A 72,089-nucleotide genomic window follows, 5' to 3' on the forward strand; every position below is an offset into this window, starting at 1 on the left:
ATTTCAATTTTTTTTTGTTTTCTTAAATGCATTTGCCTGCGGGCGCTAACACCCTCTTTCAATTTTTTTTTTGTTATGTAACTCTAGTTGAATTTTTTGTATAGACTTTGTATTGTGTATTCCTACAACAATATTTTTTTTTTAATTTATTTTTGTTTTCTAAACTGCATTTACCTGCGGGCGCCAACACCCTTCTTCATTTTTTTTTTTGTTATGTGACTAGTTGAATTTTTTGTATAGACTTTGAAATGTGTATTCCTACAATAATATTTTTTTTTTTAATTTTTTTTTGTTTTCTAAACTGCATTTGCTTGCTGGTGCCAACAGCCTCTTTCAATTTTTATTTTTGTTATGTAACTTTAGTTGAATTTTTTGTATATACTTTTTGAACATTGATAACCTGGTGCACTTTGATTAATCCATCGTTAATGAACTAAATATTTTGAATAGTTTTTTTCTGTTTAAGATTCTGGACATTTTAGTTTGAAGTTTTTAATTTCAATTTTTTTTTGTTTTCTAAAATTCTTTTGCCTTCGGGCGCCAACACCCTCCTTCAATTTTTTTTTTTGTTATGTGACAAGTTGAATTTTTTGTATAGACTTTGTAATGTGTATTCCTACAATAATATTTTTTTTTGTTTTCTAAAATGCTTTTGCCTGCGGGGGCCAACACCCTCTTTCAATTTTTATTTTTGTTATGTAACTCTAGTTGAATTTTTTGTATATACTTTTTGAACATTGATAACCTGGTGCACTTTGAATAATCCATCATTAATGAACTAAATATTTTGAATAGTTTTTTTCTGTTTAAGATTCTGGACATTTTAGTTTGAAGTTTTTAATTTCAATTTTTTTTTGTTTTCTAAAATTCTTTTGCCTTCGGGTGCCAACACCCTCCTTCAATTTTTTTTTAGTTATGTGACTAGTTGAATTTTTTGTATAGATTATGAAATGTGCATTCCTACAATAATATTTTTTTTAAAATTTTTTTTTGTTTTCTAAACTGCATTTACCTGCAGGCGCCAACACCCTCCTTCAATTTGTTTTTTGTTATGTAACTCTAGTTGAATTTTTTGTATAGACTTTGTAATGCGTGTATTCCTACAAAAATATTTTTTTTTAAATTTTTTTTTGTTTTCTAAAATGCTTTTGCCTTTGGGCGCCAACACCCTCCTTCAATTTTTTTTTTTGTTATGTGACTAGTTGAATTTTTTGTATATACTTTTTGAACATTGATAACCTGGTTCACTTTGAATAATCCATCATTAATGAACTAAATATTTTGAATAGTTTTTTTCTGTTTAAGATTCTGGACATTTTAGTTTGAAGTTTTTAATTTCAATTTTTTTTTGTTTTCTTAAATGCATTTGCCTGCGGGCGCTAACACCCTCTTTCAATTTTTTTTTTGTTATGTAACTCTAGTTGAATTTTTTGTATAGACTTTGTATTGTGTATTCCTACAACAATATTTTTTTTTTAATTTATTTTTGTTTTCTAAACTGCATTTACCTGCGGGCGCCAACACCCTTCTTCATTTTTTTTTTTGTTATGTGACTAGTTGAATTTTTTGTATAGACTTTGAAATGTGTATTCCTACAATAATATTTTTTTTTTTAATTTTTTTTTGTTTTCTAAACTGCATTTGCTTGCTGGTGCCAACAGCCTCTTTCAATTTTTATTTTTGTTATGTAACTTTAGTTGAATTTTTTGTATATACTTTTTGAACATTGATAACCTGGTGCACTTTGATTAATCCATCGTTAATGAACTAAATATTTTGAATAGTTTTTTTCTGTTTAAGATTCTGGACATTTTAGTTTGAAGTTTTTAATTTCAATTTTTTTTTGTTTTCTAAAATTCTTTTGCCTTCGGGCGCCAACACCCTCCTTCAATTTTTTTTTTTGTTATGTGACAAGTTGAATTTTTTGTATAGACTTTGTAATGTGTATTCCTACAATAATATTTTTTTTTGTTTTCTAAAATGCTTTTGCCTGCGGGGGCCAACACCCTCTTTCAATTTTTTTTTTTGTTATGTAACTCTAGTTGAATTTTTTGTATATACTTTTTGAACATTGATAACCTGGTGCACTTTGAATAATCCATCATTAATGAACTAAATATTTTGAATAGTTTTTTTCTGTTTAAGATTCTGGACATTTTAGTTTGAAGTTTTTAATTTCAATTTTTTTTTGTTTTCTAAAATTCTTTTGCCTTCGGGTGCCAACACCCTCCTTCAATTTTTTTTTAGTTATGTGACTAGTTGAATTTTTTGTATAGATTATGAAATGTGCATTCCTACAATAATATTTTTTTTAAAATTTTTTTTTGTTTTCTAAACTGCATTTACCTGCAGGCGCCAACACCCTCCTTCAATTTTTTTTTTTGTTATGTGACTAGTTGAATTTTTTGTATAGACTTTGAAACGTGTATTCCTACAATAATATTTTTTTTTAAATTTTTTTTTGTTTTCTAAACTGCATTTGCCTGCGGGCGCCAACACCTTCCTTCAATTTTTTTTTTAGTTATGTTTATGTATTATGCATACAGCAGTATTATTATTATTATTATGAACCTTTTACATAAAAACATAAATAATACACAAATACTGCCAAATATGTTTGGGTAGTTATTTATTATTTTGTAAGATATCATTAAGATTAACGATCATTTAGATAATCTTTACATTTGTAATTAGTAATTACCGAATAAACCTTGAACAAATTACCTAATAAAAAAAATTATTTATACATGCATTTTTTTTTGTCATTCAGTACAACATTGAAGTATTAATAATAAAAAAGGTGAACTGGTGGATATCGCTCTGCTGTACAGTAGGTTACAAGTGGATCACTGTATAATGGATGGGATTAAATTTGAATTCAATGATATAATATCATTGTGTAAGAAAAACGATTCTGAGTGGAGACGGTATGTCAGTCTAGGTTTAAGACATTATATAGGTACTTATCTATAGTATTAAAAAAAATAATTGACCTATAATAAATTCCAAATTAATCATATCACAATATCCATTAGGTTATTAACGCGTTATACATCAACAAAAAACCGTGATACTATCATAGATATAATATATTAGTATACTTTAGAAGTTTCAAGTACCCACGAATAATATTATACAATCTCAACAAAATAACCGAAAAAATATTCTAAGTTTTTTCTTAACTCAAAATAATTTGCTAATTTTCGTGATTTTTCATTATTTTGTCAATTTTTGAACTTTAAATGCTTAACCACCAACAATATTCACTTTCTAATCGAACAAGATACTGAAGTTGAAAATCGAAGCATTATTTCGACTACTTATTGTGTACATAGACAAAAAAAACACATCATTTTAAAATCAATACATTTATCGTTCCACTCAGAATCTAAAAACTAAATTATCAGTTTGTTTTATCTTATTTTTCTATTTTACAAAAATAAAAGCTTTAATAAATTCAAAACATGACATGGTGTTTGTAATAGTCAGTGTCAATGTTTGTTTTATTGTAATGACCAATTAATTAAATAATACCATTGAATATGAATTATGAACTTAATTTTAAAAAAATATGAACAATAATTGTAAAAAACTTAAAACACTCACAAAAAACATATGAGGAACCCTCAACTTTTTTTTTCTTCCAGTAATAAGAACTAATGTTACACTTTGTATTAAATGTTCAATGTTTTTGACAATGCAAAAGTTTTTTATCAACAATTATTGAAAAAACAACATAGAATTCGAAAATTTATAATTTATAAAGTTCTCAAAAAGAGTTAAAATATTTTGAAAATTATTCCATGCATAGAAATTGGTAATATAAACATATTTTGGTGAACAGTTCAAGTTATACGGTTATTGGTTTTTTAATTTAAAAATAATAAGAGAATAGATTTTGTCGAAAACTTGGTTACTTATTAATTAAAACTATTAAAACAAGTACGGAGAATTTGTTACTTTTTGACACTACAAACTACCAACTAGAAAAGATATTAAAGTTGAAAATCTTGGTATTTTTACTGCTCCGAAATATGACGACAGACCCAAAGATAAAGTCCAATCAGTCTAAAATTAATTTTTATGCCTCATAAAAATTACCAGTGTTTAAACTTATTTAAATATTGGTGTTAAATTAAAATAATAATATTCAAAAGTAAACGTTTAATTTAACTTGTGGTTAAATTATTTTTGTCTATATATTTAAAATAGATATTATTTTAGATTCTGAGCAAAGCGATGAATGTATTGATTTTACAATGATGTGTGTTTTTTTTTTTTTAAATTTTTTAAATTTTTTTTTGTGCCTGTCATCGATTCGAGTTATCGAGATTTCACTGCATATGCAAAGATCAAAGGCAAACGACGACTAAATTGAGTATTGACACATAAAATCGAATGACATTTATTTTGACATACAAAACGTTTATAGCGATAACAAAAAAATAATATAATGACTTGTAAAGGTGCGTAGGTATACAATTAATACATAATACATTAATCAATAATAACAGGCATATTATATTCTATATGATTATGTTTCAGTACAGAATAAGACAAGTAGGTATATTAATTGGCTAGAATGCTTTGGCGAACTAAACAAAATTAAATTAAGAAAGTTATGAATTGTTAATGATTGTAAACGCGATGGACATTATTTATATTGACAAAACAAGGGTGTAGGGACTAAGGGAATTTGGAGTGAATGGCACGTAAGTTTAAATCATTTGTATGAACTGAAATCGACAAATTTTACTTAAATTTTTTTCTTTTAATAAATAAAGAAGTAAAGTTTATAAAAAAAGCAAAAATGCCAACGGCACGTAGTGTTCCCAAGCGGTCACCCATCCAAGTACTAACTACGCCCGACGTTAGGGAATATGTTCTAAGAAATCCAAAAATATTCTCTTAATAATCCTTAAACTATAGTAATATATAATATATTGCTTTACTGCTCTAGTTATATGCTTTTTTTCTTCAAATAGTATAAATATATATTATAATATCAATAACTGAATTACCAGTTATAACAGTGCCGCAACAACCGCAGGGGCAGCCGGGTCAATGCCCCTGTAGAGGGCTGCTAATCGTTGGCTCAAGGGGCCCCGACGGCGCACAGCATCTACTTTAAATTTTTAAATAATTGCATTGTAATCTAATGTTTAAATCAAATAAAATATATTAAATAAAAATATCTATTTTTATAATTTATCATGCTATCTAATTTGTTGTCGAAGAACAAGGGGCCCCTATTTATCCATAATAATACCTATATTTATCTTTAAAATTATATTTTTATAGTGTTTTATAATTTTATTGTTATTGAGTTACTTTTATGTGTGGAAAGCTTTAATTAATATTTATAATAAAAAAAAGAACACTAAAAGTATAGTTATATTTTAATAACAATACACTGGTCAGTGGGCCTTCACATAAAATTTTTTAGGTTTTTAAAAAAAAAATCACCATCATTATTTATTTTTGTATAGGTAACCTATAAACAAATGTTGTATACATATACCTCAGGGTCCAATACATTGACTTTGTCCGGGACCCCAAGAATCCTAATTGTTTTACTGGCCGTAGACAGGGCCGTATATACTTAACCAAAACTCGTTTGTCAGAATTTAAATAAGAAGGGAGGTCAATTAAAAAAAAATAAAATTTGGAAGTGACTCTGCTGAACAGTAGGGTACAAGTGGGTGACTGTTATGGATAGTGTTACATTTGAATTCAATGATATAATATCATTGTATACGAAAAACGATTCCAAGTGGAGACGATTTGACAGCCTAGGATATTGTATACTATACTTATATTGATATTATTAAATATTATTAATACCGTAGCCGGTTAAGTTGAGTTATTATTATTTGTTTATTATCATATTTTTATATAATAATACATTTTAGACGTTTCAATTACCCACGAATAATATTTTTAAAATAGGTATATAAATTACAAGTTACAACGAATTATGAACGATATTTCAAAAATTAATTGCCGAAAATCATTAGTTTTTAACTGAAAACGACAGAGAAGTCTGAATTTGGCGGTCAGTCTTATTTTTAAGTTATATTATAGCTAATTGAACTTTTTGGTATTTTCATATAATATATCCGGTGTAGTCACTCGCACACTGCGCTTGCTCGAACAATTAAAATCAAAAACATCCCTCGACTTGTTATGTAAATCCACCATGGGTGGATGTCAGAATTATTTTTGCATCATCAATTTTAAAACGTTGATTTACCTAGATAAAAAAAAAATTAATTTGTTATACTTAAGCTCGGTAAACTTTAAGCGTTGTACGGGTGCGTAAAACATCGAAAATCGTGAACTTCGTAAGGCTGTACCATAAATACCAATGGCTTCCCGGTAGTAGAGTTTTAGACAAGTACCTACATAGGTAACTTATAATAATTATTCATATTGAAAATTAATTAGGTACCAAAAAAATATAACTTCTCAAACACTGAGTCTGTTGACACTGCCGGGAGAATGTATTAGAATGTCTATAAACTTACGGACCAGTTCAGGCGCGGACTGGTAAAATAGGGCACGGGATGCTACACAATTTAAAGGGCAAATAACATAAATTGTTGGGGCGGATTTAATACATGTAGATTATTTATAAAATATTAATATATTTTATTTTGTTTTGAAAAAATATTGAACATACGTTAAACACGTAAATAAGTACCAAGTTACAAAAAACTTTCAATCAAAGTTGTACAATATTATAGATTACTAGTAATCGTAAGTTGGTAACAATCTGTTGTTCATTAGGTGTCTAGAGTCTTTAAATATATAATAAATAATATTAGGCAAATATATTTTAGGGCAAGGGATGCTGTAGCATCCCAGCATCCCAGCCAGTCCGCGCCTGCAGGTCATAACATAAAATAAAATCCATGGTAGCCGGTAGCAGTGGCGTGTAACATAGGGTCCAAGTATTTCTCAGGCAACACCTTAAATATTGGTGGATGGGTATTGATAGAAGAAAAATAGGACATTTTATAGGTCGGTATAACAGTATTATGAGGGGTAGGTCGCCTAAAATTATTTGAATAACACCAATTTTTTTTATGATACACGCCACCGGCTGGTAGGTTATGGTACTTACGAGTTACATGTTACAACATATAGGTATTATAGACGTAGGTAGAATACCTACAAAGTTATAATTTGTAATTCCAATCTCCTTAGGTATATACTAATATAATATGGGCAGTGGTGACGTGTACTTTGAATTTAAATGAAAAAATATATATATAAATACGGCATATTATCTGCATATTATTGGGTATATAATACGTGCCGTACGGTTTATAAATTTATATTTTATAATAATATATATATATTATATTGTACAGTAGTATGATTATTTTTATATTATAATTTACGACTATCGCGTCTATCACTGAAGCTGAAATATGTATAATTTATGTTATATATGGGTGTATGACGTTTATCGTGCCACTTAAAAAAGTTTATAGAAATGTATACACCTATGACAGGTATTTTTTTCTTAGATTTTTAGATTTTTACAAGCACTAAACACGCGACCGTGCTTTTCTAGTTTTTTCATGCACATAATAATGGCTTTGATTTAAGTTATTAATTCCATATTATACCGTTATAGCGTTCTTGACTCTTGTTCCACATCAAAAATGACTCGGGATAAATATAATTTGACGCTTGAAAATGTTATCACCTTACCACTCTATAAACAATCGATATAGCCAGAAAGGTATCGAGTTAATAATCTAATCTTCGAACCTAAAAAAAATGTATTACTGATTACTATATAGGGCTCGGATTTTTATGCACATGTATCTTTTTCTAGAATGCTCAACACGACGGTTTCCAAGATATAAATCCGGAGGTACGCACTAGTGATGTTCCGGGTACCCGGCAGTTACTCGAAGGCCGGGTACTCGATATCATATTTATGACTCGGTACCCGGCGTAATACCTACATTTTTACCCGGCCCTCACTCGGTGTACCCGGCGAAATACTACATTTTTACTCGACTCATATCCGATGGCAAACGCTGACAGTCTATTTATAAATATATGCATACCTATAATTAATATAACGGTAAAAATCTAAAATTCTAGGGTCATAAATTATTATTTATTTTGGTACATATTTGGAATAACTGAACCGATTTACAATAGCCAGTTGATTATAAACAAATCATGTTTTTCTTCTACGAATGACAAAAATAAATCTCGCGTTTACCGTTTAATGTTTATATATAAATTAGGTATATGATAACAATCTACTATCGAAACCCATTACAAAGCCGGATAAGACTGGTGTACTTGACAAGTAGGCCAATAATAGTACATTTGACCAGTGCACGATTAGGGTGTTCACTGTTCACACAACTGGTGTACTTGACAAGTAGGCCAATACTTGAGCACTTGTACAAGTAGCCAAGTACACTGTTCCCACAGCTGGCTGTTATAGCAATTAATATTGGTGGCGGGGGCCACATTTTAATAATAATATAATATTTTATTTTTTATAATATTTTTACTTTTTTGTTTTTGTGAATTTTAAGTAAGAAATTTGTAGTCATAATCGTTGTGTGGTAAAGACTTACCTACTAAATAGTTAATTATTTAAATTTAAATTTAATCAATAATTTATCGGGACCATGATAAGTAGTGCTCGAGTTGGTAGGGTCGCGGGGTACGTAGGGGGATGGAGTATCCCAACTAGTTTTTCAGAAATGTTAGCTTACTCCTACTATTATTTTTAAGGGGAACGTAGGGGATTTCAGGACACTTCATTATTCTGCATTTTTATCAAAATGCGCAAGATACAATCAGAATTTGTCTTATGGAATATCGAATATGAATTATTTCATGACTACGGAATACGGATCTATAAATTAGTTAATATTAACTAATTATTAGTAAGCTATTAACTATTAATTAATTTACTTTTATTATCCTTTTGAGTTTTTTATTATTTATACTATAATATAGTATGATATATATTAACTATGTCTTATATTAACTTATATATATATTTTTTTAAATGATAATTTATAAATATTTTTCATATGATTTAAAAAGGGTATTAGGGGTGTGTGGGGGCAATGTGATAAGATATCCGTGGTAAATTCCGAGGATTTTTTTAGTAGGCATTTTTTAGAGTTTTTGGGTCATATAAATACATTTTTTAAAAAGGCATTTACAATTTAAATCCTAGTCCTATATTTATCACATATTATAAGGCGTGGGTTGTTAAAATAATTAAAACGATACAACAAACAAACAAACGTGTTTGTTTTAGATCAGGTTCCATACAATTTTTTCTTGACAGCTGGAAAGCTTGTGCTGTAACGTACATTTCACCAGCCCCCCCAAATATAATTTTTGACATTTTTTATTTGCGAAACATTAGTGTGCCATTAGTGTGAATTTGTGTGACTATTTTCAGAATTTGTGCGATACTGGTTTAACCGTAAATTCAAAAATATATATGGGGGCTGTAGAAATGTTCCCCAGCCCCCCCTCATAGAAAAAATTACAATTTTCAAAATTTTCTTTTGCCAAACATTAGTGCGTCATTAGTGTGAATTTGTGCGACAACAACCAGCATTCGTGCGACACCCGTTATACTCGGAAAAATCGTTTTTTCATTTTGAGCATTTCCCCAGCCCCCCCTCATAGAAAAAATTACAATTTTCAAAATTTTCTTTTGCCAAACATTAGTGCGTCATTAGTGTGAATTTGTGCGACAACAACCAGAATTCGTGTGACACCCGTTATACTCGGAAAAATCGTTTTTCCATTTTGAGCATTTCCCCAGCCCCCCCTCATGGAAAAAATTACAATTTTCAAAATTTTCTTTTGCCAAACATTAGTGCGTCATTAGTGTGAATTTGTGCGACAACAACCAGAATTCGTGCGACACCCGTTATACTCGGAAAAATCGTTTTTCCATTTTGAGCATTTCCCCAGCCCCCCTCATAGAAAAAATTACAATTTTCAAAATTTTCTTTTGCCAAACATTAGTGCGTCATTAGTGTGAATTTGTGCGACAACAACCAGAATAGTATAAGTATAGTACTTGTGTACATTTTAATTGAATGACACAACAGTTTTTCCATTTTTCAAATCAATTACCTGTATTTTCCTTTATTTCCTATGCCCATACTATTATGTACTATACTTGTGTATATTTTAATTGAATGATGATACAAATATAAAATACATAAAACGTAGGAAGTATACTATTTTATTCCTCTTTTACGTAATACTTAATATACCTTCCATTCTAATTTATTATTTATACACATTTTATCATACCTTTTTTTATCCAATAGATAATGATAAATACTTAATATACTTGCTTACAGTCTCTTCCGTGTTTGAAATTATGTCATTGATATTTGATATTAAACCATTTAATTTATTGACGTGAATGATGTGATTATATTTTTAATACCAAAAGTCCGAAATGTAAATTTATCATTTTCTTTATAAATCTATATCAAATATTTTGGTAAGAATAAAAGTATGTTTATAATATTAATATTTTTAATTATTAAATAATCAAATTTAAAAATGAAATAATACAGGACAAAAACAGTAAGTATTACATATTTTAAGATTGTTTAAAGGACAATACAACTGATAATAATTTTTTTTTATATATTTTTATAAAATATAATTAAAATCGATAATTATTTTATTACCATAACAAATACCTAGAATATAATCTAACTAAGGTAATGATACAACTAAAATTTGTTTATGATTATTCGTTCGCTAGTTACGTTAAATTTTGACATTGCGGGTGACGTTACGGATTCGTTCATCGCGGCGGCGGCCATATAATATTATAATACACGGCAATATTTATTAATTTTTGGTTTAACTTAAAATAATTAAATAACTATTAATGAACTTATTTTCTTTCGACTGAACTAATCAAATATATTTAAGAGTACCTCATAATCTTTTCATTCGTATAATTATATCACATTTTGGCTTAATCTTTTAGAAAAAAAATAACACTCAAATAAATTATATTACGAATTTACCATGTATTCACTGCAGTAAACGTGTGTAGTATTGTTTTGATCGTGACATCAAATACCTATAGATTTTTTACGTCTTAACTGGCTATTTTAGTTTTAACTCGTAGCTAAAACTAGAAGTGAGTGAGGACTCGCATAATATTATTATCTATCAGTACTCTTACAAATTAGGATTGTTTTTAAATGATGATGAGTAATGACAGTTGTTATACCACGAATTAATTGAAACAGATCAAAATTATTTTTATTTTATATTTTAGTATTTTACTATAATTAATAATTATTAATTATTATTTTTAATAAAGAAATTAAATACTAATACTTTATTTTATATTTATTTTGCCTTCTTTACATACAATTGTGAAAAAATTCAACAGGTACACTATAAATTGAATTTTGATAAAAACTTGCCAATTTTACTGTAAATTTGGTAAATTTACCGGTAAATTTACTTGGTAAAATACCAAAAAACCGTGGCGTATAATACTGTATACAAAAATATATAAATATTATAAACATACTTTTATTCTTACCAAAATATTTGATATAGATTTATAAAGAAAATGATAAATTTACATTTCGGACTTTTGGTATTAAAAATATAATCACATCATTCACGTCAATAAATTAAATGGTTTAATATCAAATATCAATGACATAATTTCAAACACGGAAGAGACTGTAAGCAAGTATATTAAGTATTTATCATTATCTATTGGATAAAAAAAGGTATGATAAAATGTGTATAAATAATAAATTAGAATGGAAGGTATATTAAGTATTACGTAAAAGAGGAATAAAATAGTATACTTCCTACGTTTTATGTATTTTATATTTGTATCATCATTCAATTAAAATATACACAAGTATAGTACATAATAGTATGGGCATAGGAAATAAAGGAAAATACAGGTAATTGATTTGAAAAATGGAAAAACTGTTTTGTCATTCAATTAAAATGTACACAAGTACTATACTTATACTATTCTGGTTGTTGTCGCACAAATTCACACTAATGACGCACTAATGTTTGGCAAAAGAAAATTTTGAAAATTGTAATTTTTTCCATGAGGGGGGGCTGGGGAAATGCTCAAAATGGAAAAACGATTTTTCCGAGTATAACGGGTGTCGCACGAATTCTGGTTGTTGTCGCACAAATTCACACTAATGACGCACTAATGTTTGGCAAAAGAAAATTTTGAAAATTGTAATTTTTTCCATGAGGGGGGGCTGGGGAAATGCTCAAAATGGAAAAACGATTTTTCCGAGTATAACGGGTGTCGCACGAATTCTGGTTGTTGTCGCACAAATTCACACTAATGACGCACTAATGTTTGGCAAAAGAAAATTTTGAAAATTGTAATTTTTTCTATGAGGGGGGGCTGGGGAAATGCTCAAAATGGAAAAACGATTTTTCCGAGTATAACGGGTGTCGCACGAATTCTGGTTGTTGTCGCACAAATTCACACTAATGACGCACTAATGTTTGGCAAAAGAAAATTTTGAAAATTGTAATTTTTTCCATGAGGGGGGGCTGGGGAACATTTCTACAGCCCCCCATATATATTTTTGAATTTACGGTTAAACCAGTATCGCACAAATTCTGAAAATAGTCACACAAATTCACACTAATGGCACACTAATGTTTCGCAAAAAAAAAATGTCAAAAATTATATTTGGGGGGGCTGGTGAAATGTACGTTGTGCTGTAACAATATGGGAAATAATAAATAATAATTACAATCTGTAACAATATGGGTCACTTTTGGTCAAGTGAAGGCTCGAAAAGTTTTACAATATGTATAGTAACCCAGTACCCCACTAGTACCTATTTTCCTACTACCTATATACAAATACATTATATTATATATTAGTATAAATATTAAAGCTAATTTTGTTACTATAAAGATTGTTGTTGTTGTATACTTGTATATTTTATTTTATTTTATTTTTATTTTACAATACGGTACGAACCTTTTAATACATGAATATAATAGTAATAATTTGCTTTATGGAAACTAGGCTCAATTTTACAGTGAGAATGCAGGGTCAGTGTTGGCAATGCGCATAAAACGGATGATCGGTGAGTTAAGATAGTAGTTTGAGGAAGAGAAACGCATATGGAATGGAATAGACGATCGTGTACGGCGGGAGGGACATTGAATGAGACACGGGATGTCGGGATAGTGGTTTTGGACTGTCAATTTTAGAGGAAAGAAGATTAGATAGAAATGATAATAGTTAGCTGAATGACGACGATCAGAGAGGCTTTCTAAGGAAAATAGGCGTTGGATTGGCGTGTAATCGTGAGTTGGACGGGATATGTTTAGTTTATAAGCAGCGTGACGGAGGAATTTTCTTTAAACCTTTTCTATCATGCTACTTGCAGAAGCGGTGGACTGGTCCCAGAGGATGGTTCCACACTTAAGGATGGGACGGACCAAGGAACAGAAAAGAGTTTTTAGTGGTGTGAGAAAGCGAAAGTCAGTAGAGACACGGTTTATGAAATCTAGCAGTTTAAGAGCCTTACAACAGATTATCTGAATGTGCATATTAGGGCACAGGTTCTGTGTAAGAGTAAATCCTAAATCCTTAACATAATTATTACAAGTTATCAAGCGGGAATTGTTTACGGAGTAAGTATGCTTGATTACAACATTAATACGACAAAAAGTCATTACTGAATATTTACTAATTTTAAGAGCTACCCCCAAAGATAATAATAATATATAAAATATTCATAGGTACATTTTTTTTTTAAACATTTGTTTGTCTTAACTAATTTACTATTATATTTGTGTTAAATATAAACATTATTTTTATTCTTAATATTCTTTATTGAAGGAAAATGCCAAAACAGCTACGCGTAACTGTAATGAAATGGTATATTGCCTATATATTGCCCCTTATTAAATTGACACAAGCAGGCCAGGAAAATTATACTGTTAAAAATCTATTGTAATAACTAAGATCATCTCTGTTGGTTGTTGAAAAGTAAGGATGTGAATTTGTGGAAAATTACATTTCTTTAGCTTATTGTAAGTTTGAATTTTAAATTTTTACTCAATTTTATATTCACTCGTAAATTAACGATTTTCTTATTCTGTTGTAATTCAAAAACGAATAATCGTAGATACTTGAAATTATAAGATATCGGTGTTATTATTATATCATTTGTATCATCTATCATGGAATGTGGGTTTGCGACGGCGCTGTCAGTCGTAGATATACGATATCTAAATATTTTTCAAGTTCAAGGAAACTAAAAGATATTTTTGACGTGTAATGACTAGTGATGAGTAGTGACTGTTGGTCGTCATTACATTTAATCTAAACCAATTGCGAATTACGATGATCCGTTTTTATCTGAAAATACAGACAGTCACATTAGTTCAGTTACTATTTGTAATTTTATTTAAATTATTGTGGTTTATTAATTGTACATAATTATTTAGTATTTGAATATTTAGCAATTGTTATTATTATTTAATAATTTACAGGGGGAGGGGGGGCTAAAACCCCTTAATCCCCCTAAATATGCCACTGGCCATTGCTTCAATAAAGGTGAACAAAATGACACCTAATGTACAGCTGGGCAGTACACACTTGCCCAACTTTTTATTATTCATGTTTTGTCAATTTTGTCAATCAACATATTTTTCAATAGATTACATCATTTACATCAATTGTTTAAACTTTTTTATTTCTAGAGAGGAGGTGAAATATTATTCTGGTATTCAATACAAATATTATTATCTTCTATATGAATGTGTAGACTGTAGTAGAATATCAAGCTCAAGTAGCTCAACACTAGTAAATATACATAGGTATGGCAGTGATAATTAGTAGTCATATTAAAAATATGGATAGTAAATAAATACTAGTGTAATAAAAAATATATTGTAAGACTTTATTGTTTGAAAAATTAGTTCTATCACAGCAATATTTATATTCAATATACATATGAGTAATAAATATTTATTATATTTATATTATTTGGTAACTACAATCCCTTAATTTATTAAAACCATATAATTACAATAACCAATTTACAGGCACATACAACTTTTATAACAAGACACCAAATTTATTAAAAAACACTCATAATAGAAGACATGAAAATTTGTTGAATGATTTGTGGGATGTTTTTGAGGTCCATACATACAAAACTTTTCCCTGCTGGTAAGCTTTTAGTTAACCTGCAATACAAAAAATATAAATAAATACTTTTTATTAATATGACTAATGACTAGGGCTCGGATGTTGTTGCATTTGCAACTTTTTTTCTATTGTTCGGATTTGTTGCTAAGTAGGTTATAAATTTGTTTCAAACGAGTACCAATTAATATATAAAAATTTTAAGTGCAACTTTTTGCAATTTTTGACCTTTTTTCAATTTTATTGCAATTTTGTTGATTGTCGTCATTTTCAATACAATTTTATGTATTTTTTTGTGTTTTCACTTTTTTTTGTTAGATTATACAGGTTTAATCTATGGTTATGTCGGGCTTTGTTGGTTGAGACTTGTGACGGCTTATTTGACCGTCGTCGTCGGTGGTAACTGGAAAAACCATTTAATACAGTAGATATCGCGGTCATCACAGTTTGAGAACCTGAAGAAGTCGTTTATAGTACAGTGCAATAATTTTTAAGGTAAGGTAAAGTTTTAAAAAAAAAAAAATAAAAAGTTTTAAATTTTGATAAAATTATTTGTAGGTTTCTGAAAAAATAAGAAGACCGGACAATTTACCAGATTTTTAATGACAACTGACGAGAATTTGAATTTGAATCTTTTTTATTATCTACTCGTTTAAAACCTACCTAATAAAACTTTATAATATTACTTAATAAAATGACTTAATCCATTTCATAAAATAATTTGTTAATATATTTTTTTAATTTTTTTGGTACAAAATATTTTTTTATTGCAATTTTTAATTGCAATTTTGGGTTTTTTTCACAGCAATAATGCAATCAATTTTATAACATTTTTAGTGCAACAACATCCGAGCCCTACTAATGACTATACTATACAAATTATAAAATAAAATAATAATATTAAATACTTTTAACACCAATTACATAATATTTGTTTGAATTAATTTATGTATATTTTATATACATATTATTATTACTCGTTCACTATGTACAATGCTAATTGGTGTCATGATTATCTGGTCAGCACAGGGACAAGTACATACAAATATGATATGAGTTAATGCATGTTAAATTGTTAGTTACTTACATGTCTGCTTGATCACCAAGTGATCCAATGAAAATTGCAAAAGATTGAACGTCTTCACTCGAATTAAGTGCTGCAGCCAATCTATCAGGTCTTATATTATAGCGTGATAAGTTAGCATCTGATAATAGTATAATTATAGCTTCATCAAAATCAGTTCGCTCAGCTTCTAAGGTTTTTTGTGCATATATAACAGATTGGAGAGTATTATCTCCAGCCATACAGAATTGAGTATGAGCATGCATCTTTTTAATAACATCTAGTCGTCGCTTGTTATCAGTAGGCGGATTTGATTTATCTACAAACTTAAGGCATTCTGTCTCGCCTGAATGTCCAACAATATCATAACTAATTTTGTCTTCAAAACCACTAAGTGCTTCCATCACCATTATGACAGCTTCAAGTTCACGGTCTAAACGTCCATCATAGTTGTTGAATCTATACATACTGCCAGAAACATCCACAATAAACCGTAAACGTTTTGGTTTTAACTGAGGAGCTCCAATCTGTGGGTCGACATTCCCCCGTTTCCGATAAATAGAACGTTCGCCAATAACACCTAATAAATTAATAAATATAATATAAAACATTAAAAATAAAATGCATTATAATTTGGTAATGACCTTCTATTAATTTACTATCATCCAGTTCACCAGATGTTTGATGCCTAACCCATTGTCTTTCTTGGGATTTGGCTTGTAATGAATTCAATATCACTCTCAATGCTTGTACCTTAGTAACAAATGCATTTACTTTAACAAAATTGATTCTATTTTAGTGACAAATTTTATATTACTTGGTTTTTAACTGGTAAAGAGTATTCATTGTATACTTTATCATCATACTCAGTCATTTCTATTTCTTTGAGACGTTCCTTGTATGCCTTTTGACCCATTTGTCTTGCTGCTTCTTTGACATGTTCTGGTACTGCGTCTTTCTCTGCGTCAGACACCTGTTTGTAAACATGTACATATATATTTTTTTAGAAAATTGATGATTAATATAGTAAAAAAAAAACATAGAAATAAATTAAAAACTAATTGATGTAAGTATGTAACCTACCTGAAAAACTTTATGTTTTGCATCTAGCCTATAAGGACCACCTTTTCCACCTAGTCCAGCTGTATCCCGGCCGCCAGTACCACCAGCCCAAGTGTTTCCACCTACATGCGGTTCGTTTTTTTCATCCACTTTACCATGTTTTGGGCTAGAAACATCAAGACCACTTTCTTTTTCCACAGTGATTTGTAGATTTTTTTTTTCTGTAACAAAAAAGTTCATAAAATACTGGATCCTTAAAATTGATTGGATTACGTACGAGTTGGACCAGCCCAAGGTGATAGTTTTATTGGTAATTTATGTTTGTTAAGAACATTTGTGATTACTTCTTGCGCCTCTTTGGAATAGCAGTCAAAATCAAATACATTTCTAATGGCATCTAATAATGTATCTTGGGGATAAATTTGTAAATGTTTGATTATATTAACTGCTTCTCTAGTTGAATATGGATACGAGACTAAGTTTTGATCGAACAGCTGTCTCAGATCTCCAAAAGCAGCAATTACTTGATCAATAACTTCTACAGAAATATCGGGACCATAGCTTTTCAACAACTGTGTTTCAGATTCACGACTAGGATTATCAACAATGTGACAACTGAATACATCACCTAGAATAAATCATTCATCAATTAGTATATTTTTAATTTAATTACAATAATAAAAATTTACCGAGTGTGCTGAAAAGGTTATTTCCCAAAAATGGAAATCCTGGTCGATTTGCCAAGACTATCATTCGAAAGTCTGGATGAAGTACAATCATACTGTTATCATTTACAATATTAGCATTACTAATAATTTGTCTACCATCAGCAAGTCTCATGTTGCCAGTTTCTACGAGATTTTTCAATACACATGTCACATGAGCTGGAGCTTTGTCTGCTTCGTCTATAACTAAAACGTAACCATTCTTAACAGCTTTAACTAATGGTGAATCTTCAATTTGCAAAACGCCATCAATTACTGTTTGTTGACTAGTCAATGATTGTACTGTCGTATCCCTAGAAAAAAATATATCCTTGATAAATAATAAAAAAAAAAGTTAAATTAATAAACTCATACCTATGGAGTTGAATGTATTCTCTAGGCCTATTTACTAGTTGTAAAAATCGGTCAACCAGTTTGTTTTTACCGACACCTTGGTTTCCAACTAACAAAAGATGTTCTCCCAAAACAAAGTCTTGTAGCATAAGTTCTAGTTGTTTCAGATGCTAAAGAATAAGTTTTTTTATAATTAAACAAACATATTTTAATCATTACTGTTTTTCAGAATTATATTCTTACTTGAGGTAAATCGTAGAATAAAATATTTGGAACTTTACTAGATGCGCTAGTTTTATATCGAGCAATAGTTGTATTACCAATGGTTAAGTAGTCATCGTCATATTTACAGTTTATTGAAGAGTCGTCTAAATTTTCAGATATTGGTTGAATACTGCAACTGTATAATGTTTTTTCGAGCATTTGTTTTGTTAGTTGTGGTAAAAATCTATAAGCAAAAGAAAAAAATTTCGTATTAATACATGCATAAATTATTCAAATTATTCCAAATTATCAAGTAAAAAAAACATACTGAGATAAACAAGCTTTGTTTACAATACTGTAAAAGTCTGAATCAGGATATTTATCAAGTCTTTTTGAGATTCGTAACAATTGACGGGTAGATAAAGATGGAGCTAAAGAATTTAAATAAATATCAGATGATTCTCGAAGTTTTTTCGTAACAGCCACTAATCTTTTCATTGGTTTTACACTATTTGGATACTTAAAAAAAAAATGTATTATTTTTCTTTACATCTGAAACATCAACTAAAATACTAAATGATTCAAAAATCAAATCTTACAAGATGTTGTACAATTTTCAATTCTTCAACAGCGGACAAAGGTCTAAGCTCATGAAATATGAACATGTTTAGTACTTCCGGAGTAATCCACTGTGGAATGGTGCCACCTAACATATACAAAATATTTTATACAATATAAGCAATATATTTTTTGCCTTAAAACAATATTAACCAGGTGGTTCTGCAAGTGCCATAATTCTGAAAGCTGGATGTACGCGAATAATATTTGATTTGTCCATAACATCTACTCCTAACTTTTTCGCCAGTTTGTCATATCTATCTGATCTTAACAGTCTAGTACCATCATGAAGTTGAAGATCTCGATCTTGAATAAGTCTGAAAAACATAAAAGGTGTTTATTACTATTTACTATATTAGAGTTTATGCTTTATAGGTATGATCAGATCAATGAAATTTTAAGATAAATGTTTCATGTAGGTACAATAAATGTACAATAAAACTAACCTGTGTAAAACAGACAATGTTGACAAATGTAGTCTATGAAGGCCGTCAAGGACGGCTAATTTTCCCTCGATGGCAGCAACCACTAACGGACTATACTTCCAAACGGTGTCGCCGTTTGGTAGTGTGGTTCTTTGTTGGATTAAATCTCTTGCCGTCAAATCCTGTGGGAAAGAAATATAATTAAAAAAAAAAAAATGAATAAAATTGCTTTTGATCCAAACCTGATACAGGGAAACGGTTTCCACGTTGTAGTTAAATGTGCTCGCGAATCTATTCACGATTGCCGTCTTTCCACTGCCTCTTGGTCCAATGATGCATATGTCGGCTGCCGAATGACTGAGCGCGAGATCCGACAGTACAGCGTTTTGATAACCTGTGTCTACAAAATCCGGAAATACTGCAGCGACGTTTATGGAAGTCGCGTTTCCGAACGGGACCTAAGTGTAGTATAATATTATATTATTAAAATAAGTCAAACGGAATGCGATGTCATCGATGTCATGTAACTCACAGTAAGCGATGTAATATCATTGTCTATTTTGTTGTACCTACCGTAAAACGTTTGGAATTGTCTAGAACGACTTCGGCCTCGTTCTGGTTGTCCGGTCTTCCAACGGACGCGACATGACGATTGATCGGTTCGTCTCCGTTTTCAGGACAGAAAGACGACAATATGCCATTAACGGATCGTTTACCGTCCGGGTTCATGAAACTTTCGAATGGATAGAGTCGTTTCAGCACACTATTTGGCGACACGGACGGGTTGTTGTACTGAAATATGCGGCTGCAGTTTGTATGGAATACACGCGAATCTCAGTGTCAGGTGGTACGACAATAATATAATTTGGGTATGTCAGTATGATGTATATTATGGGTTTGCGACCATTCCCTACTTGGCTACGTCAGATGCATAAATCGTTTATTTTAAATATTTTTGCATTTTTCCGAATAAAATAAGATTTACAGTCGTATAACTTAAAATACAATGACAAATGTTTATAATATGTGCCTGTTTTAAATTACCAACCATATGTTTACGCAAATAAAATAAACGAAAATTATTCGAATAATTATGTTTGAAATTTAGTCGAATAATTTTTTACTCAAATAATGTTTGAAAATTATTCGAAAAATTTGAAAACATTATTATTCAAATATATTTTTACGCGAATAATTATGAATAAAACATCCGAATAATAATTTATTCGAATAAAATGTTATCTAAATAGTAAATAATCATCTAAATAAGATTTCATTCAAATAACGCGGCCCTTCTCTGTATAGGGCCATAGGGGCATAACATTTAATTAAAAAGCGAGTATAATTGAATTACCTATACACCGACGGCTAAGGCATAGCTAAAAAATATATTTTGTGTGACGTGTGTCATAACTCATAAATATTGTAAGTAACTAAAATAAATTACAATAAAAATTAAATGTATTAAAAAAATACTGCCTAGTTTGTTTTTCATCAACACTGGTACAGATGTCTCACCCGCATATGTAGTGGCTCAAAGCCTCAAACGTACAAGTGTACCTATAGGCTACAACATCAAATTTTACGTTCACAATAATCCATATTTTTACTCAGTTATTTTTAAAATTATAATGAATTAAACTATTGGCTATTATAGGGTGAACACACTGTCCGGTTACTACAGCCGCTGCGGTAATCGGGATAGTCAGATTGCACTTATTACCTAAAAAGAAATGGTCGAATTGCACTTGGTTTCAAAAAAGGTAATGGTCGAACTGCACTCGTTCAAAAAAAGGAGTTAAATTTTCAATTATTATTATAATAATAATTGACGATTTAAAAAAAAAATTACTAAAAAAATTATAAAAATTAAAATTTTTTATAATAATGACAATAATTATATTTGATGATTTAATATAATATGTATATATAATATTATATTAACATAATGAACAATGGTAATATGGTATGTATAAAACAATCATTTTTAACTACCCCAATAATTAAAATCATTGTCAGTTCTAAGCCTGTAAGTGGGAAGGGAAATTAGTGAATTATAAACGATTAACCCCTTCAAAGTTCAAATGCATGATATTTTTGTCAGAATACCTTTTTTGAGCCCAATTGCGGTTTGATTAAAATAAGTGCAATTTGGCCATACCCGCGGTAATGAACCCCGTCCGGTTCGACCGCGACACGTCGAGAGGGCATCTTTAAGGTTTTTATTGATATTTTAAGTACGAAGCAAGTTATGAGCATTTTAAAACTGTGCTTTTCTTGTTCATTTGGCTCATATAACTTATTTTAAAATTAAAATTAAAAATAGCCTCTGGATGTCCTAGAATCTAGATAATAATAATAATATTATCTATTACCATTGGTTATAAATAGGTACTAGTATTTATAATCAATGCTAATATATTTACATTTTATAAAGGGTAAATTGATAATTTACTCATTTTTAAAAAAAATGAGTTAAATGGATTATTATCAACGTAATTTTGCTATGTTGTACGTAAGATGGAGCCAACCATGCAGGTATTAAGAGGATATCAGCATTTGTTTTCTCTCTCCGACCCACGCGAAACATAGCAAATGTATGTTTAGCAGAAGGCGCAGACCTACCCTGTGTTATTACTTTTATTATTAGAGTGAATTCACCAATTACCAAACTTTAAACTAAGAACATTGCTCATAAAAGCATTTTTAAATTGTAATAATTTACAAGTTCATAACTTACATATATATACGTATGTATCATAAAATAGCCGACGTAGGGACATAGATAATATTGTTAACCTACATTTTGATAATTGTCGTGATAAATACTCTAATATTAAAAGTAATAACACAGGGTTGGTTCTGCTAAATGTTAATTTGTTATGTTGCGCGTGGGTCAGAGAGAAAAAACAAATAGTGCGCTGACATTATCTTAAGGGATAATATATCAGGGGCGCTGTTGATGCTTAATATTCCTACACTACTGTTATTTATTTTATACTCGGAATTATGTGTTTTTACTTACAATTAGTTTGGCGACAACGGGCACGTTTTCTATCGGGAAATCGTGCAAGCCCAATTCGCTGGACTCTGGCGACGCCAGAGCGTAGGCGCAGGACAACACATTTTCCAATTTTTCCTTGGGTGCCGTCGGGTACTCGGCAATCAGGTCGTTTAGCATGTTCTAGACATTAAATTATAATTTAATTATTACTAATACAAATAAATAATAGAGTCATTAACGATAAATTCATTTCGGGAAACTTTTGAGGTAGGTACTAGACAAGCCCGCACATAATAGCTTTAGTCACGCTATAAGCATTATACAGGAGTTTGATAGAGGCGATATAAAAATATAAGAACTGCAATTTGGGGGTTGATTACAATGTTTCGTTTGACGACTTTTTCCACTCTATAATTGTCATTAGTTTAACGGCTTGGGAACATGATTTTTTCAAAAACTTTTTTTTGTTTTGATTGTTTTAACATTAGGATATGTAATCACTATTCACAAAGATATAAAACTGTCGATGAAAACATTAAGCCGCACCTTTTTGAGAATATTTTATGAGTTTTCGTATATTATAGACTGCAGGAAACTTAGGTAGGTACCTATATTGCATTTTTACTTTAGGTATTTTACTATAATGTATATTAATTTAGAATATTAAAACTTACTTTATAGTTTAAATATATCTAAAACAAACTAAACCAAAATGTTTATATTAATTGTAAACTTAATTAACATTTCCTCCCTAGACCATAATTAGTGTTCGTATGATGCAGTTAATACTTATAATAAATATCAATATATTTTGTACAAAACAAATTGAATCGCTTATAAATCATTAGCCACACGATTTAAAATAGTTTTATAAATTTAAAAATATCCTGTTTCCTTACAAAATTTAAAAAAAGTAGCAAAACCCAAATAAGATTCCTATGATTGTTCGAAAACTAAATTTTTATGTAGTTGGATATTTATAAAAAAAATAACGCTATAGTCATTTTTTTTTGTAATTTTATTCAAAAAATATAAACTGTGAAAACTTGAAACATTCCACTGTATCTTAATTATCATTTTCTAATAAAATTTTTCTAAATACCACAAATATATTCACACTGTTCTACGGTATGTTTGTATTGGATTTTTAGCTAATAACAATTATATAATAAATGCAATGTTTTTGGCAAAAATGTGTTCAAACTACAATATTACTAATAGAAAAAATAAATTACTTTTATTCATTTTAGGAATATAAATAGTGATAAATTAAAATTTAATACATTTATAGTGACCTACTCAACGACGAGGTACACTCAACGCTTCTATACAGCAGAGCGACTTCCCCGGTTTTCAAGTTTTTATATTTAAAATTACGCATGTAATAAAAATACGAGTATTCGTGAACTAGTGAAAATTAATTGTCTCCTGAATTTATCTGATTTCATTAAAAGTTTAAAAAGTAATTATATTTTAATTAAACCATTTTTTGTTTATCTCGTAAATTGTTATTATAATATACCTACACATTTTATTGCAGCACGTCAATTTGAACGACTTTAAAGTTCGAACCTAATACATTTGGTAACTGGGTTGCATTGTCAATGCTGCCGAATGCAACCATCATCAATAGACATATTATAAAATTAAAAATAGTGAATACTATATTATTAATAACCCAATTTTTATATTTTTATGCGATTATCATCTCTCGTCATAAACACGTAGGAATAATAATTAAAATAAATGAAAAGAGTTTCAAAGAAATTCCGTCTAATAGCGAAAATGTCATAACCGATTAACGTAAAAAATAGTTCATAATAATTGAGGTATTTACATGGCATTACACACACACACAAGCATATAATATAATATATAAATAATGCATTCAAGATTCAACAGTAAAAAATTACGAACGATTAAAAAAAAACCTAAAATAATGCGGTATACAATTTAATGTGTGCTGTCTTTTATTATTCGTTCTACGACTGCGTTGTTTGTGTTTATCGTCACGGAAATTTCTATTTTTTTTTATTCATACCTCTATAAACGTTACCTACGGAGATACCTATATATAATCTACGTTTATTCGTTTTTGAAAACCGTATAATAATGACACTGTCACATTAAAAAAGAGGCTATGTATATACACCACCCCGCTGCATGCCGGCGACGACCGTAACCGCGCGATACACGTTTCAAGGAAATATAAAACGAAGGACGACTTAGCCGTGGGCGTCTCTCTTCGAGGGGGTGCATGGGTGGGGAGCACGATGGCGTGTGCATGTCTAAGAGTCGTTGGTTTAGCGATGAGGGGGTTGTCATTTACAACACACACACACGCGCACACGAGACGTTTACACAAATGTGTACGGCGATTTTGAATTCGGATACAATAATAATAATATAACTTATAAGTGCAGGTTCAGTCGGCGTCCCGGGCGCGCACGAGTCGGAACACTCGCAGAACTCCCGACTACGACTGCGATTATGAAGACGGCCGACGCGGACCCGTACGAGTTTTTCCGATGGAAATCGTCATGCGGACGACTGGTGGTTCGGACCACGTGGGTGAGCGGCGTAAGGCACGTCTTGTTGTCCGACGACGACAAATCGCCCGAAAAAGAAAAACGACTGCAGCTCCGGCGGCGGGCGACGCACGTTGACCGGGGGACGCAGAGCTCGCGGATAGTCGATGACCACAACGACGAAGACTGCAGTGAATACAATTGCAACGACGACGAAAATTACGTGGAACGCGTGTTGCAGTGGTTGCAAAAGCCGTCGGTGGAGCTGGATGCCCGCCGGAAACCCATGTCAGCGCCGGGCATCGACACTCGCGGCTGCAGGCGCCCGGCGCTTGTCAAGACCTGTTCGATCCCGGAACGCCAAAGCCCCAGGTCCGAACATCGGCAGGCAATCGTGATCCACGACGAGAGACCGGCAACGACGACGACGAGGACCTGCGTAAAGAGTCGACACAAAACCGAATTGCACGTCCACATGCCATCCGTAATGCAGGGTGGTGCAGCCACCACGGCCGATAACGGTAAAATCGCCCACGACTACGAATGTTATTAGCGAGTCCGGTTTTTCAGAGTGTAATATTTAAGTAGATACCTACACGAAATCTCTTGCAAAAATTATTCGTCTCGACTCATTGTCATAGCTAGGAGGGGCTCCCCCTCATTGGGGTACGAGTTTTTTTTATCTGTATTATGATGACATGCTTTCTTCGTTTAATAAAAGATTAACAACAAATGTAGACATTTAAATTTCACTGTCTTACCTGATAGTTACCTTCTAAACTTCTAAAACATGAAATAGTACTAGAATTTCCCTGAACTGGGAAAATTTAGAAGGGGATGCAAAAATCTAAAAAAAAAAATGTGAGAACCAGAATATTTAAATGTCATAATGTCATATTAATGAGGATATAATTAGAAGGGGTACATATAAATATTTCCTAAAAAGAAGAGGAGCTCTGCCTACCTCAATTCAAGCACTGAGTAATACCATTGATTATAAATACTAGTATAACCTTATAAATACTAGAATTTATAATCAACGGTAATACCTATGTTTGATGAAGTTAAACTGGCTTATACAACCATATTATGAAAAGTAGAATTTGAGTTGAGCAAATGAAATAGAAGACAAGCCAAAATAAATGCCTTGCTATAATACTATGGTCTCAAATATGTCAAATTATATGTATGTCTTTTAGTATTGAGTAGGTTAGTTTTGTAGTTGATATGATGAGTCAGTAAGACATTTGTTATAAATAAATAGTTATGACACACAACAAATTGCCAACAAGAAGAGAACAAATAATTGTAGTTTGTTCATAATTTTATATGTGCCGGATACCGGTAATAGTTAAAACTAAAATCGACAAAATTTAAAAATCATTTATAAGTAGATACACCTAGCTATAAAAATATTATATATATATCAGTTTGTATAGTGATCCTGTTAACTTAAGTATTGTGCATTAATTATGGTGAATGTTTTAATGTAATTTAGAACCTACACTTTAAGACATATTTTTATTATGTTAAGAAAATTTGAATCGTTAAATATTATTTAGTGATAATGATAACAAACAAATGTATTCAACCAAATATATATAATTATTAATTATTAATTAATAAACAGCTTGTTTTCATTTCATTATGACGTATTTATTTTGAATATATTAGAAGTTATTATTTGATTAGTACGTAATTAAAATATTCTTGAAACGTTATAATCTTTGCAGTTTTTAATGTTATTTGGTTTGATTAAACAAATATTTTATTTCTGTTAAACCATAAAATATCTTGAAGTTTAAAGACATATATTCTGAATAAAAAAATTTAACACTCAAATCATAATTTCAAAATATTATGTAAAAATGTATTAATTTATTAATGTTAAACTTATATTTTTTTTATGAAATTAAAATTGCTATACTCAGTGGCATAACCAGGTTTATGAAAGGGAGGGAGCTTAAACACTTCTGTCTATGCCACTAATATTAATACTAATACTCTTGTCTCAAAAATAGAATACATTGGTTCTGCGCACTTTTTTCACCTTCTACCCAGGAGCGCAATTTCAATGAAAAAACAGGGCGTGCTGAAGCCCCTCTATTTTTTTTTGTCATATTATCATATGTAGACTTATGCACTTATGTAGACGATAAATACAAGCAAATAGCAATTCGAAAACATTGGTCACTAGTATAATTAGTATAAATGGAATTATTTACTATCATTATCAATGATAAAATTATAACAGTGGCAATAGTGGATTGGGGAAACATAAAGTATTCTGAGTAATATATTTTGTCACACTGCAAATGTATCCAGCAATGCGTTTTTGCCAAATTACTGTACGAACGGGTGTTATGGACACCGCTACGGTATTTACAAATAATCTAAATTTAAAATGTTTACTATAATTTTATGTTTTTATTACACGTCTTACGTATTACCCGTCTACACTCTACATACACAAACGTTTCATCAAAATATCACTTGATTAGTTTTTTAAATAATAATATTATTTATAAATATAAATAAAAAATAACATAATAAAAACTGTTTTTTTTATACATAATGACTATTAAAATGTAAATTAACATGAAAAAAATTTGGGGGTGCTAAGCACACCCAAGCCCCCCCCCCCCAATTTCAAAAATGCTTCTACCGGTCACTACTTATGCCACTATGTGGGAGATGCACGTCACCGGACGGAAATAGGTAGCCGCCCAGGGTTTTCTAATATGAGACAGAGTATAAAATTAATAAACATTATCTTACTGTATAAGATGGTGTCATGATATGTCTAGCTTGAAATCGAGACCGTAGAGGAGGATCTAGTGGAATGCCATTATATGTAGGAACTGGCAAACCAAGTGCAATAACAAAGAAATCTTCACTGACACGAACCAGATTCCATTTCATCATATGCTCTAGACCATGTTCCTATGTGAATAGGTACATGCATATTAGTATATTACATTATTTTAATAAAAGTAATCAACAATTTTGTATTTTTACTTGTAACAATTTATCATATGTTTTGGGTGCTACTAAAAATCTACCATCTTCTAAATGAATCTCACGGTTTTCAAGTAAGTTGTTTAAAATTGGCAAAACATTACGTTCTGCTTTTTCTATTCCATCAAGAATTAATACATGCCCTTCAATTGCAGCTTTAACAGCACTCTATAAAAATAATTCTATTGTATAAGAATGATTTATGACAAAACTAATGTTAACGACTTAAAATAAAATTTACTTGGTTGATGTACTTTGCAGTGCCACCAATAATTTCTCTGCGTTGTTTCAAATCAGCTTCTGTAGTATCTTGAGACAATGAAACAAACTCAACAGATTTATTAGTAAGCTCCAAATAAGCTAAAGCTAAACGCCGTCTGAGAGGCCCAGGTTTTCCTATTAAAAACATATCTTGACCAAGAATATCTTTTTGAAGCATCCATCTTAAGTGGGACATAGCTTCCTGGTTGCAGGTCATGTTTACTGTGAATAAAATAAAATATTGTTCTGAATTTAATGAATATTATTTAAAATTAAAATATTTAATCCACAGTTTCCAAAAAATAGAAATATTTTAAAACTTAGAAATTAACAAGTGAATATTTAAATGAAAACAAATATTAAATAAATTTACAGAAAATGTATACAAACCACATATAATAATATATTAAAAATATATAATTTTTTAATTACTTACAATATTCAATAGGAACCATTTCAGGAGTTTTTGATGCTTTGGTAAGTTTTTTTACATCACCAATGGTAATTTTCAAAATACCTAGAATTACATTTATATTATTTAATCAACTATTTAAAAACAAAACAGTAGTTTTTAAAATCTTAGATAAATATTTTAAAGTTTATTAAATGTTATAGTATTTTTTTTTAAATATTTTACTTAGAAAAGACTTATAGTAATCAACTTAACAAAAAATACTGATTTATTATTCATTCGTAATAAAATTAAATAGTTACCTTCATCATCATTTAAATTAGTTCCTTCTCCAGTCCTCTTTCGGTCAGAAGACATAGCTTGAATTTGTGTTTGTTTTTTATGAATGAAAAATTGTCTATAACCCACTCTATATTTCCATACATTTGCCAATATCATAGACATTTAATACCTAAAATTAAAAATCTACATTAACACAAGAATCGACTAATATCAAATTATTTAAAAAATGATGGTAAAAGATAATTTATGTAAGCTTTATTAAACTACCTATTAATAATGTGTATGTCAATTAACCTTTGCATATCTTAATCATAAACCGGTTGCTATACACACACACATATATATGTAATATTAACCAATAAATTATCTACAATACTGACACAATCTCCTATAACTATAATTTAATTATATTGTTCAATTTTAATTTATGCTTTAACCTTATACGTAATATTTTTCGGGTATTTGAAACTAAAGCTACATGAATGCAGTAAAGGTTTTACTATTTTTTACATACAAGTGACAACATTAATCAAAATCAGTTTTTTTAAGCAATGTATATTTTTGCATTCTTATTTCTTAGTTAATAGTTTATTTGGTAGCCTGAAAAAAATCCAAAAAGCAAATTAGGTATTACTTATAGCTGACTAGGTATCTGTCATACTAGTATATTATCATGTAGGCAGTTCCATATTTCCATATAAACACTAAACACTATAAACATGTGCCTATAGCGTCAATTTAGTACCTATGTAATATATATGCATTTAAGTATTTGTCTCGTGAACAAATTATAATATTTTATCAATGAGTTTTATTTCATTTTACAAAAAAAAAAATAAGAAATTATATGGTTCATAGATAAAAAAATTAATCAACTTGATCAGTTTGAAACCGTTTTTATGACCATATTTTGGAACTCATATAGGAGCGTTTTAACAACATATCTAAAGAACTTAAAAAAGTAAATAGTGACATTTGACTTGAGAAAAATATAACTTAATACATTTCATAACATCAATTCTAAATGACAAGATATTTCATATAAATATTACTATACCAATAAATCCAAAAATATAACCAGCTCTGAATACTATTATACTAATACAATGTATCGGTATAATTTAATAAATTGTTGTGATTATAAGTTTATATCAGTGTATTTTTAATTTCATATATTTCATTATTACATTTATAGCTGTTATGGCCCTAACATATTCTTCAATTGTTATTTAAACAATTAATAGCCAATAACCAGAACATGCAAAACTTGTCAAAAAAACTACTTAAAAATTAAGTTTGATTTGTTTGATAGATATTACATACTGTTATACATACAATTATTACAATGCAGATTAATTTAATACATCTGGATCTGGTAATTTAGATAATATATTAGGTATATATGTAGACTAATATACATTTAGATAGTTGTCAAAAATAGTACTGAGTAAACTATGTAATAACTAATGAGTACCTAATGGTTATTCTTAACAGAAATAACATTGCATAAAATTAAGTAAAGGGAAGTAAATACACACAAGTTAAGAATGAATTTCGGAATATTTAAAATTAAAATCAATATATATTACCGTTGGAACACAGATCTAATCGGTATCAATTGTAATTATTATAATTTTTAATTTCAATTACGTAAATTGTTTTTAATTTATAAGTTTATTAGTCAACATAGATCAAACATTTAAGAATTTAAAACAAAATAATATTATATTATGATTATTGTAATATTAATTAATAAAATAATCTTAATATATTTGTTATAGTTTTTAAAACAATAATTATTAATTATTAATTTTTATAAAATATTTTTCATCATTTGACGTAAGAACCAAAACTAAAGTTTCAAGGTGTTTTATTCAATGTTATTATTTTATCAACACGTGTAGTGATAGCACCGAAGAACAATAACAAACAAGTTTTTCTCCCACGACAGATTGATATCTCTTTATCAGCCGTATGTAGTATCTTTCACGTGTGTTGTGCGTTATTTTTTTGTTTTAATTCTACAATGTTTTGAATTTGAACAGTACAATATTAATTATTATTATATTGACGTCTTAAGGTCTTAGCCCTTAGACTATATAATTGACTAATACATTTTAATATAATCAAAAAGACAACCAAATAAAATAATTTCCTTGACATTGCTGTGTTCTGACACAACACAGCAGCATCATGACTATGAAAGTGACATCGAAAACGTTTATACGCAAAACCAAGCGTGGTAATATTTTAAAGGTGAGTGTCTTCGCTACTGTTAAACTTCAATATAATGTATTTACTTTTGTAAATAATCCATTTAGATTGTACGCGAACACTACTTAAGAGATGACATAGGTTGTGGCTCAAAAATATGCAAGAAGTGCAAGCACAACAGCGAAAGACCACTTGTCAAACACCAATCTATTAACACCGATTTCCAAGACAAACATTATTTATTAGTAGATACAAATGTAGTTTTGCATCAGGTATTACTTTAGTTTAAGGTTTCTGTTTTTTTGATTGAATCTTTTTGGTTTTTGATAATATTATAGTCTAAATTAATGTTTAATTTTTGCACTGAGTATTCAAATAATTAGATTAAGGTTATGTTTGTAACTAGTGCTGAATTTTGGCCTAGGTTTGTGAGGCTCAAAGCCTAGGGTGGCTAATTTTGAACCAAATTGAAAAAAATTGGTTGGTTCCTTGGAGCTTTACAGCACATTAGTGCAGGTCTAGGGCGGCACTTGTGCTAAATTCGGCCCTGTTTGTAACATTATCTTTTTACAGTTTTATGAAAATCCTTTAATATTTAATAATATTTATTGATTATAGATTGATGCTCTGGAAGATGAAACTTTAAAGAATGTCATTATTTTACAAACTGTACTTGAAGAAGTCAAACATCTGAGTCATAGTGTTTATAAACGTTTAATGGATATTATAGGAAATTATTCTAGAAGTTTTTATGTGTTTGTTAATGTTTATCATAGGTAAGAACTATTTCTTATATTATTTTTAGAGTATCTATATTTGATACTTAGATTTTAACTTAGTTCATGATTTTTATTGTCTTATTAGTAAAATTATTAGATTAACTGATTACCAAGAAATTAATACTTAATTAATCGAAAATCCAAAAAACTAATTGACTAGGAACAAACTGATGATCAATTTAATATTGCTTTAATTACAGATTGCACAATTTGCTGTTTTTAATTTTTGATATCTCAAAATGATTTGTAATGAATTTTGATAGCTAGTTATTTTATGTATTACCTAATTGAAAATAAAAATTCATTATTTTATCTTGATTTTTTTTTTAATTGAAGGGATACATATGTTGAACGTGTTCGAGGAGAAAGTCCAAATGATTACAATGACCGTATGATTAGGGTAGCAGCTCTTTGGTATAATAAACATTTGGACGATAAGATAAAAGTATTATTATTATCCAGTGATGAAGCTAGCAAGGCTAAAGCAATCAATGAAGGAATACCTACAATGTCGCGTGAGTTAGTTGAAATTGAAAATTGAAATATTTTTGAGTAAATTTATGCTATTGATTTTCAGTCGAACAATATGTCAGTGGGTTAAATAATGTCACATTAACCGATAAACTGTCCAATCACTCTTGTATGGTAGAAGAAACTAGTAAAGAACCAATTTTCCCTCCTCATTTAACCCCAGCAAAAATACATCAGGGCATAAAGGCTGGAAAACTAATGCAGGGCACATTTTTCGCGTCTGTTGATAATTTTCTTGAAGGAAATGTTTTTGTGGAAGGACAAGAAAAGAATGTAAGTTAGTGTTGCATGAAAACAATAATTTTCATTAATTGATTTAACATTATATTTTAGATATTGTTGCAAGGCAGAGAAAATTTAAATCGGGCCATTAATGGTGATATTGTTGCCATTCAGATGCTTCCAGAAAGTCAATGGAGTGCACCTGCTAATTTAGTTCTAGCAGATTATGGTAAAATATTAATTTAGTTATTCTATAGACATCATATTTGATGTCTATTTTTGTTTACAGATGATTTGGACTTGGAAAATAATTTAAATATTGTTGAAAAGCCAAAAGAAAAGTATCCAACAGGTCAAGTGGTTGGAATAATACGAAAAAAATGGAGACAGTATTGTGGGATCATCCAACATAGTCTTGTTGAAAATGTAAGTAGACATCATACATTTATGTGATTATGAAGGTAAACAATAATACAAATAACCATCAGTAATTGTTTAAAAATTAAATGTTTGGTTACTTTTTGTTAGGCAACTCGGCATTTATTCGTACCAGCAGAGAAAAAGATTCCAAAAATAAGAATAGAAACTAGACAATATGACAAATTAAAAGATCAACGTGTTATTGTTTCCATTGACACATGGCCAAGAACTTCAAGATATCCATTGGTTTGTTTTTAATGTCTATGTTTGCTGTTTACCTTTACTTTGTGTGAATATACAAATTATATTTAAAGGGCCATTTTGTGAGGTCGCTTGGAAAAATTGGTGAAAGAGAAGCTGAAAATGAAGTTATATTATTAGAACATGATGTCCCGCACAGTAAATTTTCAGATGAAGTTTTAGGGTGTTTACCAAAAGAAACGTGGACTATTAGTGCCACAGTAAGTATTTATGGACATTTTGATTTAATTAACCTTTTAATAAAAATTTTAGGTACCATATAAAATTTAAACTTTAAAAAACTAGATTTATTTTTATGAAAATTAACAGTCATTACAAATTATTGATTTATAATAGATGATTTCTCATATTTATTCTTGGTTTGAAAAGATTACTTTTTAATCATTTATATAATAATATTGAAATTATTAAGATTCCATCCAATTATTATGTGGTTGGAGTAGTAAATATACATCTCCACTATTATTATCTTCGTTATCCTTACATAGATTCACTGAGCTGTCAAAGTTAGGAGATTCTACAAGCTGTAAGTCATCTTCCACACTCATTAAATCGTTGCTCATTGATTCTTCATTACGTCTATATCTATAAACATTAATCATCTAACAATGTAGTAAAATTCACATCTAATTGTTTCAGACTCAGTGTTGGCCTGCTAGCCGCTAGGCCACAAACAAGACCGGGGCCCCTCAGTTTTTTTTTAGGGTCTCGTAAATTTTTTATTTGCTTGGCATGTTTCTGGTTTATATAGGGAGTAGGGATTCCGCAAAGTATTTATTGAAATATTTAACAGTACATAATTTGTTGGCTCAATATCTCTTTACGGGGCCCAAGGCCGTTTATTATGTCGCCCCTGTAAACAACTGATCCATGGGCCTTTTGCTTGCCAGGCCAGCAGTGCAGACACCATATTATAATTTATTAAATTATTCATAGCTCATACCTTGTGTTTTGGTCAATATTTGGTTTATTACTGAAGCTATCCACCATATCGGTATGATCATTTTCAAATCTCATCCTTAATGCCTCATTGGTTTGTGAGTTGAAAATTACATTGTCATTATTAAAATTTCCCAACTGTCTTATATGTTCAACTTGTATTCTAGGATGTACCCGGATGTTAGCGTCATGATTGTTTCTTCGAGATGCATTTGAAATACATAATATTGATGGTCTACGTTTTACTTTCTGTGCTACTTTAATTTCTGATTTTTTGGATAATTTTTCTTTGGGTATTTTATCTAACACAACTCTCAATTCATTTTCTATCTTAGTAACATTATCTAAACTAATCTGAAAAATAAAATGTTCAGTAAATGATAATTTTATTCTGTATTGTAAATCTTGGTATAAGCATACTTAACCGGGCAACCTTTTTTTTCTAATGTTTTTTTTTGAAAAGGGGTGTATTGACAAGTTAAGAACGATGGCGCAAAAAAAAAAATTGCACAAATCATTATTATGGAAGTTACAGCCTTCCAACATTTTTGATTTTACTTTATACTTATGCGCGCAATACTACTATAATGCCGGGTGGACGACCTTCAGTTCGGCTACTTTGGGGACTGGAGCCGGCAGGCGAAGTGACCCACTATAATACTTGTGTTACTGTAACTAACAGTGTTAAGTTTACCTATCAGGAATTATCCGTCTGCCCACAATTTTATTGTCCGAGCGCAGCGCAGTGAGCGAGGTGCAACGCTGGCAGATTATTTGCTTTTTAACAACATTGTTTAATTTCTCCTACCCAAGGTGGTTTTACACAACAAGCTGAGAGATATTTTCGATTTTTTTGTTTGAGCACAGGGCAGTGAGCGAGTGGCCACGCGGGCATTGCTGTGCGCAAATTGCAACATGCAATTTTTACCCTATGATCTACTTGAGGTGGTGTTGCATAGCAAGTCGAAGGATATTTTCGTTTTATATTGACAAATAACAAAAATGCTGTTTGCATTTGTATGTGTTGAACCCCTAATCATAGTTTCTTTGCATGATGCGTTTAACACAGTCAGCCGTACACCAGAGCAAAAATAGTAATTTTACCTTAAATTTTTGAACTAACAATTTTGAAATAAGCATATGAAAACAACGCTTTCAAAAAAATAAAAATTTCAAAAACAAAGGTTGGCCCGGAAAGAAGTCTTGTTTCTAAATCTTTACTTTATTTAACTTTATAAAGTCTTTTAGGGACTTGTCATTTTTTGAACTTTTTAAGATCAACATTTTAACATTCATTAGACAATCATACATCTCAGTAATATCCTTCGATGCTAACTCTGAAATACCTATATTTTAAATTGAGTAAAATGCATAGATATAATTTATTTTTTCAGTGACTTACCTTTTTTGTTCAATTTGTTGTCCAAATCATTTGTTATGACATTAATATATTTTTGTAATTCATTTACTGCGTTATCTTCAACTATAATTTGGTCGTGACGACGATGGCGTTTAATTATTTGCTCTGCCCTCTGTTCAAATTTCATTTCATTTTGTAAACTAAAATTATTATTATATTTTGATTAAGAAAATTATTTATTTATAATGCTTGTCTAAGTTACTCAATTTTTGATGGTTTCAACAACATTTGACCATCAATGTTAAGATAATTAACAATGTCAGCTAATTTATCAATAATATCTATTGAATCATCATTCTTTTTATTTTTAGTTTCAAATTCATAAAGTTTATCTTCAGCCATAACTTTCAATAAGAGTAATTTATTTTTGATAGTTTACTTGTGTAAATGAAAAAAAAAATGTTTTTATTACCATAGATACAATTTTTTTTGTGAAATATATCTATGGCACCTATTCATATTTTAGTTTATAACCACAGTATAAAGAAAAATAGATAATATAAAAAATAAATTATTCTTTATACTGTGTTATAAATATTATAATCATGCAGACTAGATTAATGACTTCAAATTGTGTCACATCCTCCAAAATTTGAGATATATTTATGTCAAAACCATACAATTTACAATTAAAAAGAAACCTATTTTTTTTTGTTATTAGTGTTACTAGTGCAGCAACCTTCTTAATTGTATAGACCCCAATTTAGGTATAAAAAACTTTGAGGCGTACTTAATATAGCTTACTTAATATACAGGTATAAAATATAAACATACACAAATAAAACGATAGAAGAAAATATATAGACGTGTAAAAAATCGTATAAAAATCTCGATGTTGATGTCAATTAAATTTTACTTACCCTTGGTTTAGACTCTCGACCAGATTCTGCAGCCCAGTGCCACATTGGCCCCGGCCGATGGGTTAGGAAACGCTGCACTAGTGAATATAATGATAAATAAACATGTGAATAAATCTCAATTTTCAATCTTTGTTTGAAAGTATTTTTAAATGAAATGATTTTTAATTTTTCTCAAATTCAAAGATTTCCTAACCCAGTACCTCACTCAATTCTTGTGTTCAATTTTTAAATTATTATGATAGTAATGTACCTATAAGTATACTTTTTCATTTTTTTTTTTATGATCTTATTTTTACAGGACTTTGTGGGCAGAAAAGACTTTCGTGATCTGGATATTTGTTCGGTTGACCCTCCAGGTTGTACAGATATAGATGATGCATTACATTGTATGCCTTTGGACAATGGAAATTTCCAAGTTGGTGTGCACATTGCAGATGTTACTCATTTTGTTAAACCTGGTACAGCCATAGATCTAGAAGCCAGCCAACGTGCCACTACTGTGTATCTAACTGGAAGGCGTATTGATATGGTACCAGGTAATATACTTTTTATTAAGACAATGAATAATAATATTATAAAAACAGGCAAAGCCTCGAGATATTAGATTCTGAGCGGAGCGAGGAATCTAGTGGTTTTATAATGGTGTTTATTTTATTTTTTGTTTTTTTTTTTTATCCTGTATACAAAATTTCTACCAGAAGGAGTGATTTGATTTCAACTTATAGTACCTTATTTTTTAGAAAATTGGATTAAGATGGTATTTTAAAGGTCATTTTTTGATTTTCTTAATAATTATTTAAAGCCACAGGAAAATCTATTGACAAATTATGAAAAACCTCTAAAAATGGGTTTTTAATTTCTAACCTATCCAGCTTCCTTGCTCTGTACAGTTTTGAAAGAAATTGTACCACTTGTTTTAATTAACCTAATTTTATTTAGGTATGTGTTGTATAATTGCTTACATATTTTATTAATTATTTTGTACGCGTTAAGTTTGTGCTTTGTATATCATTTCTTATGTTTGTTTCTGGAACAATGTTTTGTTCAAAAATAATTTTAATGTACAATTTGTTATATTTTATTTTTTAGTTTTTATATCCTGTATTTCTACTAATTAAAATCAAGGATGTATACGTCCGTGATTATAATAATAATATGATTTCTAACCAATGGCAATTTAAATAAACAAAAAAAAGTCAAAACTAAATTCAATTCATGTATATAGGAATTGAAAACATAAGTTATCATTATCTTCTGAGTCTCAAAGAATCTATTGATATAACTTTTATTGAAAACGGTCCATTTGTTTCTGTTTAGACAGAAGACAAAGAAACATTCATTTTTATATCTATAGATTATATTTAGCTTATATTATATTTGGATTAAATTACATACTCAATATATTTTAACTATTATTATTTCATGGTAATTAATAATTCTAACTAATGTTTTTAGGCTTATTGAGTTCAAACTTATGTTCTTTAAGAGGAGGAGAAGAACGTTTAGCATTTTCTTGTGTCTGGGAGATGACTCCAAATGCAGACATTGTTAATAGTACTTATACAAAAAGTGTTATTAAGTCAAAAGCAGCTATGACTTACGATCAAGCACAGTTAATAATTGATGATCAGAACCAAGATAATTCTATTGCCTTGGGATTGAGACAGCTTAATAAGTTTGCAAAGATTCTTAAAAAACGTCGTATTGAAGCTGGGTTTGACATTTATTTTATGTTTTACATGATTATTAGTATATTATTATATTTATTTAAAGTGTAATACATTTATAGAGCATTGGTCTTGGCCTCACCTGAAATTCGTTTCCTCGTAGACAGTGAAACAAGAGATCCATTGGACGTAGAAGTAAAACAGTTAAAAGAAACTAATTCAATGGTAGAAGAATTTATGTTGTTAGCTAACGTAGAAGTTGCAAAAAAGATACACTCAGATTTTCCAGAATTTGCAGTTTTAAGACGTCACCCTAAGCCACCACCTTCAAACTTTGAGTCTCTTATTAAAGCTGCAGCACATCTGGTATAAATATTTTTTGATTGTCTAAAATATTTTTCATTTTACATGTTTGTTTTTATTTGTTGTAGGGAGTGGAATTAAATGTGGACACTAGCAGAGACTTGGCAAATTCTTTAGATAAAGCTGTTAAACTAGATAATCCATTTTTCAATACAATGCTCCGTATTTTGGCCACTCGTTGTATGTTACAAGCTGTTTATTTTGCTAGTGGCACAAAAACCTATGATGAATTTTTGCATTATGGATTGGCTGCTCCAATTTATACCCATTTTACATCTCCAATTAGAAGGTGAGCACTCAACAAAAAATATAATTATTATCAAATTTAGTGTAATCCAAATATTAAATTAATTATACATTTTTATGACAAGTAAATTAAAAGTAAAACCGGTTTATTATTCCTGGATTACTTGGCAAGTACTCCAATTACCAAATGCTCAAGTAATTTGTGTATTAAATGTTTTGATGTCTGATATATTTCTCACGTATATTCATAAGTATTGGTTACAGTTATCTATTCAGGTTGGGGGTTGTAACGTTATCGCTGGTCCATGTGGCGACCATGGTGAACTATTAGCACTAGTAGTCACAGGCCCTATATTAATTGTGTGTAGATGACACTAGACGTACAGAAAATCATTTATTTTTACTAAAATACATTTATTATAGTGACTATATGTATTATGTATGCTTTTCTTGAATGTAGAAACCATTAAATATGCATTAAATTTTATTTTCCTTATTATTAAGTCATCTTATCTTATTATATGTCACAATCTATTATAATATTGCTATATATTATATATTTTAAAATGTTATTATGAAGACAAAGTAAATACCTATTTATTTTCTAATGATTATAAACAAAAATGGAAGCCCTTCACAGGTTAGATTATGTTAGGTAACTGTTTTTTTAATAATTTAATTATAATTATAAGTATACAATTCTAAAATTCTATGGTTTTCATACTTTAATAACTAAGGCTTTGTCTAATGCTAATCTAATAGGACGTAATAAAGAACAGTGAACATACTACTCCTTTAAATTTTATATAATATTTTTTATTTGTTTTATAATATTATTCAAACGTCACAAACTAGCACAATTGACAGTATTATAATAGGCCCATGATCTTTGACACAAAATAATTAAATAATGTGCAATATATTCTCAGTGACACTTTTTATGTTAATTTCTTTACAAAGATCATGGATCTATACAATTGGCTTGTGCATAGCTGTTGATGGTGGATATATTGAACAATATTATAAAACAAATAACTTGTACAAGTAGTGTTCTTTGTTAGGATTTACACTAGTTATTAAAGTGTGAAAAGTGAAAAAAACCATACAATTTTACAATAAATATACTGTATTTATGTAAATATAAGTTTCTATCATTCATTCAAAATTAAACCAATTTCAAAATTTTTATTGACTCCATAATATCATAAATAAATAACTCAACAAAGCGACTTATTTTGAATTTTTAAAAAATATTTTGAGCGTATTTTTTTATTTATTTTTTGACCATAGTAAAAATAAGACTATTAGCATTATATTATTCTATGCTATTGGTCATGTAATCATGACATTACAATATTGTGGATATTTAAACTCAAATTTTTAATTTTTAAATTTAAATAAAAAATTCACAATTTTCACCTACATCAACAATCAAAAATGGTTTTGACCATGGTATTTTTATTAAATACTACTAGTCACAACTTATAACTGAAGAAAATGAACCATTTTTATTGAGACCCGAGTTAAAAACTAATAAATATTGAATTTAATTAATACATTTAAAAAAAATTTTGTGGTAGAAAATCGATACCCTCGCTATCACAAAAAAAAATGTATGGGGTAACAAATTACCCCTCAATACCCCTTAGGGATGCTTATGTGTACAAATTATTGTTCCAATGGCATACCAAGTAACCAATAGTACTAAATATTGTCCAAGTACATTAGTCTTGGGAATACGGCTTAATTCAAGTGCATACTCATATTTGATAATTAATATTAATATTATACTATATAACAAACTGTTTACAAAAAATAGACTATGGAACACCGCCACTCATTGTTTTTATTTTCAGGTATGCCGATGTGATGGTTCATAGACTTTTGGCTGTATCCGTTGCAGTAGATAACACTACACCTGAAATGCTTGACAAACGCAAAATTGAAGCACTGTGCCAAACATTAAATACTAGAACCCGTATGTCAGCTTATGCTGAACGAGCATCAGTTGCTTTAAATACTCATGTAAATCAGTTATTTTATAATAATTTAATAAATTGAATAATAAATAAATGAAATAATTTTTCATTAGATATTTTTCCGTGGAAAAATCAGAGATGAAGAAGGTTACATATTGTATGTTAGAAAAAATGCTTTACAAATACTCATACCAAAATATGGTTTGGAGGGAACTCTTTTCTTGTCACCTCGTAAAGGGCAATTACAAGCTGCTACATTCATCTATAATGAAGAGGTGAGTTAAATATTTTAACCTTTATTTAAAACCAAATGCAAAATAATAAAACAATTTAAATTTATTTTATTTTATTCATACATATTTCTTATTTATAATAATTAGGAGCAAACCCAGAGGTGTGGCGAAATAGTTTTTCGAACTTTTGATCCAGTAAGCATTCAGTTAAGTCTTGACAGCAGCAATGTTCAACATGAAAGAATTGTTTTGAAGCTGGTCAAACCGGAAATACTAAATTTCAGTGTACCGTCAATAACTGCAAGTACACTTGCTGTACAACTACCACAGAAGAACCCTCTTGAACCATGTGATTCTCCATGTGAACCACAACTTAAAAAAGCCAAAATTTAAAAATTAATTTGTTTATTCTGTTACAAATAATAAAATAATTTCATAAACTTAATACTAAACTCACTGTCCGTATATTTTATACCCGTCTTTAAAATTAAAATATCAATAAAACTCTTAACACATCTCGACATTCAAAACGTATGACAGTACCTAATCATTAATTCTTATTTCATTTAATAAAGGTTATATTATGGAATATTAAAATTGCATGTAGGTAACTTACATTTAAAAAAAATTTTAATACTTTTGGAAATAGTTTCTATTCACACTGTTAAATTATTATCCTGTGTATAATAATATATATTAATGAGTATATTAAAAGGACTCATATGACATTGTATATTTCTAACAACTTTTCAAGAATCAAGATAAACAAAAAACTATTTGGCACATTTATAATTTGTGTTTCAATAAAATAACATAGGTATATCTACTGAAATATAAATTAAATAGCAAATTATTATTTGAAAATTTCAAAATAATATTAAACTTTTTTACCTAATATATTTTATTTATTTCTTGAAGATTTGTTAAAAATGTACATTGGTTGTTTTTAACAAACTACCCAATGTGTCATGTGAGTATGTGTATTATAATTGTAGATAATATATTGTTGTATATTATCTATGATTATAATATCTATTTCCGGCTATATATTATCATAGTTTTAGAGACTAGAGATAGACCTTTTAAGTTCTTAATGTAATATTGTAATGTTAAAAATTTGTTGAAAATAATTCATAAACTATCAAAAACAAATAATAATTAATAATTGATACAAATGAAAATGATACAATAATGGTAAACAACGTGCTTGCATAAAGATATACCTAATTCTCAAAGACAAATTATCATTAAATCATATAATCTTCCGTGGATTTTTCATAACAGTTGAAGTCTTCCGGTGTTCACCTTTAATACTTATAATATTTTCATGTGTCTTGTCCCAAATTTGGAAAATTGTAGATGTACGTTAATGAAAAAAATGAATCATATTTTGTTGAACACGATTAGATAAGTTCTATTTACTTTGGTGTAAAATGCGTGACGGTATGAACTGTAGGTACTATGTTCACTGCATCATTCTCAACACCATGGTTCATTGTTAATAATAATAAAAGGTAATAAAATCGTAACGAGTAGGTATTGTACATATTTTAATAAATGCATTTTGTCGACAGTTAGTACCTATTTGTCGAAGGGGGATTGAAATCAACACTGAATCGATTCGATGGTCGATACCTACGCATCGTTTCAATTTCGAGCAAGAAGCTATACATTATACATTAATATTGCCAACGATACAACCAGAATTTTTCTTTTTTCCAATATCGGTTTGGTTACCTATTGTATGGTTGCTTCTTGCTTATACAGGTAGTATAGGAACGACAAGTGACGAGGGGGTAGGAGTGTAGGACGCATAGAATATTATATTATATGAGATAATTTGTGAATTTATTTATGCGATTTTTCCTACGCAAGTCACAATAAACGTCCCACGGACGCACTGTTATTTTTATTAAAACACGACCGCCATCGTGACAACATCGGCTCTGCCGTTCTCTATGGAAACGAAATATTTCGTCATCACTCTTCGTGTTTTTTTCTTACGTGAACGGTAGATTGTAATTTTTCGGCGGACCACTGTATATTTGCTCGTTGTTATAATTATTTTATTTTATAAATTTATGCGTTTACCCGCCCGTTAGGTACCTATGTAGAGGTTTTCGTCCGTGTGCGCCGCCGCTCCGCCCGTAGGTGGATCTCTCTGCTATAATATATTTCGGTAAGCAAACCATGAAATGATTTTGAACAATGCATTTTAATTTAGGCATAAGGTACCACCTATCAATATTATTATTAAAAAGGAATTAACTGCACGTCTGCACAAGACCGCATATCTATACGGTAAACAAATTAAATGCCAAATGGGTATAACTACTAACTAGGTACCTAAATGAAAAACTCAAGACCAAAAGGCTACAGATACCCTTATTAGATATTTAGATATTATTTTATATTAGGGATTACGACTGTATTACTAGAAAGTGTTACAGTTGGGAAATAATTTTTATTCTAATCGACCTTCCCACATCTTTAAATGGATAATATCAAAAATGTGGGAAAGTCGATTTCAAGTAGACTTGATGGCAAATTCAAATCTGTTTTTAGAATTCTTATCGCTTCATTGGATCAATCGGTAGGTACGTTTGACAAAGAACCAGTCTAAAATCCTATGTCGCGTGTGTGTTAGACAAAAACAGAAAATCACGGTTTCGAATCGCCTTAATTAAACGTTTTATTATAATAATATATTGTATTGACGATTGCGCTACAAGTACAATACTATTTTTCATTTTTATTTCTATTACTGAAAATAAAAAATTTAAATGTCATTAGGTTTTTTTTTGAAAAAATTCAAAATAACCAATTTGTAAATCTAATTTTCAGATAAATATTGATGCTATATTAACGTTAATTTAAATTTTAAGTAGATTAGTTTATTTTTTTAAATATCAGATTTTTTTGGAATTAATTGATTTGAAATGTATATATTTTTTATTCATATAATTTTCATAATTTATCGTTGTCATAGTTTAACTAGTATCAATTTTTTTTTAATTTGTCAGATATTTCTGTTGCACCAATGCGTCATGTATATCCCTGTAAATTAATAAATGCAAATAAATCGATTGGTTACAATTAAACTTCACAGATAGCAGCACCTATTTTATAAAAGATATTTTACGGTCACTTAATTTATGCGAAACAAAAATACATTTGAGGGAAAAACGTACATAATATTATACGTCCATGTTCTTTTTGACAGTGGTTTTAATGGATCAGCTCTGTAAAAATGTGGATTTCAAAAAAAAATTTACAGTTTTTGACAACATTATAATATTATGTAGGTTTTCTTCACAAAATGTCTGAATTTTTGCACACACTAGTTCAATAAAAAAACACGTGTCTACTGAATTATTTCTAATAGTGTTTTTAATGTATAAATAATTATTAATACTGAACACCACACCACACTATTTAAAATTTAAATGTTTATTAAAAAAAAAACCACATAGATTCCCGTGGCTCAAAAATTACAAAACTTGCAGTACGTACTGTGTTTGTGTGCATAACGTATTTCAGTTAAATAAATAAGTAATATAGGTAGATAATATTGTTAGTAAGTTTATAAAAGTAGTGTTTACTATTTCATTAGGTATTTGATATTGGTGTACATGGGACTTTTGTAGTTTTGTCATAACGCATTGTTTTACTTCCTTATACTTATCTGTTAAATCTATCAGTCAATAACTCACCAATCAAATAATAACCAAGTATAGGCACCTAAGTAGGTATATAGATAGTAGGTACCTACAATTTACATAGGTACGTAAAGGAACCTATATACATGAAAACCAGTTTACATACAATAATTAGATCACCCGTTTTGTTTTTTACACATGAACTTTCGAACAGATTGATAATTTTTCAAATACATGAACTTGCAAACACGTTATGCCCGTCATATGCTGCACTGATTATAAAATATATATTATACTACCTATTTAGTATAATATAATATTTGTTACTATTTCAGATTCTTCTACAATCAGTGATGAAGATTTAACAATAGTCTATTGTCTTATTGACTAGGTATTTGGTTAGTTAAAAAATATTGTATAAAGTATTTTTTAAATTACATTTTTGTTAAAACAACCTTTAACAATATAAGTTTTAAACCTCTACTGTGATGTGTTCACGTCATCATTGTTTACATTATGGATTGTCGTTACTCGCTGGTGTTGAAATAATTAATAAAGTATTGTAAAAATAATATTAAAAACAAAATCTTGTCTAGCAATGTATCTTGTAGTCGTTCTTGCCAACTACTATATTTTGTTCTTACTTCTTAGTTCCTACTTAACGTCCTACAATCACATCACATCAACCACACCTATTCAGATAGAAAATATACTGTATATAAAGACTGCATTTTTTTTTGTAGAATGTTATGCACAGATTACTTTTCTCTGTAAACATACGCCCAACAGAAATTTAATTTCAATATAAAATAAAAATAAAAACATCTAAATGGATACATCCCTGTGTGGCTGCACCTAAACAGGATGACTTTTTAAGCACAATCACCCTATGCATATATTTAAATTCTAATTTTTGAAATTTTTAAATACCTGAAGACCATATTTTCGAATACTTAAGATATCTTGTATCAATTAAGGATGATTCTGTGACAATGCCAACTTCCGTTTTTCAATCAGGAACCCCCTTTTTTACTTTTAATTATTTAGCTGATATTTTTTTCTGAGAATTTTGATGTAGCTGGTATCTAATCGAAGTTTAAGCGGGTAGTTTTTGAGTTAGGTATATAACTTTGAGTAAAATAACTTCTAAGGATAATAATTTATGTTTATGGTAATGGGTTAAGTAGATATGAGGGATTAGATGAGGATTTGAAAAAGTTAATAATTACTACCTATTGATTTATCAATATAAATAATTTGTAAAAATGATCCAAGCATAATAAATATTACATAACCTATTACATATTATAGTTTTTATTTGTATAAAACTATAATTTTAAATATTATTATTCTTATGGGTAGTATAAACATTTTGGTAACTCAGAAACTACTAATTTTTCAAAATGTTCAAGAAAAACATCCGCTAAATAATTTGCATTAAATAATGGTGGTTCTCGTTTAAAATATAGAATTAGGTATCGAAAATTAATTAATTATCGCCAGAAATACTCCTTATTGAGTAGTACAAAAACATCAGAAATTGGAAAAAAATAGCCTTTAGGTAAGTATAGGTACCTACTTAGAAATTCCTAAAATCAGGATTTGAATGAATGTAAAATTAAAGGGAAAAATATGCTTAAAAAATCATTCCGTATAACTAAAGCAGTGGCGTCATTTGGGGGGGGGGCAAGGTGGGCATTTGCCCCTGTCTGATTTTAAAAGCAGCCCTATGGGCCGGTGTCCAGTTGTTGCCGTTTTACCATTATTATATTTTATTAGCGTAAAAACGTGCCTACAATAATGTTATAATAATATTTTTAGTCAAACATTTGCTGTCTGGGTATTTTATAATATTTTCAGAAAATATTAAAGTATGTACTAAGAAATTATTGTCACAATGATACATTTTTACTAATTGATAGTTGGAATATATTTAGACGTATGCGGGGACGTACACATTGTATGTATGGGTATGTATTTATGTATGTTTGTTTGTGTGAGTGTGTTTTGTGAAGGAAAATGAACAATTAGACATTAGTATCATAATCTCGTATAGTTTAATTTCTAAAATCTAAAATGATTACAAATTCTAAAAACAACAACCGATTGACGCTCTTATCATTGATCACGGACTTCATAACTTGCGACAGTCGTGTATGATTCAACTATTTTGCGTATTGTGTTAATTTAGTTGAGTACCTAAATTAAAATTAATTTTTTTCGTGACGCATGTTTACATTAATCTTTTAATTTGGGCAAAATATGATCTAAAAAAAATAGATGGGTGGTATTAGGTGGTGCGACTAAAAATATAAAATTACCGCTAACTGCTCGAAAAGTATCGAAAATAATTTCTAACATGTTAATAAACAGACAAAACTTGAGCCGGTAATCAAGCAATAAAAAAAAATATATTATAATTTAAGATAATATTAATTTGTAAATATATCATATACTTATATAAGATAATATATATATACTTATATACTTATAATGAATCAGGTAAAATTGATTTATAGATAATGCAGTTAATAGATTTTCAAAAATAAAAAAAAGAAGATATCTTAATAAACTACTAATATTTTTGCGGTTTTTTTTACCCATTCGGGCCGGTCTAAACCTTTGCCCCCCTCTATTGAAAACTGAAATGACGCCACTGAACTAAAGGTGTTTGCTTTTTTTTGTTGGTATAGTTGACTATAGTGGTATTTTAATACATGAACTTAACCGTGTTAAAATTGGGTTACAATGTATTTCTTTTATTACCTACTCAAACTAATTTAATTTCAAAAACTAAAAAAATTTAATTCATTTTTCAAATTTGTTGATTTACAACATCATTAATTATTATTATTATTATTATTTTCAAATCTTTATAAAACTATTTATATAAATCCATAAGCTTCCGATTAAAATAACACTATTCAAGTTGAAATAAAATAATTCTCTGTACTTAAAAATAATGAAAAATTTATTGATGAAAAATTTAAAAGTGTGTGGTGCTCATACACTTGACATATATTCCCAGTCACTATCTTATAAACATGATTGAACAAAGAAGTGTATGTGAGACTTTCCTTGGCTTTTAAATTTTTCATCAGTAAATTTTTCATTATTTTGCTCTTATACTTGACATATACTGCCAGTCACTATCTTATAAACAGGATTGAACAAAGAAGTGTATGTGAGACTTAGCTCGGCTTTTAATGTTTTGTATGATGCACCACACACTTTTAAATTTTTCATCAATAAATTTTTCATTATTTTTAAGTACAGAGAATTATTTTTGTCTTTTTAGTGCAATTTTTAAAATTTTTTTTTAAATGTTTTTATGGAAAAGTGTGTTTTTAAAATTTTTTTTTTTATTTTTTATTTTCTACTTTTTAGTTGAAAGTAAATATTTTTATCAAACGTTTAAGAAATATGTTATCCGGTGTTTTCGGTACCTATATCAGAATACCGGTATAATGTTATTTGGTAATAATTACCGTTGTTACCATAGATATTATAATAATGGATAGGACACGCCTATACTTGCTTCGTAAGAGGTTGCGGTTTTTTTTGGGGAAGAGAGAAAGTTCAATATCTGCGAGAGATATTACGGCGACGTCGTGGGGACAATCCTTTTTTTTTTTTTTGGTCCATGTCCCAAAATGACAACGGATTATTGTATTGTCATCCAAGACCAAGGTCTATACCAATTTTCAGAATTTTTCATCTTCAAAAAGTGCCTCAAATCGAGCGCGCAAGATTTGATCACAGACAGACGTGAAACCAAACTTAAGAAAAGTGTTAAAAAGTACTTACGTTGAAGCAAATTTCAACCCATAAAACTATCAAAGTGAAACATTTTTTAGATAGTTAAAAATTTTAAATAGGTAGTCAAAATATTGTGCTAAGATTATTACATGTAGTTACTCAGAATTACTTGAATGAATCACTTCTATTTTTGTGTGCCATGTGTACGTTAATAATCCACTCTGCATATTTTAGACACTTGTGGCTTCTCACATCATATGTAATACTGACCTGAGTGCCCTATCTGTGCAATAAAATATGAGTTTTTCGACGATCAAGAAATTCTTTATCAACAGAAAAAAGAAAACCGTCAACATTGGAGACGAACTCAAACGTTCTCTGATAAAAAACTTGGAAATCTTTAGGCATGTGCCAAATGAGACTGTCAGTCGCATCGACGACGTCAAGTCGACACTGACCGCGATTCTGTTGTTATCTGTGCACGACCGGAGTTCGATGGACTTTCAGTTATTCGACCAAAAATTAAAGTCTCTCGTGGAATACTTTGAGCAAGACGTGCTAGTACGAGAATACGTAAACCGCGTTTATTCCAAGCAAGTATTTAAGTTATTTAAATATTATAATAATCTTAATAATAAATAATAAGTATTATCTTGATATGATCGTAAATTATACACCTAAATACTAATACTATATAATATACATACGAATATACAATAATATAACATAATAGGTAACTATATAGTACTATACCTACTACTGTACATATTTTATCCTCGAACCTATATTGGCACGCGCGAATCCGATCGCCGCGCTGTCTTGTTCAATAAATTATTACGAAATTTATCCGATTTGTTATAAATCTGTATATTATAATATTATGTAGGTAGTTATCTCGTTTTAAATTTTTCTTTTTTTTTCTTACGCGTGTTTCGAAGTGCAATTAAATTTTCGAACGATTTCATTAACGGTATACAAACTTTATTTTATTTAGATAATTGTATTTATTACCATGCGATAGTTGTTGGCACGCGCCCAGACAGTTTTTATAGTGGTTATACACGCATTAGATGACATATTTTGTTTGCTTTAACATTATTCTTTTCCCCGTTGAGCAGTTTATGGAGTATAACATACTCGTATAGTATTATTATATAGTAATAACTATAATAGCCATAGCAGACTATTATTATGGTGGCCGGTGGGCGATACAAATATTTTTTTAATTTACGTGCTTTCAGGTACAATAATTATTGTTGTTTTACAGGGATCAGCAAGTTCATTATAATATAGTCGTTAGTGAACTATTTCAGACTTGTGAGCTATTAAGTTCCCAACTGAGAACCATGTTATATTTTAACGACAGAAACTCGCGGATCGCCGAAATGACAATCGAAATCGCCCAGTCGTCAAAACAGCTAAAAGAAAAAAGTAATTTTTCGTAAATTTTTTTTTTAACCTGCGCTTATAAAATGTAAATGTTTTAATTATTTAATTTAAAAGTTAAAATTCTACATCCCACTCATATAGCACTATTATAGCTCCAGCTGCGAATCCGGGAGGGATTTGTTAGGGGGTCTTACCCCCCCCCCCCCCCCCCCCCCGAAATGTTATAGAAATCTAAAAAAACCTATCTATTAATACTAAAGTATTAATAGATATAACTTATTGAATAATTTGAAATGAATAATATTATACCTATGATAATCGGTGACTTGATACTTTAAAACTAGCAAATAACAACTAACAGTCGAGCCTATATTATAATACTGACCCTTCATTCTCCCTCTAAAAATTGAGCCTCTTTTCCATAAAGCAAATTATTATTGTTTATATTCATGTTATTAAAGGTTCATCCCGTATTGTAAAAATAAAAATAATAATCTAAATACTACAGCGGTACTCAATAGGTAGGAACTTAAAAAGCGGTAAACTATACGAATGGGCATGGTACTTATATAGTTACAATACATCGAAACAATAATAAAATTGTTGTATTATGATTGAGCACGCTTTTTCTTGTTGCTCAACGCTAAATTTATTCACAGTATTTATATTTTATAACAATATTCTTAGTATCCATCGTTTAGTAAATCCCAATTTTAAATATTTTTAAATTTTAGCTATAAGTTATAACTTACATATTCTCATTAACCCCACATACAAACAAATATTGAGTAATGTCAAAGAAGAAACTAAAATAATCAAGAAACTTGTAACTTTAAATGTACTAACTACAGTAACTGCAGTAACTTTTAATCAGTTACGACTATAGATTATAATCTATTATATATGTAAGTCACAACTTACCCAGTTGCCCATCACTGATTGTACATGGAAAATATAGATAAAAATATTTTTTATAAACTGATATTGTCTGGCTTGTGACTGTTTATGCTAAAAAGCAGTTTTCTTATTAAATAAATTATATTGCAACGTTGAACGTGATTGTATGCTCAATCGTATTAGTTTTTATTGTGTCGACGGTGTTACCTCTGTGCAATTTTAAATGTGCTAAATCGTTTTATAGTAATATTTTTATGATATATTAAATATCATGAATTCAGTTTTTTTTAGCAAAGCACATTGGGGGCAGACAGGATTAGATATAAATAGAAATTAAAAAGTCTGGCTTACTTCTGCCCTTACAATTATTATTAAATTTTATATTGTACGCACCCGACGGCCGACACCCATATATTATTTAAACATTGAATCTTAATTTGATTGTGTTTGTGTGTTTATTGTGCCTACACCGAGCAGGAGAAAAAATCTGCGATGATTTAGAATTGGCGATTAAAAACCGCATGATACGCAAGTGGTCCATATTAAAAACTTCAACCGATAAGCAATCACTAGAGTCGTTTCTGAGTGAATTAACCGTGAGTTACATGTTACATAATTTTACACCGAAAACATAATATTATAATTATTATTACGGAAAGCAGTCGTGTTTATTAGGTATTTTACGCGAGTGCTATTTATAGGTATTGGTATTATAAATTATTATAATCCTTTAGATATTTTAATTTTGAAAATTGAATTTTACCTACCTACGTAGCCAAATTGTGATCTATGAACCAAATACACCACCATAATATTATTTTAACCGCACGGACGTGCTCGCGTGGTAATATAGATATTATTGTTTTTTTTTATATACCTGCACATAATTATTAGTTATTATAATCAGTACGAAAATATTGAAATAAGATAATTATAATATATTTTTGGTTTATAAAAGACAAGACAATAAATTATAAAAACAATTTATCTTAGTCGAGAATGTTAAAAAAGATAAAAATGGTCATAATATATAGGTAGGTTGTAGGTACGTATTTTTCCTATACATAATATTATACTATTTTAATTAGTGTAATGTTATTACCTTAAGCTGAAGATGGATGAAAATAGATAAATGTCATTTTTGTTATGACATATATAGTTGTGTTGTTTTCGACGAGTCGTTGATGAGCGTATTTCAAATAGGTACAATTATTGATAATGACGTAAAATAAAGAACATAATAAGATATTTTATTACCGTTTAATGACGTGATAATGCGTGATATTTATATTTATCATACGTCATATTATTGTTCCAAACGAACTGGCAAAAAACCAAGAAAATCAAGTCTTTATTTTATTCAATTGCAGTTTTCAAAATTTAAATATGTTTGAATATATAGTTATCGATTATCAGGAAATATCTCGATTTTAGATAATATTATCTCATTCATTTCACATAATTATATATTTATATATGAAATCCCCGCAAAATGTATAGGTACCCACAGGTACCCTTGATTTATAACAAACTCGCGTGTGAAATATTTCACTATAAGGTCATAGGTATATACCCAACTATCATACATTCATACATTTTCAATGAGACATATATGATATCACGATTTATTAGACTAGTAAGTCCACTTTCGGGGAGGGGGGAGGCACTAAGCCTGGCACATGTGTATTTCTATAATATAACCTATATTCATTATACAGTGTATGTATACTATATACATTGTATAGGTATAGTGTACCCGGAGAATATAGAAGACAAAATTATGATATATTTCAATATAATTAAATTGTCAAATTGTCAAATCCTCCAGATACACTGCATGTACCTACGTCCTACCGGCTACAGTATACCGTACTATAGTATATATTACAGATCAGAGGACACTCAAAAATAAAACTTAACTACTCAACACTATATTATATAATTATAATTGCTACACTCTTATATGTACCTACGACCTACCTATATCACACATGACACAATACATATTATATAATATAATATAGCCAATATAGGTACATATACCTAATGTTTGTGACTGTCTTGCGAAGGGCATGAAATCAGCGATGATCTTGAGGCATCAACAGGTGATTGGCGTTCTGGAAAAAGTGCAGCGACGCGTTCACTCGTCCAAAATGGCGTGCAGCGGCGTCACGGACTGCAACGACGGTTTCGATGTTTCCGCGATCGGGTCGCAGCGGTACAACTATTTGCTCCAGGACGACGAAGCCGACGTCGCCGCCACCTCAAAGGTCATAATCGATGCAGACTGCTGGGACATGATGGACGAAAGCAGCTCTCGCGGGACATTTCATCAAGACGCGATAAGTGTTATTATTGTATAGGCATTTTTATACGTTATGATTTATATTTTTTATATGTAAATTATAAACGCCTTGTTGTTAATACTGTTATAGACATTTGTTGTTTGCTTTTTCTCTAGAAATTGACTCTTTGACGAAATGCGTCGAGTTCATGCGCGTGATATTCAATATATAATATATAACTATTAACATAGAGTATTCTATGCTATTAACTATCTGTATAACCTGACTTCGCCCGTGAAAAATTAACAAATATAAAATATAGTGTTATATATAGGTAATAGGTTATATATATCTTGTGCCTGTCTCAGTTCGCGGGAAAATATCGGAACCGGTGCTTTGTGAACTAATTGAACTGAAAAGGACTTTCTTAAGACCAAATCTCGTTTATGAATCTCATTTTAGTCATAAGTATAGCTTAAGCAATACTTATTCTTAGCATCGACTATGAATACGAGTGAATACGACCCTTAATGTTTGGTTGTAGTCACAAGCCATAACTCGCACGAAATACTTCTTTCCATCTTATAGTCTACAGATATCCATACGTCCGTTCGTTCCAATTTTAAATTATTGAGTATTAATAACCTATAAATCAATGCATACGTTTGTTAAATATTCAGTATTTAGGTACACATAATAATATTAAGAAAAGTATTCTGCTTCCGGTTATAAAATTGAAAACGTTTTTATCAGAATATAATTTAGTGTTGTAATAGCAGCGCGGTAACCTCTATACATAGGTATATAGGTACTTCAAAATTAAAATTTATGTAAAATCATTTTTCGTATGATATACCTACTCGAAAATTGACCGGGTATTATTGTGATGAGCGTGTTACTTTAAAAAAATCAACCGGTTAAATAGGCACATACAGTACACGCGAAAACTTGTTTCAAAAACACTGGCCCGCGCTGAGGGTGCAGCAGAAAACTATATAGGTGCGCGTATTATACTTGTCACGAACCGATCGCTCAATTAGAATATAGCGCGTCGCTCGTTAAAAAATCGAAATTTCAAACACGTATTAAACACGCCACATTTATGTGTGTACACATAATAATAATTACGGGTTTTTAATGTTTCCGTATAATATAATGTGCCGGGTAAGAAGCGCCCACGCCCGTTGCTCGGTAAATTTCGGCGCGTTAAACGCCGTGAGAAAATCAAACACCGGCGCGATCGTAGAATTTGACAGCTATATATGTACCACCTGTAGGTATATACACACTTGTAGGCGCTCGCCCTTAAACTGCTCTCGCGGACCCGCAGCACCCACGACCGCGGGGGGATAGACGTCCGTGAAATAACATATTATATACGTATGATGTGTACCTATACGTGAAAACTTAATACGCGATATAGGTATTTAGCCAGTTTACATATTATTATTATTACATATCGTGGACAGTGAGATGTGTAAAATAAAGAGAATAATATTATGTAGGAATAAAAATGTGTCTATAAAATATATGCTCGCGCATATTTATAGACATATAATAATATTGTGTTTTAATATTATGTGTACACGTCGGCCATTAGCGTACCTATATATATATATGCTCCCATATAATATTATCCGTCTGCCCGACGACGTCGGTAAAATCGTCTCAAACGGGTCTCTCAGCGATTATCGCGTCACCTCCCGCTACATTATAATGTACATACCTATACTTATATATGCTTATCATATACATAATATTACAATATAATATACACTCGGGTAACTGCAGCACACACACATTATTTTGTACGCACGTCGGTCGGGCCGTCACGCGCGCGCGTGTGAAAAGAAGAACTCGCGGCCGCGAGATCGTGCTCGGCGATTAGGGTGCGTTTCGAAACACACCGCACCGTGTCTCGAATTGACGGCTTGTTTGTATATTATGTGTACCTTATAATAGATTATATTATGTGTGTGTATATATAAGTATAATATGTATGTATGTATGTATGTATGTATGTATGTATGTATATACGGTCGCGGCGGTATATCTGCTGCAGCGTGAAACCGCTTCCGGAATATAATATTATTATACGCCTGCACCGCGGTCGGAAAGCCATTGACTCGTTAATGGGCCCGATGAAGACAAATAAACAAACAGACGAACGAATAATAATATAATAAACACGGCCGTGAAAATCTATAATACGCGATCTGCGACGATCCCGCTGCAGTAGACTCGTCGGGGATACTCCTCCTGCAGCGCGATCTAAATATATTCGAGATTGAGGTCCCCCCTCAAAATATCCCATACTTCAAAATATCATCCCCGGTTAAAACTTATTCCTAATAGCCCATGTATAAATTAATATACTCATTAGTATTGTCCTATATTATTAATTCATATATAATCATATTTATTAAATTAAATTACATTTTTATATCAAACATTAATACTATATCGTACTTTAAATATTATATTTGAATTAGTAATTAATTTTATACTAACGAGTCATTACTATTTATTTCATATTACTATAATATTTATAAGGTACCCACCTTAAATACATAAATAACAATATATTATATACTATTATTTTAATAAACTTAATTTTTGTTAGTTAAAAATTATACGCTATGGCTATACCTTTTAAAATACCTAGTGGTATTGACCTAGTATGGTCGAATTTTCACAATTATGAACTTTACGAATTACGTGATTAACGTCTATCCAATTTATCGTATACTTTAAAGTTCGTCAAATAATAATATGTTTTTGATTCTGGGGAGCAATATTATTTCATAAACTATAAGGTACTCACCTAATAATATTTATGAAATTATTGTTGCATCAAAAACGATAGAATAATAATATTTTTTGTGTAAGTATCTACTTAAAGTTATATTTTCATTAGATAGTCATATTAACCAACTCTTGTTCTGAATTGAGTATAATATAATATAATATTATAGTTATCATATTTTCGTGATATTCATTAGGTACATTGAATTATATTGAGTTCTTATTTCAATGAAAATGATAAAGTAACATAAACTACAACAAATAGGTACACACTAATATACTATAATATCTGTTATTATACTTATTACCTATAAAAAATTATAAACAGCTCATTTCAAAAAAAATTATGTTAATTTTATACGTTCCAAAACCAGTAGTTTTAAATAGAAATAACTAGTGTATATTTATAATTTTATTTTGTAATTGAAAATATACTGTGAGTTTCAGTTTTACGTTTTTTTTATAATGATTAGGTATATAGATACATAAAAAGCATTATTATAATAATATGAAATAAATTGTAATGAGTAATATGAAAATGAAAATATAATTTTAAGTACGATAGTAAGTTTGATACAAAAAGTTTAATAAAATTTAATAAACGGAATACAATTAAATAAGAGAATATATAAAGATTATATCTGTGGCTTGGATCTAAAATGGCCAATCTCATTTTTTCCAACTTTTGACAATAAATATGGATTAAATGTCAGATTGGTCGTTTTAGAAATATAACTAAATAATTTTTTTTTGCAACATTGGCCTAATATCTCTGTGATTATTAGTGTAAATTTAATACTCTCTTATAAAGTATAGTGATCGCCACTTAATCACTTTTGTATGGAACAAAACTGATAAAATAAACCGATTGATAACACTAAACAAAAATTGAAAAAATAATAAAACGTACGTCAAATCAAAAAATGAATGTATTATCAAATTGAACACACACGCATAGTTATAAAAAATAAATAATATATTATTATATAATAAATAAAATAATATTATTCACACTATAAAAATTAAAATTAAAATACATATTAACTATTACTAACTTGTTAATAATTCTTTGATTGAAGTCTGTTATTTTTGTACTGTTAAAAGATCATTGATAACATATTAAAATGTTCATATTTGTAATGCGGTTTAAAATTTGACAAATTATATTACACTCTTTTTCGTAAAACTCGTTGGCCCACCCTAATTTCAGAAGGACTGAGGTGTTTTAGTATCCATTTCCAGAGTTGAGATGGAATTTGTTCCAAAAGGAACGGGATTTCTGGAACGAGTTTTTTTACTCCAATTTTTTTAATTTAAACAACACTAAATAGGGTCTTAAAGGCCTACTCGGAACTCAAAAGGTACATACTGTGCACAAGCTTACCACTAAGTCCTAATCGACAGACATTTTTAGAGATATAATCGACAGTTCTACATACACTTACAAGTTACAATATGTACTATATCATTGATTATAAATACTAGTATTTATAATCAATGGTACTATATACACTATACAGTTACTATGCTAATTATATTGTAAACCTGTGGAAAATAAGTTAGGACCTTGGTTTCGTTTTTAGATTGTAGATCTGTGATCTGGATAGACCGATGTTGAATAATATTATAATATACGTGTACCTACTTATGCATTAGGGTATCCACTTATTATTATTGAGATGGGAAAAATTTCTGATTTTGGTGACTTAAACGCGCGGTGCAACGGGATACGGTGCAACGGGTTTTATAGGATACCTATACTACTTCTACAATTCTACACGATTCAGTAAGTAATTATAATACAATCATCCGATTTATATTTTTTTGGTAAACAATTTAAAGTAAACTTAAATATTTATTTATATAATTATTAGTAAAATATAAATTCACTGCAGTCTTAGGTATTATTACGTATAACCTATAGCTAAAATATTTTATGACACCTTCGTAATTTTCAAGGAATTTGATTTAAAACTTATTCGTGCATAATATATATATATATAATATAATTAAAATATACACAACATATGACATGTGAGCAGGCGCGGACTGGCTGGGATGCTGGGATGCTACAGCATCCCTTGCCCTAAAATATATTTGCCTAATATTATTTATTATATATTTAAAGACTCTAGACACCTAATGAACAACAAATTGTTACCAACTTACGATTACTAGTAATCTATAATATTGTACAACTTTGATTGTAAGTTTTTTGTAACTTGGTACTTATTTACGTGTTTAACGTATATTCAATATTTTTTCAAAACAAAATAAAATATATTAATATTTTATAAATAATCTACATGTATTAAATTTGCCCCAACAATTTATGTTATTTGCCCTTTAAATTGTGTAGCATCCCGTGCCCTATTTTACCAGTCCGCGCCTGAACTGGTCCGTAAGTTTATAGACATTCTAATACATTCTCCCGGCAGTGTCAATAGACACAGTGTTTGAGAAGTTATATTTTTTTGGTACCTAATTAATTTACAATATGAATTATTATAAGTTACCTATGTAGGTACTTGTCCAAAACTCTACTACCGGGAAGCCATTGGTATTTATGGTACAGCCTTACAAAGTTCACGATTTTCAGTGTTTTACGCACCCGTACAACGCTTTAAAGTTTACCGAGCTTAAGTATAACAAATTAATTTTTTTTTTAATCTAGGTAAGTCAACGTTTTAAAATTGATGATGCAAAAATAATTCTGACACCCACCCATGGTGGATTTACATAACAAGTCGAAGGATGTTTTTGATTTTAATTGTTCGAGCAAGCGCAGTGTGCGAGTGACTACACCGGATATATTATATGAAAATACCAAAAAGTTCAATTAGCTATAATATAACTTAAAAATAAGACTGACCGCCAAATTCAGACTTCTCTGTCGTTTTCAGTTAAAAACTAATGATTTTCGGCAATTAATTTTTGAAATATCGTTCATAATTCGTTGTAACTTGTAATTTATATACCTATTTTAAAAATATTATTCGTGGGTAATTGAAACGTCTAAAATGTATTATTATATACAAATATGATAATAAACAAATAATAATAACTCAACTTAACCGGCTACGGTATTAATAATATTTAATAATATCAATATAAGTATAGTACCTATACAATATCCTAGGCTGTCAAATCGTCTCCACTTGGAATCGTTTTTCGTATACAATGATATTATATCATTGAATTCAAATGTAACACTATTCATAACAGTCACCCACTTGTACCCTACTGTTCAGCAGAGTCACTTCCAAATTTTATTTTTTTTTAATTGACCTCCCTTCTTATTTAAATTCTGACAAACGTGTTTTGGTTAAGTATATACGGCCCTGTCTACGGCCAGTAAAACAATTAGGATTCTTGGGGTCCCGGACAAAGTCAATGTATTGGACCCTGAGGTATATGTATACAACATTTGTTTATAGGTTACCTATACAAAAATAAATAATGATGGCGATTTTTTTTTTAAGAACCTAAAAAATTTTATGTGAAGGCCTGCTGACCAGTGTATTGTTATTAAAATATAACTACACTTTTAGTGTTCTTTTTTTTATTATAAATATTAATTAAAGCTTTCCACGCATACAAGTAACTCAATAACAATAAAACAATAAAACACTATAAAAATATAATTTTAAAGATAAATATAGGTATTATTATGGATAAATAGGGGCCCCTTGTTCTTTGACAACAAATTAGATAACATGATAAATTATAAAAATAGATATTTTTATTTAATATATTTTATTTGATTTAAATATTAGATTACAATGCAATTATTTAAAAATTTAAAGTAGATGCTGTGAGCCGTCGGGGCCCCTTGAGCCAACGATTAGCAGCCCTCTACAGGGGCATTGCCCCGGCTGCCCCTGCGGTTGTTGCGGCACTGTTATAACTGGTAATTCAGTTATTGATATTATAATATATATTTATACTATTTGAAGAAAAAAAGCATATAACTAGAGCAGTAAAGCAATATATTATATATTACTATAGTTTAAGGATTATTAAGAGAATATTTTTGGATTTTTTAGAACATATTCCCTAACGTCGGGCGTAGTTAGTACTTGGATGGGTGACCGCTTGGGAACACTACGTGCCGTTGGCATTTTTGATTTTTTTATAAACTTTACTTCTTTATTTATTAAAAGAAAAAAATTTAAGTAAAATTTGTCGATTTCAGTTCATACAAATGATTTAAACTTACGTGCCATTCACTCCAAATTCCCTTAGTCCCTACACCCTTGTTTTGTCAATATAAATAATGTCCATCGCGTTTACAATCATTAACAATTCATAACTTTCTTAATTTAATTTTGTTTAGTTCGCCAAAGCATTCTGGCCAATTAATATACCTACTTTCACTAATTATACCTACTTGTCTTATTCTGTACTGAAACGTAATCATATAGAATATAATATGCCTGTTATTATTGATTAATGTATTATCTATTAATTGTATACCTACGCACCTTTACAAGTCATTATATTATTTTTTTGTTATCGCTATAAACGTTTTGTATGTCAAAATAAATGCCATTCGATTTTATGTGTCAATACTCAATTTAGTCGTCGTTTGCCTTTGATCTTTGCATATGCAGTGAAATCTCGATAACTCGAATCGATGACAGGCACAAAAAAAAATTTAAAAAATTAAAAAAAAAAAAAACACACATTGTAAAATCAATACATTCATCGCTTCGCTCAGAATCTAAAATAGTATCTATTTTAAATATATAGACAAAAATAATTTAACCACAAGTTAAATTAAACGCTTACTTTTGAATATTATTATTTTAATTTAACACCAATATTTAAATAAGTTTAAACACTGATAATTTTTATGAGGCATAAAAATTAATTTTAGACTAATTGGACTTTATTTTTGGGTCTGTCGTCATATTTCGGAGCAGTAAAAATACCAAGATTTTCAACTTTAATATCTTTTCTAGTTGGTAGTTTGTAGTGTCAAAAAGTAACATATTCTCCGTACTTGTTTTAATAGTTTTAATTAATAAGTAACCAAGTTTTCGACAAAATCTATTCTCTTATTTTTTTTAAATTAAAAAACCAATAACCGTATATCTTGAACTGTTCACCAAAATATGTTTATATTAGCAATTTTTATGCATGGAATAATTTTCAAAATATTTTAACTCTTTTTGAGAACTTTAGAAATTTTAAATTTTCGAATTTTTTTGTTGTTTTTTTAATAATTGTTGATAAAAACTTTTGCTTTGTCAAAAACATTGAACATTTAATACAAAGTGTAACATTAGTTCTTATTACTGGAAGAAAAAAAAAGTTGAGGGTTCCTCATATGTTTTTTGTGAGTGTTTTAAGTTTTTTACAATTATTGTTCATATTTTTTAAAATTAAGTTCATAATTCATATTCAATGGTATTATTTAATTAATTGGTCATTACAATAAAACAAACATTGACACTGACTATTACAGACACCATGTCATGTTTTGAATTTATTAAAGCTATTATTTTTGTAAAATAGAAAAATAAGATAAAACAAACTGATAATTTAGTTTTTAGATTCTGAGTGGAACGATGAATGTATTGATTTTAAAATGATGTGTTTTTTAAAAATTTTTTTTGTCTATGTACACAATAAGTATTCGAAATAATGCTTCGATTTTCAACTTCAGTATCTTGTGCGAATAGAAAGTGAATATTGTTGGTGGTTAAGCATTTAAAGTTCAAAAATTGACAAAATAATGAAAAATCACGAAAATTAGCAAATTATTTTGAGTTAAGAAAAAACTTAGAATATTTTTTCGGTTATTTTGTTGAGATTGTATAATATTATTCGTGGGTACTTGAAACTTCTAAAGTATACTAATATATTATATCTATGATAGTATCACGGTTTTTTGTTGATGTATAACGCGTTATAAGTACCTAATGGATATTATAATATGATTAATTTGGAATTTATTATAGGTCAATTATTTTTTTAATACTATAGATAAGTACCTATATAATGTCTTAAACCTAGACTGACATACCGTCTACGCTCAGAATCGTTTTTCTTACACAATGATATTATATCATTGAATTCAAATTTAATCCCATCCATTATACAGTGATCCACTTGTAACCTACTGTACAGCAGAGCGACATCCACCAGCCCGCCTTTTTTATTATTAATACTTCAATGTTGTAATAAATGACAAAAAAAAAATGCATGTATAAATAATTTTTTTTGTTAGGTAATTTGTTCAAGGTTTATTAGGTAATTACTAATTACAAATGTAAAGATTATCTAAATGATCTTTAATCTTAATGATATCTTACAAAATAATAAATAACTACCTAAACATATTTGGCAGTATTTGTGTATTATTTATGTTTTTATGTAAAAGGTTCATAATAATAATAATAATACTGCTGTATGCATAATACATAATAATAGTATTGGAAACATTCATAAACACAACATATCTGGAAAAATAATAATATTTTATTTGGTTAGATACTAAGTGTAAAATGTTTAAGTATATATTATACATTTATACGTTTGTCTATTAGATTTATAAAGATTTATAAAAGTATAGAATAAATATATTGAGTATTAATGTACAAAACTACAAAAGTGTATGAGAACATAAAAAATTAATTGACACTATTGGCTTCAGCCAAATTACCAAAACACCAACAATTGTGTTTCTATAAAAAAAAATATCTATGCATAATTAATTTTAAGATAAAAAAAAATCCTTAAAATGACATAATATAAATAAAATCACAAAATTCGAAGTAGGATCAGACATACTGTACTAAATAAAATCACATAACTAAAAAAAAAATTGAAGGATGGTGTTGGCGCCCGCAGGCAAATGCAGTTTAGAAAACAAAAAAAAATGTAAAAAAATATATTATTGTAGGAATGCACATTTCAAAGTCTATACAAAAAATTCAACTAGTCACATAACAAAAAAAAAAAATTGAAGGATGGTGTGGGCGCCCGCAGGCAAATGCATTTTAGAAAACAAAAAAAAATTTTTAAAAAAATATTATTGTAGGAATGCACATTTCAAAGTCTATACAAAAAATTCAACTAGTCACATAACAAAAAAAAAAATTGAAGGTGGGTGTGAGCGTCCGAAGACAAAAGAATTTTATAAAATAAAAAAAATTGAAATTAAAAACTTCAAACTAAAATGTCCAGAATCTTAAACAGAAAAAAACTATTCAAAATATTTAGTTCATTAATGATGGATTATTCAAAGTGCACCAGATTTTCAATGTTCAAAAAGTATATACAAAAAATTCAACTAGAGTTACATAACAAAAATAAAAATTGAAGGAGGGTGTTGGCGCCCGCAAGCAAATGCATTTTAGAAAACAAAAAAAATTAAAAAAAAAATTATTATTATTAGAATACACATCACAAAGTCTATACAAAAAATTCAACTAGAGATACATAACAAAAAAAAAAATTGGAAGACGGTGTTGGCACCCGCAGGCAAATGCATTTTAGAAAACAAAAAAAAATTAAAAAAAAAATATTATTATAGGAATACACATTACAAAGTCTATACAAAAAATTCAACTAGTCACATCACAAAAAAAAAAATTAAAATTGGGTGTGGGCGCCCGCAGGCAAATGCATTTTAGAAAACAAAAAAAAAATTATTGTAGGAAAACACATAACAAAGTCTATACAAAAAATTCAACTAGAGATACATAACAAAAAAAAAAATTGGAAGAGGGTGTTGGTACCCGCAGGCAAATGCATTTTAGAAAACAAAAAAAAATTTTTAAAAAAATATTATTGTAGGAATGCAAATTTCAAAGTCTATACAAAAAATTCAACTAGTCACAAAACAAAAAAAAAAAATTGAAGGAGGGTGTTGGCGCCCGAAGACAAAAGAATTTTATAAAATAAAAAAAATTGAAATTAAAAACTTCAAACTAAAATGTCCAGAATCTTAAACAGAAAAAAACTATTCAAAATATTTAGTTCATTAATGATGGATTATTCAAAGTGCACCAGATTTTCAATGTTCAAAAAGTATATACAAAAAATTCAACTAGTCACATAACAAAAAAAAATTGAAAGAGGGTGTTGGCGCCCGCAGGCAAATGCATTTAAGAAAACAAAAAAAAATTTAAAAAAATATTATTGTAGGAATACACATTAAAAAGTCTATACAAAAAATTCAACTAGTTTCATAACAAAAAAAAAAATTGAAGGAGGGTGTTGGCGACCGGGGGCAAAAGCATTTTAGAAAACGAAAAAAAATTGAAATTAACAACTTCAAACTAAATTGTCCAGAATCTTAAACAGAAAAAAACCGTTCAAAATATTTAGTTCATTAATGATGGATTATTCAAAGTGCACCAGGTTATCAATGTTCAAAAAGTATATACAAAAAATTCAACTACAGTTACATAACAAAAGTTAAAATTGAAAGAGGGTGTTGGTGCCCGCAGGCAAATGCATTTTAGAAAACAAAAAAAAATTTTAAAAAAGATATTATTGTAGGAATACACATTACAAAGTCTATACAAAAAATTCAACTAGTCACAAAACTAAAAAAAAAATTGAAGGAGGGTGTTGGCGCTCGCAGGCAAAAGCATTTTAGAAAACAAAAAAAAATTGAAATTAAAAACTTCAAACTTAAATGTCCAGAATCTTAAAGCCGTGGTTTCCTACAACCACGCATCCGTGATTGCGTGGTGCGCGATGCGCTATTGCGCGATCAAACTTGCGTGATGCGTGATGCGTGTTGCGTGATGATGTTTTGCTACACAGTGCGTGATTATGAGTGCGTGATGAAAATATTTGTCAGTTGGTGTCCAGTTCTTCGCCAAAATGGACGTGTTGACGCTTTATAATATTTTAGAAGACGAAGCTGACGAAGAACTGTTGCTACTTGCAAATTATTTCAGGGATGAAGAGGACGAAATGTTTATTGAACGAAGTAGAGAAGGATGTTATAATATTTTAGTTGAAAGACGCCTTATAGATAACGAAATTAGATTTCGTGCATATTTTAGGGTATCACTTGAACTATTCAATTATATATTAGATTATATTAAAGATGATATAAAAAGACGTCCAAGTAACAGAGTTAAAAGACCAATATCACCGGAGGAAAAACTCGCTCTCACTCTAAGGTAAGTTAATTATGATATTATAATTATTGAATATTCAGTAATTGAGATTTAAAAAAAAATAGAATATATCATGTTAGTTTTTAACAAACAAGTACATAATTTAATTTATTTAAATATTATTATGATTTGAAAAAAAGTTATTGTTGCAGGAGACATATTACATAAATACTAAAAATGGTTTAAATAACAATATAATAACATGTTGAAATATAGGTACATCATATTATAACACCGGTATTTCATTTTAATTAAAAACAAGATTAACATTTAACAAGATGTATACATACATTTTAATTATTTAAGTATAGTAACATTTACTAAAATGTTACAAAAAATTGCCATCCATATATCTGAAATTGTAGATATTTTGTTATAAGCAAACTACACGTTTTACCTTAAATACAAAAAAAAAATAAAGAATACAAATATTTCTTAAAATAAAATAAAAACATAACAACCCTTTTAAAATGAAAATAAAACAAAATATAAAAATAATAACACCTAGTTTTAACAAAATATGTAAAAAAAAATTAATAATCATTATTATAATATTGTAAAAAAGCATAACTGGAGTTTGCAGCTGTGGTAGGGCATGAAACACTGCTTGTTGCAGAAGTTGCAGAACTCGAAGAATCTTCTTCGACAAATATTGTCGGAACTATTTGTTTTGATGGAATAGGCGATACCGGTACAATTGGTTCTACGGAAGTTGTATTCGAAGCCTTTTCCTTTATTGCGCGTAATTCCAATTCGGAAATAATATTAAAAACCCTAGTTTTTGCTTCTACGGCCAATTCTGGGGGAAATGTTGCCACTGTCGAAGCCATGCTTTTAAAAAAAATTTGAATTGGATCATTACATAATTCGCCTAGTCTCATCTCTTTTAACGCCGCCAAACGCTCCTCTCGCCCTTTCTTAATTTCCTCAATTATCTTATCCTTTGTTCCAATTTTTTTTGGTTTTTCATACGGTTTTCGAAATCTGTCTGTCAAACTATCACGTATTTCATTTTCCAGTGGTTGATCGACTATCGAATTATCTGTTTCTAATGAAACTTGACCAGAATTATTAGAAAAACAATTTTCTTCTGACTCCGCAGTTTGATTAAAACTTTCATTTTCCATAACCTCTGAATAGTTTAAGTTTTCATTGTAGGCAATGTTCGACTTAGTTCTAGAAATAATTTTATAAATCATAAGATGTTTGAATTTTAAGCAGTAATATAAAAAAAGGTGGATAAGTGGATGTCGCTCTGCTGTACAGTAGGTTACAAGTGGGTCACTGTAATGGATGGTGATAAATTTGAATTCAATGATATAATATCATTGTATAAGAAAAACGATTCTGAGCGAAAACGGTCAGTCAGCCTATGATTTTCCCAAGTATATTTGATGATATTATTGTGAATAAAGTAATTTAATTATAACCTATTTACGTGGAGCCTTGTTTTAAATTTTCAATCCTTAGCCATAAAAGTTAAAAATTTATAAATTTTTAACCACAAAATAATTAATAAATTATAAATTTCATAAATGTTGTCAACATTTGAACTTTAAATGCTTATAAAAAAAAATTGTGCCTATGTATTTTTAATATTTTTCAAATGCTATTAGAACGATATATCAGGAGCCTTATATTCAATTTTCACGCTTTTTTACCCAACAAATAAAAATTTATTGATATTTATAGAAAAAAAAACTAAAAAAATTGAAAACTGACAATGTCCGTAAACAGCTCAAAAAGAGTCAAAATATTTTCAAAATTTTATGGTGTATAGAAAATGCTAATATAAACATTCAGTGAAATTTTCAAGTATCTACAGTCATTCGTTTTTTAATTACAATAAAATAAGAAAATTGTTACATGAGAAATCGAGTAAATATCAAATGTTGTAAAAATATAAATTTCAGACGCTCATAAAAATTTAATTTAAGTTTCTTGTAGACATTTTTTGTTCTTATATTACATTTTCAAATCTTATATTTAAAAAGAAAAATTTTTATGAATTCTCAACTCAAAATAATTTGCTATTTTTCGTGATTTTTCCGTATTTTGTCAAAATTTGAACTTTAAATGCTTATAAATAAAAACTGTGACTAAGGATTTTCAATTTTTTTCATCTGCCTTTGAAACAATAACCTAGGAGCCTTCTATTAAATTTTCAAGCTTTTTTACTCAACAGATAAATTTTTATTGATATTTATAGAAAAAAAAACTAAAAAAATTGAAAACTGACAATGGCCGTAAACAGCTCAAAAAGAGTCAAAATATTTTGTAAATTTTATGGTGTATAGAAAATGCTAATATAAACATTTAGTCAAAATTTCATGTCCCTACGGTCATTTGTTTTAGAGTTACACCAAAAACCAAAATCGATTTTCTCGAAAACAGATTTTGCGTAAAAATTCCCGTTTTTCCTTAATTTTTCTTTTGTTTTTGACGTCGCTTGTGAAAACTACTGGGAAATTTTTACTTTTGACCCCCCAAAGTACCAACTAGATTCACTTTCCTATCAGAAAAGTTACTATTGAAGAAAATCCAAGCACTTTTACTGTCCTAAAAGGTGATGACAGACACAAAAATAAAAAAATAAAAAAAAAAACACATATCATTGTAGAATCAATACATTCATTGCTTCGCTCAGAATCTAAAACACACATCATTGTAAAATCAATACATTCATCGCTTCGCTCAGAATCTAAAACTGGTCGGGGTGGTAGCATTTTTGCATTTTGGGTGGATGTTTAAGATTCTCAGTGAAACGAAGAAGTTATTGGATCTACAATGGTGTGTGTTTTTTTTTTCAAATCTCGATATACACTTACTAGTATATATTTAAATTTTAAACTCATAATATTCATCATTAATATTATGTAAGTTCTAAAATTAATTTGTGTTATTTAGTAAAAAATAATCGAATTCAGAAATTATTGAAATATTCTTGTGGTAATTCTGAATTATTTTAAAGTAATACCATTTTATGTATTTGTTTAAATATTAATAAAAATAAAAAAGATACAAAAATATGGATAAAAGGTAAAAATTAATAGACTTTACTACTCGTTGTAGTATTTACTATTTAGTTAAAAAAATAAAATATTTTTATACTACAACAATTAATCTCAAAATAAAATGTTATCTCCGAATTTTATGAAATGTTGATTAAAAATTTAAATACATTTATAATATATATACATATACGTATAAAGTAGCTTAATAATAATAATGGTTTTTACCTTCTTTCATCTTCAATGTTGTTTAAGAAACTTAATGCATCATCGTTATACTTTGATTTTGTCGGAGCTGCTGAACCAGTACCTAATTTACGTTTTTTCATATTTTTTTTGTACGAATCTCTTACTGTACGCCAACGTGTTTTGCAGTCGTTTACTAAAAATAATTTAAATGTATTTACATTTTACAGATTTTTAGCAACCGGAGAGAGTTACAGATCTCTTTCATTTCAGTTCAGAATATCGCACAGCTGGATAAGTACCATTATAAAGGAAGTACTTGTAGCTATTTGTAACCGATTGAAAAACATAACAATGCCAGAACCTACCGAACATAGTTTAAAAAAAGTATCCAATGATTTCTATGAAATGTGGAATTTTCCGAATTGCTGCGGCGCTATTGACGGGAAACACATAAGGATCGTTTGCCCTGATAGCTCTGGATCACTATATTTTAATTTTAAATCATTTTTTTCCGTTGTTCTATTGGCTTTATGTGATGCGAATAACAAGTTTCTAGTGGTCGACATAGGGTCATATGGAAAAGAAGGAGATGCAGGAATTTTCCCTAAATCAAATTTGGGAAAATTGATTTCAACCGGAAAATTTAAATTTCCAGACCCAGAGTGCTTACCAAATACTGATATAGTCGTGCCTCATGTATTTGTTGGTGATGAAGCGTTTAAATTAACGGAAACAATGATGAGGCCCTATCCTCGAAATCAATCGAAAACAGATCAAACGAAAGCCATTTTTAATTATCGTTTAAGTCGAGCGCGAAGAACAACGGAAAATACGTTTGGAATTATGTGTCAAAATTTTCGAGTATTTTTTACTCCAATTAATATTCTTCCTGAGACAGTAGACAACTTAATAATGGCATCGTGTATTATCCATAATCTATTACGAGATGAACGAATGGTGTGTCCTACAGATTCAACAGAAAAAGATCCCATAACGGACGTACAAACGAACATGATACAATTAAGTGCAATAGGGGGAAATGCAACACATGAAGCTTTTCGAGTCAGGGAAACTTTTAAAGATTATTTTAATAGCAGGATAGGATCAGTGAGCTGGCAGCAAAAACACGTCACACGAACTAATTGAAATAATATTATTGTATACATTGGGCTATTTTTAAAAGTATTTTCTATAATTTCAATTTTGTTTTGTTTTATTTTATTTGGTAATTTTAGAATAAAGTAGAATAAATATTTATTTTTTCTTGTATTCTCTTATAATATTATTTAATTTAAAAATAAACTCCATATTTTCCTTATATTATTTAAAAATGCATTATTTGATTGTGCACTACGCCTCACTAAAAACCCAAGAGTCGCCATATAATATAAATAATATGAAATTCCGAATCTAAATTTGATACAATCATAATAATAAATATTTAAAGAGTTTAATTATATTGGCTATTAATTATTTTAATAATCTTTATCCAATAATACATACCATTTTTTCCTACGAAGTGTGAAATTTCTTTCCAGGCGTTCTCTTTGACTGAATTATCCTTGTAATTTTTGTCGCTTAATTTGTACAAAACAGGATAATTTCGGACACATTCAATAAGCTTTTCGTCGTCTATGGAGTTAAATGATTTTGACTCCATACTTTTTTTGAAAACTAATGAATGATCTAAAATATTTATTGAATTTGGCAATGATTTGCACTTTGTCAATGAATAAGCATGTTTTTAAATGAAATGTATGGAATTGATACTTACCTACTAATTTATAATTTGAGTAATATATGCAGTTATTATAAGCAATAAATATTTAAATACAATTTATATTATATAATAAATAATAATAAATATATTATAATATTATAGAAGGGTATAAAATATTTTCGTCCTCCGCTGCGTGACACGCAAATGTTGCTCTACTAGCGACTGTTGCGCGATTGACGTGCGTGAATCGACAATCGCGCGCGTGAATATTCACGTGCGTGAATTATTGATAAACACAAATATGGTTTTTCATGGTTTCAACTTTTGCGCGATCACGCATCACGCATCGCGCACCACGCAATCACGGATGCGTGGTTGTAGGAAACCACGGCTTAAACAGAAAAAAGCCATTCAAAATATTTAGTTCATTAATGATGGATTATTCAAAGTGCATCAGGTTATCAATGTTCAAAAAGTATATACAAAAAATTCAACTAGTCACATAACAAAAAAAAATTGAAGGTGGGGTTGGCGCCCGCAGGCAAATAGATTTTAGAAAACAAAAAAAAAATTTGGAAAAAAATTTAGAAAAAACTATTCAAAATATTAAGTTCATTAAAGAATGATTATTCATGGGGCACCAAGTTATCAATTTTCAGGTCAATACAAAATATTCAACTAGAGTTACAGTGCTAAAAAAAAAAAATATGAAGGGAGGGGTTGGCGCCCGCAGGCAAATAGATTTTATTGTATGAATACTCATTACAAAGTACAAACTAAAATGCCCAGAATCTTAAACAAAAAACACTATTCAAAATATTTAGTTCATTAATGATGGATTATTCAAAGTGCACCAGATTTTCAATGTTCAAAAAGTATATACAAAAAATTCAAATAGTCACATAACAAAAAAAAATTGAAAGAGGGTGTTGGCGCCCGCAGGCAAAAGCATTTTAGAAAACAAAAATAAATTTTTAAAAAAATATTATTGTAGGAATACACATTACAAAGTCTATACAAAAAATTCAACTAGTCACAAAACTAAAAAAAAAATTGAAGGAGGGTGTTGGCGCTCGCAGGCAAAAGCATTTTAGAAAACAAAAAAAAATTGAAATTAAAAACTTCAAACTTAAATGTCCAGAATCTTAAACAGAAAAAAGCCATTCAAAATATTTAGTTCATTAATGATGGATTATTCAAAGTGCATCAGGTTATCAATGTTCAAAAAGTATATACAAAAAATTCAACTAGTCACATAACAAAAAAAAATTGAAGGTGGGGTTGGCGCCCGCAGGCAAATAGATTTTAGAAAACAAAAAAAAAATTTGGAAAAAAATTTAGAAAAAACTATTCAAAATATTAAGTTCATTAAAGAATGATTATTCATGGGGCACCAAGTTATCAATTTTCAGGTCAATACAAAATATTCAACTAGAGTTACAGTGCTAAAAAAAAAAAATATGAAGGGAGGGGTTGGCGCCCGCAGGCAAATAGATTTTATTGTATGAATACTCATTACAAAGTACAAACTAAAATGCCCAGAATCTTAAACAAAAAACACTATTCAAAATATTTAGTTCATTAATGATGGATTATTCAAAGTGCACCAGATTTTCAATGTTCAAAAAGTATATACAAAAAATTCAAATAGTCACATAACAAAAAAAAATTGAAAGAGGGTGTTGGCGCCCGCAGGCAAAAGCATTTTAGAAAACAAAAATAAATTTTTAAAAAAATATTATTGTAGGAATACACATTACAAAGTCTATACAAAAAATTCAACTAGTCACAAAACTAAAAAAAAAATTGAAGGAGGGTGTTGGCGCTCGCAGGCAAAAGCATTTTAGAAAACAAAAAAAAATTGAAATTAAAAACTTCAAACTTAAATGTCCAGAATCTTAAACAGAAAAAAGCCATTCAAAATATTTAGTTCATTA

At 29.2% G+C, this 72,089-nt stretch overlaps 6 protein-coding genes across 6 annotated transcripts; 3 read left to right on the forward strand and 3 right to left on the reverse strand.

Annotated features, from left to right (window-relative positions):
• Nucleotides 1-14,954: 14,954 nt before the first annotated feature.
• LOC132950434 (von Willebrand factor A domain-containing protein 8) lies at nt 14,955-30,997 on the reverse strand. Its single transcript, XM_061021892.1, has 22 exons — nt 30,748-30,997; nt 29,179-29,327; nt 28,901-28,981; nt 28,445-28,686; nt 28,204-28,371; nt 27,964-28,128; nt 22,679-22,837; nt 20,227-20,445; nt 19,896-20,111; nt 19,675-19,835; nt 19,382-19,545; nt 19,210-19,316; nt 18,939-19,129; nt 18,650-18,854; nt 18,428-18,576; nt 18,038-18,366; nt 17,626-17,976; nt 17,370-17,569; nt 17,104-17,259; nt 16,931-17,039; nt 16,311-16,866; nt 14,955-15,264 (listed from the first exon to the last, which is right to left on the reverse strand). Exons 2-22 carry the CDS (start codon nt 29,318-29,320, stop codon nt 15,156-15,158), a joined length of 4,179 nt encoding a protein of 1,392 aa, XP_060877875.1. The 5' UTR covers nt 29,321-29,327; nt 30,748-30,997; the 3' UTR covers nt 14,955-15,155.
• A 153-nt stretch (nt 30,998-31,150) lies between these two features.
• Nucleotides 31,151-41,807, forward strand: LOC132951076 (exosome complex exonuclease RRP44). The gene is made up of 16 exons (XM_061022770.1): nt 31,151-31,414; nt 31,480-31,644; nt 31,991-32,148; nt 32,488-32,666; nt 32,729-32,955; nt 33,016-33,133; nt 33,194-33,330; nt 33,433-33,570; nt 33,639-33,785; nt 37,103-37,340; nt 38,260-38,518; nt 38,594-38,837; nt 38,903-39,123; nt 40,937-41,105; nt 41,173-41,334; nt 41,440-41,807. The coding sequence occupies exons 1-16, from the start codon at nt 31,352-31,354 to the stop codon at nt 41,683-41,685; spliced, it is 2,871 nt and encodes a 956-aa protein (XP_060878753.1). The 5' UTR covers nt 31,151-31,351; the 3' UTR covers nt 41,686-41,807.
• LOC132950324 (uncharacterized) lies at nt 35,734-36,286 on the reverse strand. The gene is made up of 3 exons (XM_061021729.1): nt 36,147-36,286; nt 35,927-36,084; nt 35,734-35,870 (listed from the first exon to the last, which is right to left on the reverse strand). The coding sequence occupies exons 1-3, from the start codon at nt 36,284-36,286 to the stop codon at nt 35,734-35,736; spliced, it is 435 nt and encodes a 144-aa protein (XP_060877712.1).
• An 8,176-nt stretch (nt 41,808-49,983) lies between the features above and the next one.
• Nucleotides 49,984-53,359, forward strand: LOC132951383 (uncharacterized). The gene is made up of 3 exons (XM_061023195.1): nt 49,984-50,141; nt 51,474-51,592; nt 53,066-53,359. Exons 1-3 carry the CDS (start codon nt 50,057-50,059, stop codon nt 53,357-53,359), a joined length of 498 nt encoding a protein of 165 aa, XP_060879178.1. The 5' UTR covers nt 49,984-50,056.
• Nucleotides 53,360-64,758: 11,399 nt separating this feature from the next.
• Nucleotides 64,759-69,942, forward strand: LOC132950523 (uncharacterized). Its single transcript, XM_061022022.1, has 2 exons — nt 64,759-65,235; nt 68,660-69,942. The coding sequence occupies exons 1-2, from the start codon at nt 64,931-64,933 to the stop codon at nt 69,576-69,578; spliced, it is 1,224 nt and encodes a 407-aa protein (XP_060878005.1). The 5' UTR covers nt 64,759-64,930; the 3' UTR covers nt 69,579-69,942.
• On the reverse strand, nt 65,612-70,092 carry LOC132950524 (uncharacterized). The gene is made up of 3 exons (XM_061022023.1): nt 69,936-70,092; nt 68,472-68,625; nt 65,612-66,408 (listed from the first exon to the last, which is right to left on the reverse strand). The coding sequence occupies exons 1-3, from the start codon at nt 70,090-70,092 to the stop codon at nt 65,766-65,768; spliced, it is 954 nt and encodes a 317-aa protein (XP_060878006.1). The 3' UTR covers nt 65,612-65,765.
• Nucleotides 70,093-72,089: the final 1,997 nt, after the last annotated feature.

This window comes from Metopolophium dirhodum, chromosome 8 (assembly GCF_019925205.1).
Source record: "Metopolophium dirhodum isolate CAU chromosome 8, ASM1992520v1, whole genome shotgun sequence".
Taxonomy (NCBI): Eukaryota; Metazoa; Arthropoda; class Insecta; order Hemiptera; family Aphididae; genus Metopolophium; species Metopolophium dirhodum.

What these genes read in the sequence shown, in the direction of transcription:
- LOC132950434 (XM_061021892.1), bottom strand. Translation starts at nt 29,320, where the DNA reads ATGTCTATGATATTGGCAAATGTATGGAAATATAGAGTGGGTTATAGA. An exon ending in TAATTTAAATGATGATGAAG is followed by an intron (nt 28,982 to 29,178) that starts GTAACTATTTAA and finishes ATGTAATTCTAG; the next exon opens with GTATTTTGAAAATTACCATT. An exon ending in ACATTGTCTGTTTTACACAG is followed by an intron (nt 19,546 to 19,674) that starts GTTAGTTTTATT and finishes TATGTTTTTCAG; the next exon opens with ACTTATTCAAGATCGAGATC.
- LOC132951076 (XM_061022770.1), top strand. Translation starts at nt 31,352, where the DNA reads ATGACTATGAAAGTGACATCGAAAACGTTTATACGCAAAACCAAGCGT. An exon ending in TTTGTTAATGTTTATCATAG is followed by an intron (nt 32,149 to 32,487) that starts GTAAGAACTATT and finishes TTTTAATTGAAG; the next exon opens with GGATACATATGTTGAACGTG. An exon ending in CGTGGACTATTAGTGCCACA is followed by an intron (nt 33,786 to 37,102) that starts GTAAGTATTTAT and finishes TTATTTTTACAG; the next exon opens with GACTTTGTGGGCAGAAAAGA.
- LOC132950324 (XM_061021729.1), bottom strand. Translation starts at nt 36,286, where the DNA reads ATGGCTGAAGATAAACTTTATGAATTTGAAACTAAAAATAAAAAGAAT. An exon ending in TTGAAACCATCAAAAATTGA is followed by an intron (nt 36,085 to 36,146) that starts GTAACTTAGACA and finishes TAATAATTTTAG; the next exon opens with TTTACAAAATGAAATGAAAT. An exon ending in CAACAAATTGAACAAAAAAG is followed by an intron (nt 35,871 to 35,926) that starts GTAAGTCACTGA and finishes TTTAAAATATAG; the next exon opens with GTATTTCAGAGTTAGCATCG.
- LOC132951383 (XM_061023195.1), top strand. Translation starts at nt 50,057, where the DNA reads ATGTTATATTTTAACGACAGAAACTCGCGGATCGCCGAAATGACAATC. An exon ending in AAAACAGCTAAAAGAAAAAA is followed by an intron (nt 50,142 to 51,473) that starts GTAATTTTTCGT and finishes TACACCGAGCAG; the next exon opens with GAGAAAAAATCTGCGATGAT. An exon ending in CGTTTCTGAGTGAATTAACC is followed by an intron (nt 51,593 to 53,065) that starts GTGAGTTACATG and finishes TGTCTTGCGAAG; the next exon opens with GGCATGAAATCAGCGATGAT.
- LOC132950523 (XM_061022022.1), top strand. Translation starts at nt 64,931, where the DNA reads ATGGACGTGTTGACGCTTTATAATATTTTAGAAGACGAAGCTGACGAA. An exon ending in AAACTCGCTCTCACTCTAAG is followed by an intron (nt 65,236 to 68,659) that starts GTAAGTTAATTA and finishes TACATTTTACAG; the next exon opens with ATTTTTAGCAACCGGAGAGA.
- LOC132950524 (XM_061022023.1), bottom strand. Translation starts at nt 70,092, where the DNA reads ATGGAGTCAAAATCATTTAACTCCATAGACGACGAAAAGCTTATTGAA. An exon ending in ACACTTCGTAGGAAAAAATG is followed by an intron (nt 68,626 to 69,935) that starts GTATGTATTATT and finishes AATTATTTTTAG; the next exon opens with TAAACGACTGCAAAACACGT. An exon ending in AACATTGAAGATGAAAGAAG is followed by an intron (nt 66,409 to 68,471) that starts GTAAAAACCATT and finishes AATTATTTCTAG; the next exon opens with AACTAAGTCGAACATTGCCT.